We start from the raw sequence: 59,275 nt of genomic DNA on the forward strand, positions 1-59,275 counted from the left end.
CATTGTATTCTTATACATCTGTCTGGGATCTTACTGTAAATGTACAAAAAACCAAAATTGTAGTTTTTAGAAATGGTGGTAAAATTCACAATTGTGAAGGGTGGCATTTAAATGGCGAGCCAATTGAGGTTGTCGATAGCTTTATATACCTGGGCCTTTTGTTACAATATAATGGAACGTTTAACAATACACAGAAACAGTTGGCGAGCCAAGGGAGAAAAGCCATGTTTTCTTTAAAGTCAAAAACAAGTCAATTGTATCTGAATACAGAAACAATGCTGTCAATTTTTGATACTTATATTGCTAGTATATTAAATTATGGCTGTGAGATATGGGGCATGCATGCTGCAAATGATATAGAAAAAGTGCATTTAGAATATATTAAATTTGTGTTAAGTGTGAAGAAGAATACAAACACTGCACTTGTATATTTTGAAACTGGGAGGCTACCAATGAAAACTATACGAATGTTTAGAATATTCAAATTTTGGTTCAAATTGTTACAAAGTCAGAATTGTATTTTGCAGTCCTGTTACAAAATGCTGTATAATGAGTGTGAATCGTCTTTGACACCTGCTGAAAATTGGGTTACTGTAATTAAGAATAAACTTTTTGAAATAGGTCTAGGACATATACACTACAGCCAACGCGGATCCCGTATTTTCCCGCGACACCGTGATGGTGTTTTAATCTTTTCCGCGATACACCGTCGCGGTATTGTCATCGCGGTGATCGCGGGGTCACGATTTTACCGCGATGGTGTAAGACACCGTAACAGGCGTGTTATCTGTATTAGGGATGAAACCAAGAAGGAGAAAACAAGCGCTGTTTTAACTATTGTTAGAATTTAGATATAAATATTATTACAAGAAAATTCATTATTCTCTTTGAATTGTTTTTAACAAAAACTTCGAGAAAACTATTGCTACATGTATTTTGTTAATGTTTTTCAAGAGTCCCAAACATAGCAATGTATTACAAAATCATGCATATACGTGTAATTGAAAATTAGTAATATTTTAAAGTATTATTTTTTTGCATATGATGAGTTGAAAATATGCCACAGATTTAAAGAAGACAAATATTCCGCGATGTACTATCATAAGGTCGCTACCGTAGGCATCAACGCAACGTGTATGTTTTCCCTCAATCTTACTCTTATTTAACTCATTAAATATTTTCCGGCGCCTCTCTCTCTCTCTCTCTCTCGCTCGTTTTAAATAAATACGATTATATGTACATTTAGGACGATCGGTGTTAATTATAGTCTAGGCAACGGTATGGTCAATCATGGACAATTATCACCTTGCAGGACAAGTGTTACCTGAAGAAAATCCCGTAACACGGGTCCCGCGTCTAATGCCTTGAGCCATTTAAATGACAAAGTAGGTGTTAAACATAGGTAACGCTTGCATATTCCGGCCACTTGGAGTATCGAGAGTAAAAGAACAACAGATTATGAATAACTGGGACTGCAGTTTTACTCGAGGGATCAAAGGTTTTGAGAGATCAAAAGAGTAGATTTACTTGGTAATATTAGTGGTTGGAGGATATGGACAAGAGACTCACTTCGAGCAAATAATGCATAATTCAGACAGGTACATTGACAATCAGTCATCCCTGTGCTTACGGGTGTGTAACTATTACATAACACTTCCTGACCGTGGCAGCACCCGTGCTCTGACCACGTGCCCTGAAGAATTTTATTGAATGTTGAGACTCTCTCCCCTCTCTCTCTCTCTATCATTTCAAATAACTAATGTTTTATGTGAACTGCCAAAGTATGTAGTACATGTAGCCGTAACGGCATTCTGATTGAAATGCACATAATAGCACACGTTTTCGTAACGGGCGTCTATCAGTGAACTGCACAAAATCACGCCGCTACCGAGTGACGAACAAGGAGGCTAAAGCGCAAATTCCGTACTCTCTTCTGAACCGCAAACCCATGTGACAATGTATAGTATAAATTAGATACAATGTTCAATCAGTTATGTGTGATATTCTAAATATCGTGTCTTCAAAGTAGATACATGTTTTTGCAGATGTATGAAAATAATTTGTATTTATATGTACAACCAATCTAATAGTTGTGGTTAGATTACATAGCTACATTTTTGTTTGTTATATAGTAGTATTATAACTGTGTAAACCTATAAATTTATACTTTCCCATGTTTTCTCCAATGCCAATCAATTTGGTTTTTGACCAATATTGTACTTGATGCCATGATGTTTATTCTTTTTTTCTACATTTTTTTGTTTTTGTTCATTTGTTCCTTTCTTGTTTTTCACTTTGCATTCTTTATTTGTTTGCATACACTTTTTCAAGTGTTTGCTTACTGTGTTTTTTACCTTCAACTTTTGTCCTGATGTTACGCAACGAAGGTCATGGTCGTTCAGTACATGTATGAATTCACACCTGTCTTTTCAATCGCAGTGCTCTCTCATAGTTTCAATAACGTTAATCAACATGTCTTTCAATGGCGGGTGACACAATAGAACAATACCGAGCCGCGATTGGGCTATTTTACTGTTGTGCACGGTGTGTGAAAAAATGTTTTTATCTTAATCTGTTTCAATTAAGATCACTTTTCAAATGTTTACTTCAATACTTATTGTGGTTTGGAAACTTGTATAAAACATTGTCAAAGTGTCTTGCGCAACACTCTTTAGTTATTAATTATTTTTTTCAAGTCATTTTCATGCTATTATTTCTATCAGGAGATATTGAGACAAACCCTGGGCCTTGCACTGGTACACAATATACTTTAGACATATTTCATCTTAATATTCGAAGTATTAGAAACAAATTAGACAGTTTACTTAGTTTAGTCCCAGATTTTGATATCTTATGTTTTACGGAATCTAATTTAAACTCCTCCATTCCAGACCGAAATGTATTTATTGATGGTTTTAATACAATTTTTCGCAAAGACAGGAATAGTTTTGGAGGGGGTATTATTGTATATATATCAAACTCACTACGAGTGAAAAGACGCATTGATTTAGAACCAACAAATATTGAATGCATTTGGGTTGAAATAAGTGACCCTGCCTGCAATATTTTGCTCTGTTGTACATATCGGCCTCCAAATTGCGATAACTTCTTTTGGAGAAATTTGTCTTGGTCCATTGAAAAAGCTTATGATGAATTTGACAAGATTATTGTAGTTGGAGATCTAAATGTTGATTTTTTATATATCCCACACACTCACTTGGTCAAAGATTTACTATCCAGTCACTTTTTAGAAAACATAATCACCGAACCGACAAGAGTCACACAAAACACGAGCACACTCATCGACCCAATTCTACTAACACGTGACGTTTCATTTTTCGACTCTGGAGTTTTAGATGTGCATCATACTATTAGTGACCACAAAGCTACATATATTTATGTTAAAAGTAATTGAAATCTAAACAGTGCTTACAAGCGCAAAGTTTGGCTTTACAAAAATGCGGATTTTGATAAACTTAATTTTCTTATTACACACACAGATTGGGAAACATTAATAATGGGGGCCGATGATGTAGATCAAGCTGCCAACAATTTTTCAGAAACATTTTTATTGCATATTAGGAAATATGTTCCCGAAAAAACTGTAACTATCAGACCCAAAGATAAACCATGGTTTGACTCAGCCTTACGGAAAGAGATTAGACAAAGAAACCGTTTAAGGAAGATTGCAATAAATTCTAGAAACGCTTTAGATATGCAAAAGTTTAAAAAATCACGCAATAAAGTTAACAATATGAAAAAGTATGCAATTGACAATTATTATAACAATTTAGAAATTAATCTTTTAGATTCCAGTAAAAATAATTCCAAATTATACTGGAGATTATTGAAGAATGTTTTTGATATTAAAATGTCTACCGAAATTCCCCCATTGCAATTTGCCTTAAAAAACGGTAATCAATCAATAGCTTATACCAATACAGAAAAGGCTGAGGTTCTTAATGATTATTTTTCCTCCATTTCATGTTTAGACGACAATGACGCTAGATTACCTGAATTCAACTCTGAATGCAACAATTTTATTTGTGATGTATGTATCTCTGAACAAGATGTGATAGATATTATTTCAATCATTCAAGTAAACAAAGCTGTGGGGCCAGATAACATAAGTCATAAAATGCTTAAGAATACTATGTATACAATAGCAAAGCCTCTATGTTCATTATTTAATCGTTCTTTAAAAAACTGTACATTTCCAAGCTCCTGGAAAATATCCAATGTTTTACCTTTATATAAGAAAGGCGACTCATCACAAATGTCGAATTATAGACCTGTTTCCTTATTAAGTTGTGTTTCTAAGATAATGGAACGAATTATTTTTAGACATGTATATACATGTAACTTTTTTCATGATAATAATCTTTTTTATAAGTATCAAGCTGGATTTTTACCGGGTCACTCTACTGTTTATCAGCTAATAGAAACGTACGACCATATTTTAAGAGCAATTGATCAAGGTCAATCTTGTTGTATGATTTTTTGCGACTTGTCAAAAGCATTTGACCGCGTTTGGCATAAAGGTTTATTGTTTAAACTCCATACCTATGGTATTACTGGAAATCTGTTCAAATGGTTTAATAGTTACCTTGTAAATAGAAAGCAAAGGGTTATGTATCGTGAAGTGCTGTCGTCTATTAAGTCTATTAATGCCGGAGTGGCTCAAGGCTCTGTCCTTGGTCTATTGTTATTTCTTATTTATGTAAACGATATAGCAGATAACATGTTAACATTTTGCAGACATTTTGCAGATGATAATAGCCTTCAACATGCTGCAATCAATGTACACGATATGGAATCTTATCTTAATCGGGATCTTTTAACTTTAGAGGCTTGGTCTAAGAAATGGCTTTTAAATTTTAATCCTTCAAAAACTAAGGCTGTTTATTTTAGTAATAAACCTAACACAGTAACCCCTACGCTAAAATTTCAAGGATGCGATTTGGAATTCGTACCCACCCATAAACACTTAGGTGTTATATTTTCTGAGGACCTTTCCTGGTCATCTTATATAAATTCTATTATAGCAAATGCTCAAAAGAAATTGGGATTAATGAAAAAACTTAAATTTAAACTACATAGAAAATCACTGTCACTATTATATACTTCATTTATAAGGCCTCAGTTAGAATATGCATCTGATGTATGGGGCGGTTGTTCTATTAATGATTCAGACAAATTAGAAAAAATACAATTGATTGCAGCAAGAATTGTTACAGGTTTACCTATTTTTGCATCTCGGGAATCTCTTTACTTTGAAACAGGGTGGGAAACGCTTTATAGTAGAAGGAAAATATCTAGGCTAAAAACAATGTATAAAATTGACCGAAACCTTTTACCCAGTTATGTAATGGATATTTTTCCAAATAAGCGTGCTAATGTATCTAACTATTCTACCAGAAATGCACATAATTACATTATACCAAAATGTCGTTTGGAATTGTATAAATCTTCGTTTGTTCCTACTGTTGTTGATGAATGGAATGCGCTTTCAACGGATGTCCGTGGAAGCGACTCTGTTCGCATTTTTAAGGAAAAAATACATGTTTCTGTCAAAAATGAAAATGTACTTACATGTAGAACTAGACCTAATTTTTTTACATATGGGGATAGATTTTTGAATATCATTCACACTAAACTTCGTCACAATTGTGCACTAAATAATGATTTATTTCGATGTAATATTATCAACAGTCCACTCTGTTCGTGTGGTAAGCTCGAAGATACTTACCATTATTTTTTCACATGTAATAAAAATAAAGATGCTAGAAATGTTCTATTTAATGACGTTTTTCAAATTGTAAATCTTAACATTGTCAATACTCATGTTTTACTTTGGGGTGACAGTTCAATAAGTGACAATGAAAACAAGCATTTATTTACATTAGTTTATAATTTTATCAAAAAAATACTGAAAGATTTAACTGATCTTATAACTACTAGTACACCGTTGTTTACTATATACATGTCAATTGCATTTATGTATACGTCCATTCTATCCACTGACCTTTATTTATGTTGTGTACACATATTTTGTATCATATCTTTGTATTTGGAGAGGGCGGTCTAAGTTATAGAACTTGTGCCCAATCCCAATTGTATTTTGTACAATAAAAATATGTTCAAATCAAATCAAATCAACGGGCGTTTTTAGAAAAATCATACCAGGGACGTAGATATAAAAGTCCCTGATCATAGGCGCCTTCTATCTTTACTGCATGAGATAAAATAATGCCTGATTCAGACAGGTATATAGAAAATGACAAGTACAGCACAATTTATAGAAAAGTTATCCCTGTGTTTACGGTGTGTATAACTATTACATAACACTTCCTGTCTGTGACAGCACCCGTGCTCTGACCACGTGCAGTGAGAAGTTGAGACAACTCTCTCTCTCCAAAATCAAAATATATAAAATTCTAACAAAATTGAAATTTTAAACTTTCTTAATTTTTACATGGCTAGAGGAATAAATGATATATATACCACATATCGCGTAAAGAAGATTTTTTGTACTTATGCACACAAACACACATCTTTGTTCATTTGATTCCCAAAATGATTCAAAACTTACATTCATTCAAACAATCACATTTTTACCATTTTAAAAAGTACAAATACTAAATGTGTATATAAAATTTACTTTAGCTGTGTTTTCAATTACTCTCTCCATTCCTGATTAACCCTGATTATAGTCTGTTCGTTAATTGTATTTCAATCGAGTGTACGGTATATCATTAAAAGGTAATTTTATGGATGTATTTTGTAAATACTGTGTTATGAATACGCAGAATAAGTTCCTTTAATTTAAATTAAAAAAAATTTTTCATTTGTTTGAAATTAAATTATTCTATCAAGAAAATTTTGCTGTTTGAAAGAACGGACTATTACTTCAATTTAGCGGACCCCTAGTCACACTAATTGCTGCAGGTCACCCACACCAAAATTCTATATATACATACGTAATGTTACGCAATTTACCCCCCTCTGTTGGTCAACTGACACTGCGAAATTTTAACATGTGATGGATACCCCAGAATAAATGATGATTCCTATTTTTAAATCCCGGGTTTTGAACGACAAACATATAAATATTGGGCGACCCACTGAACATCATACTTTTGCTCGATCGGATAGGAAAGTCAATTTTTAAATACACACGATTTTAACATTAGCATTTTCGTAAACTGATTGAACCTTTTTTTTTTTTATTTAAACACGTTTGATAAACAAGTTATACAACTTATATTAATAGCTTTCGTTGGCACGGATGTTAACGCGAGGAGGTCATCGATGTGGAAGAAAGCCGTAGTGCCCGGAGAAAACCCACGTGTCCGAGCGGGCAACCAGCATGTCTATTCAACTAATGTCGATCGCGGGGATAGAACTCGTGTTGCAGCGGTGATAAACGAGTGCACTTTAAAACATTCTATATCTACATATATTTTGTTATTCATTAAACGAATTGTATTTAAGAGAAATGACCAAGTGTAAGGTATGTTTTAAAGGTAAGAATTAAATATGAAAGATTGTAAATGAAACGCTAATTAGTATCCCTTTCTCGAGGCGAAATAAGATATTTTGGTGAAGTGTTTATAACCGGGTATATAATTCAATCAAATTAATTGATAACCAAGAATTGTCAGCGATGAACGTGCCAAGATTAATTTATATGTAAGGCCATCGAGTAAACAAAATAGTATACAAAATTCTGTATGAACATAATTACACCTTCTTTTTATTTCTTCCACTTTTTTAAAATAATAATAAATTGTAACAATCAGCTCCTTTTATAAAATAAAGGAATATGAATTAATATTCATAAAATCTCTCAATTCAATCATATTTCCCGTATGAGAAGATATTGGGGGAGGTAACTCGCGTTAAAAAACAACAATAGTTTTCACCTGGGACTGGTTTCACGGTACCGCGACGGTGTGGCCAAGGTAGAAGCCGTACCGCGAGGATGCGCGGTTTTACCTGAGCTACCTGTGCTAAACCGCGATCAATTTCATACCACGAGGACTCGCGGTAAATACGCAAACCGCGTTGGCCGTAGTGTATGGTATGAACAGGAGTATATACATTGTGAAACCTATTATCCTTTAATTAAGCAAAGAATCATCGATCACTTTACTCAACAACTGGTAGAACAGATTAGTTCCTCATCTCGATGTTATTTTTACAAGCATATTATTGACCAGTTTTCATTACAATACTATTTAACAAAATCAATACCTTCTACATATAAGAAACAAATTACAAGAATTAGATTGTCATCTCATAGACTTGCAATTGAAAGTGGACGACACACTAATGTACCAAAAGAAAGACGCTTATGCAAATGTTGTTCAGATATTGAAGATGAATTCCATTTTGTATTGAAATGTCAGCAGTATAGAGAAATCCGAGTAAAATATATAAAGAAATATTATTGGAAAAAACCTTCTGTATACAAATTTATACAATAATTAAGTGTTCAAAATTTTAAAGAACTGTGTAATTTGGGGAAGTATCTCCCTCTAGCTTTCAATATTCATGATAAGTAAGAAAAATTTCTCTGGTTTCTTCGCCTGTTAGTAAAATTTTATTTTATATACATTATCAATGTACTTTACATGTTCATGTACCTTACCATTATTAAGGTCTTCCGTTTCCAACGGAAGACCTTATAGTGATTGTAATGTTTCTTTTTATTAAGGTCTTCCGTTTCCAACGGAAGACCTTATTGTTATTGCTTTGTTTCTTTTTCCCTATTCTTCTATATAATTATTTTTTTTTCTTACAAATTTTGTGCACGCGAGATCTCGAAAACTACTCAACTGATTTTCATAAAACTTTCAGATCTAATAGATGATGCTATGAACCGTATTGCAAATTTTTTTTATTGATGACGTCACTTCCGGTTTTGAGATATAGTCGTTTTATCGATTTTCAGAGGGGTATTCTGTCGGCAGTACTCCTCTTTAACTATAGCAGATATAAACTTGAAATATTCAGCGATGGTAGACGGAAGACTGAAAATGTGCATGTAGGTTTAAAATCATTTCGATCGCAAAAAGCGTCGAAGCTCGCCTGGACCCGAAAATTGAGATTAAACAAACGTCATAATTTTTTCTGATTTTCTTTAATTATCTCTTTTCTAAAAAATATTTTGTTAAAACTTTTAATGTAAAAAAAGTTTCTATTTACAGGACCTTTTCTTTGAAATCAAGAAAAAGGGGCTGGCCCCTCAAATAAGGGCACAAAAGGGCTCTAAAGTCTTTAATCTGTAGCCCTTTTCTGAGAGATATTTTGTGAAATGTTATAGAATCAAATATGTTTATCTCACAGTTATGTATCGAATCAATGTAATGATTTTGTCATGTATTACGTAATTATGGGTTTTTAGGGGCTAGAAGTCCACAATTTCGATCTCCCATATCTCAGAAAGGAAAAATATTTTGTAATGCAATACAGAGGAAAAGTGGTTCAAATTAATGTTCTCAACAATATGCAACCTTCAAACTTTTGTTAAACGGCCCCTTTAAGGAGATAAAGGATCGGTCCCTAAAACCTTTTTTCTCATATATATCCAAAATGGTAACGAATTTCTAAACACTTGTTGAACAAAATTTGTTTAGAATTAAATGACCTTTCATTTAATATGTAGATAAAGGGGCTGGCCCCTCAAATTAGGGGACCAAAGGGCTCTAAAATCTTTAATCTGTAGCCCTTAACTGAAAGACATTTTGTGAAAGGTTATAGAAGCAAATATGTTTATATCACTGTTATGCATCCAAGCAATGTACATGTAATGATTTCGTAATTAAAGGTTTTTAGGGACCAAAAGTCCCAAATTTTGATCACCCATATCTCAGAAAGGAAAAATATTTTGAACTGCAATACAGAGGAAAAGTTGTTCTTAATCATATGCATCCTTCAAAATTTCGCCAAACGGCCCCTATAAGGAGATAAGGGATCGGCCCCTTAAACCTTCTTTCTTATATATCTCCATATCGCTAACGAATTTTTAAACACTTGTTGTTGACAAAATGTTTTCAGAATTAAATGTCCTTTCATTTGATTCCAAGAAAAAGGGGCAGGCCCCTTAAATTAGGGGATCAAAGGGCTCTAAAAATGTTTTATCTATAGCCCTTTAATGAGAGCCATTTTGTGAAAGGTTGTGAATGCTAGATTAGGTATAATACGTTTCTATATCCTTTAAAATATAATGATTTTCTCTTGCGTTACCCACTTCGGGTTTTTAGGGACCAGATGTAAACAAAATTAATCTTTTCAATCTTAATTGGAAGAAATTCAAGCATGTAAAAAAGCAATGTAATAGAACTTTTATAAGAAGCGATGCAATAAAGCATTAGTACTTCACTCCTTTTTCCATATCATGTTTTGTTGTCGAAAATCAAAGTAGATGATGTCATAATTTCTTCTAAAAATCGGACGGAAGACCTCCTCGTTGCTCGCAACGAGATCGTGTCTAGTTAAGGTCTTCCGTTTCCAACGGAAGACCTTATAGTGATTGTAAGGTTTTTTATTATAATTATTTTTTTTTCCCCCTTTTTTTGTCCACAAGATTTCTCAGAGATGGCTGGATAGATTTTTTTGAAATTTTCAGGACTAATAGAAAGTGTTAATATCTCGAGGTTTTTTTTTTCATTTTCTCAAAAATCATTTCCGGTCGTCCGTTTCCTGTCCCGCGTTGAAAAAGCTTGTACATTCGAGATCTCAAAAACGGTAGAGACTTTAACATCCAAACTTTGTGGGATGATAGACCTATAGTTGTAGATGTGTTTAAACTATTTTGTTTTGTTCGTCGTAACTTCCGGTTGTCACCGGAAGTACTTCAAAATTAACAACTTTTACGCATTAAATGCCTTTTCAATAGAATAAATATTTAAGCATTAATCTACACAAAAGTAATCTTTGCGATGTTATATCAACAACCAAATTCCACTTCCGGTGAGATATCTCAAATATCTCAGGTAGCTTTTTTGAAACACATTTTGTACAAACGAGATATCAGTGACTATAAGAGATCAAAGCACAAGACTATTATGGATGATATACATTTGATTGAGGATGTGTTTAACCGGTTTCATTTTATCTTCCGTCACTTCCGGTCCACACAGGAAGAGTTCAAACAAATCGAGCTGTTTATCTGTTTAACGTTTTGTCTTTGATATCTGTAGTGTGCTCGATGAACAATAAAATGCAAAGGGCAAGTATACAAAAAATAACTAATAAAATTTACATTAAGCACTTCCGTTTGTCCGTTTCCTGTCCCGAGACAAAAAACCTTATTTCGATGAGATCTCAAAAACGGTGACAAGTTGAACAATAAAACTTTGTGGGATGATAGACCTATGTATGTGCATGTGTTTACACTATTCTGTTTTGTTCGTAGTAACTTCCGGTCGTCACCGGAAGCTCTTCAAAAATAACTATTTTTACGCATTAAATTCTTTTGCCATAGAATAGATATAGAAGTATAAATCTATACATACGTTATCAATGCAATGTTATATCAACAAAAAAATTCTATTTCCGGTGAGATATCTCAAATATCTCAGGTAGCTTTTTTGAAACACATTTTGTACAAACGAGTTCTCAGAAACCATAAGTGATCAAAGCGCAAAACGTTCATGGATGATAGACATTTTATTGAAGATATGTTTAACCGGTTTCATTTTGTCTTCCGTTACTTCCGGTCCACACAAGAGGAGTTCAAACAAATCGAACTTTTTATCAGTTGAACTGTTTTTCTTTGATATTTGTAGTGAGCTCGATGAACAATAATGTACAAAAGACAAGTATACAAGAAATATTTAGTACAATTTACATTGAACACTTCCGTTTGTCCGTTTCCTGTCCCGAGACAAAAAACCTTATTTCGACGAGATCTCATGAACGATGTCGACTTGAACAATCAAACTTTGTGGGATGATAGACCTATATATGTACATTTTTTAAAATTATTTTATTTTGTTCGGCGTAACTTCCGGTTGTCACCGGAAGCACTACAAATAATATGTTTTTTCTTTATTTATTTCTTTTACATGGAATGAATATATCAGTATACAATCTTAGATGTGTCATCTTTATAATGTTAAATTTTCAAATAACTGTTCCTTCCGGTGAGATATCTCAAATATCTCTATGAAGCTTTCCCTTTTACAAATTTGATACCCGCAAGATTTTTGTCACTGTAAGTGAATGAGACACAAAGCTTTCATGAATGATAGACATTTGATTGATGATATGTTCAGTGGGTTTTATTTTGTCAACTGCCACTTCCGGTTTTCACCGGTAGGATTCAAATAAATCAAATTTTTAACAACCAAACTTTGTAACCTGTTTTGTTTAGTTCGGCATTACTTCCGGTCGTCACAGAGAGTACTTCAAAAATTGATTTCTTTTTCAATCTCGTTGTTTTACATGGAAGTAACGTCTGGATACATCATTTACAATACTTATAATATTAACTATTTTCTCTATGTAAGAGAAGCAATGTCTACGGTTAATTTGATTCATGTATATCAAAACGGAAGACCTTTTTGTTGCTTTTGCAACAAGAATCTAGTTATTATTATTATTCTTATTTTTTTCCCCGTTTTTCTCAGAGATGACTGATATATTTTCTTGAAATTTTCAGGAATGATAGAGAATGATAATATCTCGAGACTTTTTTTTATTATTTTAAAATTCATTTCCGGTCGTTCGTTTCCTGTCCCGCAACAAAAAAGCTTGTCACCTCGAGATCTCAAAAATGGTAAAGTCTTGAACGACCAAACTGTGTACGATGATAGACCTGTGTATCTAGATGTGTTTAAATTATTTTGTTTTGTTCGTCGTAACTTCCGGTCGTCACCGGAAGCCCTTCAAAAATAGTTATTTTACGCATTAAATTCATTTTCCTCAAATGAAATATATAAGTATAAATCCATACATATGTTATCTATGCGATGATTCATCAATAAAAAAATTCTACTTCCGGTGAGATATCTCAATCATCTCAGGTAACCTATTTAAAACACATTTTGTACCCATGAGATCTCAGAAACTATAAGTGATCAAAACACGAAACTTTCATGGATGAAAGACATTTGATTGAAGATATGTTTAACCGGTTTTATTTTGTCTTCCGTCGCTTCCGGTCCACACCGGAAGAGTTCAAATAAATCGAGCTGTAGTTAGTTTAACTGTTTCCCTTTGACATTTTTAGTTAGATAAATGAAAAATAATGTACAAAAAGCAAGTATACGAGAAATATTTAGTACAATTTACATTGAGCACTTCCGTTTGTCCGTTTCCTGTCCCGAGACAAAAAACCTTATTTCGACGAGATCTCAAAAACGGTGACGACTTGAACAACCAAACTTTGTGGGATGATAGACCTATGTATGAACATGTGTTAACACTTTTTTGTTTTGTTCGGCGTAACTTCTGGTCGTCACCGGAAGCACTTCAAATAGTTTTTTTTTCATATTTTATTCATTTTACTTAAATTGAAAATATCAGTATACAATCTTACTTATTTCATCTATATAATAATGGTAAATTAGCAAATAAATTTTACTTCCGGTGAGATATCTCAAATATCTCTATGTAGCTTTCTTTTTTACAAATTTGATGTCCGCGAGATTTTTGTCATTGTAAGTGATTGAGACACGAATCTTTCATGATTTATAGAAATTTGATTGGGGATGTGTTTAACGGGTTTAATTTTGTTAACTGTCACTTCCGGTTCTTACCGGAAGAGTTCAGACAAATCATGTTTTTAACAAGTTTAACTGACTTTCTTGGGTGTTTCATATAGCCTGATAAATAATGATGTACGTTAAGCAAATGTACGAGAAAAACATTTTTTGCTTTCATTAATCACTTCCGTTCGTCTGTTTCCGGTCCCGAGACAAAAAATATTGTTTCAAATAGATCAGAGATGTAAACAACCAAACTTTGAGGAAAGATTGACTTATGATTGTACAAATGGTTAACAGTTTTGTTCGGCGTTACTTCCGGTCGTCACAGAAATTACTTCAAAAATTGATTTCTTTTTCATTCCCGTTGTTTTTATTAGAAGTAACGTCTGGATATATCATTCAGAATAATTATCATATCCACTTTTTTTTCTATGTTAGAGAAGCAATGTCTTACAGTTGAATTGATACATGTATATCAAAACGAAAGACCTTTTTGTTGCTTTTGCAACAAGAGTCTAGTTTCAATATTGCTACTATTTATATGTAATAACATATGCCATAAGATGTCTTGTGCAAATAAAGAATATATTTCAACGTGTGCTTTCCAACTGCCGTATGAGGAAAACGTACATTTTCCCACAATTTAGAAAGACCTGACAAAAAAAGAATACATGTAACTTGTAAAACTGCTATGGACCAATGTCTATTTAAGAGGGGCCAAAAGTATCATATTTCAAAATTAAATAAAGACCTAATGGTAATTTGTTGACCACCAAGCTTTAAGCCTGCATCAAAATTGATACTTTGTAACATTTTATTTCAACGATTGATTTGAGGAAAGATTGTAAAGAATATTTTTTTTAAAAAGTTAGTCTTTCTCTCTGTCTTTTTTGCATGTGTATCAATGGCATGTTGCCAATTCTAATTTGTGTACTTTGAAATTTACTCACATAACATATCAAGTTCGCTCTGATGATTGACGACAGCCACAATGGTCTCATCTCTCTGTAAGTACCGTTTCTTGCTACATTGTATTTCCAACCTTAAATTGCGGATAGATTCGACATCCCCAGATGAAAACCCTTTGTGTTATATGTTACATATATGTAAAGTATTTTTCTTACAAATTAAGAGCAAAAAATTTCATTCGCAAATATTTTAGGTTAAAACGAACTTTGTATGAAATGATATATACATTGAATCAATGATTCAATTACTTATAATAATAAACGGGGTTAATTATGAATAATTTGATATCTCATTGAAAATACTGACAGACCTATAGTTTTTAGTTGTCTATCCTCACCTTGTCAGCAGTGTCCACACAATAACAACGATTGACGTCGAAAACACACACAGCAACAACAGGCTGAATTTTAAGTAAAATACACAGGTTTTCCGTAAATAATAACTTCCAACTATAGTGATAAATATAATACACAAAACATACATTCTTGCTTCTTAAAGTATACCTGCAAAATACCTGTCGAAATCTTATTGAACAATATGATTTTATCACATTTAAAATCTACACAACTTTTTTTTATTAAATTCCAGGGTATGAAACCGAACATGTAACCCTCCTACCTAACTCACAAATGAAGGCCAATGACACAGGCACGTAGTATATCCCAATTTCATTGCAACTCGCTGCAGGTCTGTAGCTCCTAGTTCGAAAAAATTCGGATGGACGACCTGGGAGCTACAGTGCCACCCATTGAAAAAATTGTACATTTATTGCGCACAAAAGCGTGTGCTATTTTTGGAGTGATTAACCTTATTTATATTACGATTCTGTGAAAACAATTAATACCATTAAATTTTTCCTGCAATTTACTATTAATATTGTCTCTTAACTTGCCTCTGACAGTTTTTTAAACACCATCATCAGCCCCGTAAAATAAAGTGGTGCAGTTTGTTTACATGTGAAAATGGCGACTCTCTATCTCGATGTAAATTTAACATTTGATTTTCTGAGGTCGGTAGCATCTCTCGAAAAAGTCTGAGGCAAGTAAAGAGACGATGTCAGTAGTAAATTGCATGAAGAATTTAATGTTACTAATTGTTTTCACGGAATTTGTGTATAAATAAGGTAAATCAATCCAAAACTAGCTAAAGTTTTTGTGCGCAATGAATTTACAATTTTTTCAATGGTTGGAACAGTAGGTACACGGCCGTCCATCCGAATTTTTCAGACCGGGAGCTACAGATCTGTAGCTAGTTATAAAAAAAGCCCGCATTCCACACACACATATATTTTTTTTAAGATTGTACAGCACTGGACACTCTTCAGGTACTCTCATCACGAACTAGGATTTTGAAGATTGACAAATTGGTTTTTGTGTTTTGTGGGTCTTTTTTTTTTATTGTTTGGATTTTGAAAAAGTCCCCCACCCACATTCGAATACGACTGCCCGTGACAATAGAAGTATACAAAACTATTTAAATTGTTTACTTTATCAACTGAATCCTGTTCTTCCAGATTTTTAATCTTTAAGATCAATAAAGGTTTATTTGCGGCAACTGTTAGACACTTTACTAATCATTGTATTATAGTGAACAAAGAATTTAACAACTGTACATACAAATTATTTACTCATTTAATTGTGAACTTCAGCCTTCAGCGTTTGAATAATAACAACAGTTTTCGGGAAGTATTAATGCACAACGCACAAGGAACTTATGAACGGGACATGAAAAGTTCTGGTTACACTTATTCTACTTTACGCTAAGACTTTACTCTTTGTATCACCTAAATTTAACACTTTCTCAATGTATCACAATGTATAAATAGAACAATCATCACCAGACCATTTGGGGCTTATGGAGAAATAAGATTCAAGTGACAATGTACGCAACTATTTAATGAAAAAATGACAATAACAAATCGTGAAAATAATCTAAAAAATCCATTAAACGAAATACAAATTCAAAGCAGAGCAACACGGACCTCCAAATAGATAGAGGTAGGATCAGGTGCTTAGGAGGAGTGAGCATCATCTGCTGACCGGTCACATCCGCCGTATGCTTTTTGTCGTAATCAGGAAAAAAATCGGAAAAAGTCCGTAGACAATTAGGTGATTTATTATGGTCTAACAATTATTATGAAAAACGTCATTCAGCATGCGACCCAGTGAAAGATTGTATTTGCTGAAAAGGTCGTTGTATCGACCATAGAACTTACGAAAAGATGACTTTAAACGCGACTGTTGATAGTCCTGTTTTATTAACTTGTTTGTCAGTAGCTTGCTTCGTTTTAGAAACTGTTCATACGAAGAGCATGCCCTTGCGTATCGTATCAACTGAGAGACAAAAACACCATATGCAGGTGATGAAGATATATTGCTACATAAGTAAAGAAAGTTGACTACAGAAAAATTGAAGTCATCGCGTTTATCATAAAGTTTTGTTGTTAGGTTACCATCAATGTCTATGTCCAGTAAAATATTCAAATATGTAACAGATGACGCAGACTCTGTGTTATCTTTTATTTTAAGTTCACTCATACATCAGAATGGTTTTTAACAAAAGATTTTTTTAGATTTCCAATGACAAGGTAAGCAATTTTACGACTTCCATGTTTGATTTAAGAAACAACTGTCGATAATATCAAAAAGCCTATATTTTAATTTGTCATGGGGAATGGTTGTATAAAGCGTTGAAAAATCGTACGTTTTTTTTTGTGTTTTTTTTAAATCATTTTATTCAATTTCGTACATGTAGTTTATATATATATATCTAAATCATACAAAATAAATTGAAAAAAAAACACACACCCAAAAACCATGTGTCTCACAATCTTATAACAATTGTGTTACATTTTCAACCACATCAATTCTTAAGTCACATTTACTAAATTTCAATACATTTATCCAAAAAATAGTACACTTTTTAACATGATTTCTTAGATTATATTCTGTTTCATCGAGACTTTCTAGTCTGCAAAACATCTTGTATTTGTAGATTTTTAAAGCAACAAAAGAAATGAGGTTATTTAATAAGCGTGTCTTTTTGTTACATTCAAAATAAAAGCCAAAAATAACATCTTTCCATTGAATTCTCACATTGATTACAAAAGATAATATGTTCCAAATGCTTCGTACATTCTCGCACGTGAATACAAGATGTTGAATATCTTCAATTTCAGAGCATAAAGTGCATTTGTTACATGTGTCTTTTTTCCACTTAAACATGATTTTCTTACAGCACAACATGTTATGTAACAAATTATAATTGAATTCAGCAATATTTCTATCTAAAGCGAATTTGATTTTTTGAAGATATATAGATCTCCAATTTTCAGGGAGTATATTATACATTTCTTTGTAAATACGATTATACTTTGGAGGTTCAAATTTTCTATATAATAATATATCATAGAAAAAATTACATTTCTTGTTTTCAATTGTACAATACTGTTTAAAAAACAAAAACATTCTCTTGTTTTTTATATTAATAAATTTTGCTTGAACTCCGTCAATATTTCTAATATTCTTAAAGGCAGAACTTATAATCTTATATTCACAAAGTAGATTTGCTTTAATGCAAACTTCATCACCAATTTCATACAATGATTTAAACCCATTGTCAGTGAATAGGTCTTTAACATACAGAATGTTACTTTTAATCCAATTCTTAAAGAACATAGGTTTTCCATCAAATACAAAATGCCTATTATTCCATATAGGCTCTTGTAAAATATCGTTTATATTCATACTTGATATTTCTGTAATTTTTTTACATTGATTAAAATACATAAAAATTTCTTTATAAAACAAAGGTAGGTTTTTAAACATTTCAAAGTTAGCCAACTTAACACAGTTTAATTTCAACATATATTCAAAATCTATATTGTTACTTTTTAATAGATGATCCAGGTGTTCACCCAGAATACTTCTACCTTTATTTCTCAAAAATCTTGGAATCCAAGCTGCTTTTAATGCTTGGAATTTTAAAAGTACATCAACAATACCTGTCCCTCCTTCTTCTATTTTTCCAATTATTGTTTTTCGTTTAATTGTATCTTTATTATTCCATATGAAGTTAAAAATATGGCTATACAATTTTTTAATTACATCTTCATTTGGTAATGGTAAGATTGATGCTACGTATATAAATTTACTTATACCTAGTGTGTTGACAATTTCAGTTTTACCAAAAATTGTGAGTTTTCTCCTCGTACGTTTTGATGCTATTGATTTTGCTAAGGTTTTGTGACCTAAAAGTTTCTAATAATTCTTTCGAGCTTTTTAATACTGTAAATTCCTAATTAAACGCGAGGAATTAATATCCGCGTAAAATCGCGAGAAGCATCCTTCGCGGATTTTAAAATCTCGCCATTATTTTCTGAGAGTTGAAAACTATAAGAAATAAGGAGAAAAGTTCAAAGTTCGCGATTTTATATTCTCGCGATTTGGTAGAAACCAGCGGGATCGCGGAATTAAGTACTCGCGTAATATAAGGAATTTACAGTATCCACATCTGATTCACACCACTTCTGGGGTATATTGTTGTGCAGTACTCTCAAAGTTTCTCCTTCACTACTGTAAGAATTTTAGCAAGAAGTAAAGAGAGAGGTTTGGTAGAACATTTACTGGAACCTGCTATATATCTCTGTTTGTAAGGACTTTTGTGAAGCTTTGGAATCCAGTACAAAAAAGGTAAATCAAATTCATTTTGTGTACTGGGGATATTAAAGATATCCATTACAGATTTATGATTTTGACGTTTTTCCTGCTTGGAAATACTGCTATGGTTGTAAGTATGATTACCATGTGAAGAATAAAACCTTGTTCTTTGAAAATGCAATTAATATAATGTGCCTTACAAACAAAGACAATGTTGTTACTTGCCTTATCAGCAGGGAGCAGTACATACTGATCGTGCAATCTGTCTAGTTCTTTTTTGAAAACAGAAGGATAGATGGTTTCACGTGACCTCTCAGTCGTTAAATACCAGATTTTAATATACATCTGATGCCTTTAACCCACTCTGACAAAGTATCCAGTTCTTCTTTTTCAAATTTTCCCCATTGCATGGCATAATTTTCAACAGAATTCATGATATATATAAAACTACGACGCCATGTGAATGATCTATGCTCTCTTAATTTTGGTCCTTTCATAATAAGTGATTTTAGGTTTTCGTTGTTAACCAAATTAACTTCACAAGTAATGACGTGTCCGGCAGGACTATAGTTGTAGGGCAAAGAATAATGCTCCATTCTGCCATACGGGATATCCTTAACGAAATAGTGACATATATATTCGTTTTATTGCAGTCTTTTTCTATCAACTCAATCAACATTCAATCAACTGTAAAAGCTGGCATAATTCATCACTAAGTTCACACATTTTTGTAAATACGGCATTCTAGATTCCAAAGAGCAATTTTGGGGTATTTTGTCTTGACAAATTTCTTTGAACCTGAGATGTGTCACTGAGGCATATAGGTTGTTCAGACTTGATATTTTTGTTGTTTGTCCGATAACGAAAGGAATACCATTGGTAATTTTCATACCTGTTTTCTCCTGATCTTGGTTTCTTTGGAATCTTGTAGTTAGACTGCACAGGTTTTCTGTTACTCTGAATACCTTGTTTCGACATCCATGTAGACTGTCTGCCCCCACGATTTCCATACCAACTTGAGGGCCCTGCACGAAAGGGCGGTTGGGATGTCTGGTCTATGTGCCTCTTTTTTGATTGCATTTCTTGAGAGAGATCTCTGGCTCTTTTTCTGCTTTTGCTCTTTCTGTCAAAAGTCTTAAATACTGTCTCACCATAGAGCACATCCTTCTCTCTACTCAAATCATGCTCATTAGTCTTAAGATGTTCTTTCTCTTTCTTAACACCTTTCATTATTTTCGCCAGGAAATTAACACGCCGCTCGTACAAACAAGTGGCATTAGCTTGGCCAACCAAAACAACTGTTTGTTCTACCAGTGTCAGCATGTCGAGAACTGTGAACTCTGAATTCTCTTCCTGACCCTTCCGTGCCTCATCTACAGCCTGCCAGATTTTTGCCAACGGCCCCATAATCTGAGCGATTTTCTTTTGAATAAATGTCAGGCTTTTATCCTGCATTTTCAAAAATTTCATAGCATTAAAATCTATGAAATCCTCCACAAAATCATCAACTTTGGGAGGTGTACAGAAAGCATTTGCAGGCACAGGGGTAGCATCTAAAATGTTACGTTTGATGCTGTCTTCTGTCAGATGTTGATAAAAATATTTCTGACAATAAGCAGCCATGCTGCCATCAAGCGAGAATGAATTCTCACCTTCTGTAGGATCAAATCTTTCTCCATCAGATTCTGTCTCTAAAGAAATAACAGAGTTGTCATGCAACTCTGTTTCCTGATGACTATCATTATCACCTGAGATATCGGATCTCTCAGAGTTTTGTCCCGATTCGTACGGGTCACTCTCCAAGTCATCCATGTTGCAATTTATTTTGCAATAATGCACAACATGCCTCAAAAACACACACAATGTGTCAAGGAAATGCACAACGTGCCTTTATTATCTGTTTAATGTATTGAACCGAAAAAAATTCGAAAACTTTCGATAAAAAAAGTCGATTAAATCCGAGTTTATAATTCGTCTGAAAAAAAGTACGTCTGCTCGAGAGCGATGCCAGCGGAAGAAGGAAGTTTTAATAATATTTGGATCTTGATCCCGATACCTTTAAAGGGCTTGCAAATCGAAGAAACGCGGAAGTATACATCAGTATAACTAACTTCAGTTTACAAAATAGAATTGACTTTCAATGTCAATCTCTACCCAGAGTTATCGTTCCTGCTTCGCTCCACTTATACCTCTGTTAACGTCTAAAAAGTAGTGCCACGAAAACATTGGTAATGGAGTATTACTCCGAGAAATAGTTCTCTGTTTGTTACCGTGATTTACCAATAAGAATCTTTTTATTTCAATATTTTAAGCGAGGCTTTAACATCGAAATGTAGACTGAATACATATAAAACTATAATTTATAATATCATGATTGAGAATGGGTTTTGCCAAGATTCTTGGCATTTAGACGTTAACAGAGGTGTTGTAGCGCAGCGTAATACGCCCTCTGGTGAGAGATTGTTTCAATGTATACAGTATTTTCATCAACGTTACAAACACTCTTAAAATGTTGATAAAAAGCATCTAAATCTAAAGTACTGTTGATTGTTTTTCTTTTCTTGAAAACTTTGTAAAACTGTTTTGGATTGTGTTTTCTTAAATAGTTGAGTTTATTACCTTCTTGTCTGACAAACCTCTTTCAAAGTTCATGCTTTTTGTAGACACGTTTGTTTTCACAAAAAGTGATACGATTTTGAACAGACCTTTCCCAATTAAAAATACGTAAGGAGCTTTTATATACTTTGCAGAGTTCTTTACACTTGTCATCGAACCATGGCTTATTACTACTAGAAGACATAGTGTTAATAGACGAACCACATGGAAAGTTAGATACACTACAAAAGGCATAAAAGCACTGTTTAATATACTAGTGAAATTATTCACAATCTGATCTAAACTAAGGATCCCACAGTCCATTTTCCCAAAAAGACACTTTACAGTATAAAATACATCTCATTGACTAAAAATATTCCTCATTCCATCTAAATACACTGTCAGCCGTACTTATATTACTACAGAAAATGTTTTAATTGTTACATCGTTGATAGCTTTTAACATTATGAATACACAATTCAACTGGAGCGTGGTCTGACCATTCATTAAAATCTTTCACAGTAACACTCTCGATGGCATCAAAATTGTCTTTACTAACTAAAACATAATCTATGACACTCGAACCTATATGATTAAAAAATGTATATTTGCCCTGAGTATCCCCAGAAACCCTACCATTACATATTCTAAGACCAGAGGATCGACATAGCTCGAAAAATCTACGACCAAAATTATTGACATGTTTTTCTTCCGATTTAAGTGAACAAGTATAATCCTTATCGTATGACAAAAATGCAGGCATGTTATTTAACAAACCGTTTGACAAAATATCATATTCAACATAATTTTTTATTCAACGACACGACTATTAAAATCTCCAGTATATATATATATATATATATATATATATATATATATATATATATATATATATATATATATATATATATATATATATATACTGGAGATTTTAATAATTTTAATTATATATATATATATATATATATATATATATAAGACCCATGTCACTGTACTTCGCAATATCGCATAACAGAATGTCAAAAAGGTCAATATCGTAATTAATATAGAATGCACTCTTTTCATGTGCAATGTAGACGAAACAGATTTATACGTCATTTTAATAAACACCTGACAATTTTACCCAAACCATACTGTCACCAACATATTTACAAACTGAAAAGCTTTGCCTATGGTACGTGGGTACATAAAGGACGCGTAACCTTGAGTACGATGACATAGGTCTAAAGTAGATTCACTGTTTATCCAACACTCTGATAAGAATACAATGTCATACGAAGAAAGAAGTTCACAAAATTCACGGTCACCCGACTTCTTTTCAAGCCCTCTGTTCACGTACCATGACACGACTCGAAGCGGTAGTCTGTCCCCCGCGTCCCCCTAGCTCTGGTCGGGTGTTGGCGCGTCAGTACTACCTTGCGCGATTAACTGGTTGATCTTCAGGCGTACCCTTGTCCATATGGCCGATCGGTGGCGCAGGCACCACGTGAGTTCCAGAATACGTTGGTTCCTCTGTGGGCTCTACCTAGGGGTCCTAACGCTGACCGTTGACGTACAGCTTATCTCGAACCATCTTCACATTGTCGCCACAGGTCCTATGATACCGCATCGTGGGGCATAGCTCCCGCCAACGTCTCTCAATAGAGGTGGGATATTGTTTACGGATACCGTAACACGTATTACGCAATCTATGCGACCTGCTCCTAACAGCAACTAAGTTTTTTTGGTAGAGAAATCGGGCCACAATTCTAAAACGCGTACAATATATTATATGACTCTTTTTTAATAAATGGTACACGCTTTATAACAGTAGCGTTGCACAAGGAAAGGGGAAATAAAGCTTCAACCTTCTTTATTTAAAAACACGTTTCTCGAAATCTACACTTATAAAACTTATTTTGAACATGTGCAGATCAAGAGGGGGATTGGAGGGGGTCTTCTTTATCATAGAATATTTAAGTTTAATCACTTTTACATTTAAAATAACAGAAAATAGTCAACGGACCTCATAATTTTCCGGCAAACAAAAATATTCTTTTGAACCTTCCCCCCACCATCGAAATATTTTTTTCTGGATCCGCATATGTCCGAGAGTGTTAAAAAGTATAGTGAAATTTGACATAAAAAATTGAGCTTAGAAAAAAGAAACAATGCACAACACCCCCACTCCTGTTTTGAAACAAAAATCAATATGCTCATACATATATTTGTGATTAAGGGTTTACATTTTCAAAACAAAAAAGGAAATTATGTCCTTATTCGTTTCACTCAACCGAACATAAATATACATAAAAAGATTCTTTAAACTTCTTTCTGAAATAAAGCAAATTAAATTTTATTATGCACAGTTCTTTGATTTTTAAATGTCACTTAATAAGCGGGTGGGTGGGAGTTGTGTAAATGCGGCAAAGAACAGCCCTCGAAGAAGTGAAGATCGTGCTTAACTTGAATACCTGTTCTACAAGCTATACGCTATAAATAGTACCCGATGGCTACAGGTTTAAAATTATAAAATCAAAACGTATAACATGACTGTGTTTTTGTACCTCTGATAAATTAAAATATTTTTTGGAACATTGTAGCAACATTAAATTAAAAACATAACAGGTAGGAGCAGAAAACGTTTGTAATTTTTCAGTCAGATGCAAGAAAAAGAATTCAGATTACATGAATTATGATCAATTTCAGAAACTTCTATCCAATCCCTACCCGCTTATATAACTTTTCAGCGATCTGCTTTTTTCCATTTTAAAAAATGAAAACAAATTTGGACTATATATATATATATATATATATATATATATATATATATATTTATATTTATATATATATATATATATATATATATATATATATATATATATATATATATATATATATATTTACACCTTGAACATGGTCTTTTTAGATTATTTTTAGAGCAGGTTTAATTGGGTAAAATGCACTTATTCCAATCAAGAAGGAAATTAATGTTTTTTTAAACTCAGATCTTGAATGCATTGCTCTTTTTATTTACCTTACTTTTAAATGACACTTGCATTGTTAAATGGTTCCTTCTCAAATTAATAATCGTTAATAAATAAAAAAGAATTGAGGACGTACTTCAATATTATTTATAAAGGAAAAAATACGTTAAAAGTCAACATTTTGCAATACAAACATCATTTTTTCCTCTAGGTCATAAAATTTCTACTGCAATATAATATGGACAAATACAATATAATTATGTATTCTTTAACAATACACTAACTGTATGCGATGCAAAACACTTATCTGCCCACTGTACAGAACATTTGTTTTATCGATCAACAATATCAACATAATGTACATATAAACAAAGCATGCAGACAGAAACTTGAATGAAGCTCAATATTATTAGCTTAAACATTGTCATAGCATCTGCCCATTTCACACGAAACAGGATACGGAAAACTCCGATCAACATTTAGACAGAGAAATAACAGTGTAAAAGTTATATTAATACTAAAAAGAATGTATTTTTTCTGAACATACAATCATACCTCACCAGATAAAGCTGACAAATAACCGACTGTTGTAAAAAAAAAATAAACGGAAATCTACTAATAAAAATGTCATTGTAGTAGCAAACAAGCAAATAAAACTAGTATGAAAATTTGTTTTGGTTTTTAAAATAGTTAATCTCAGTCTTCAACGTTTGAATAACAAACAATTACCGGGAAATACAAATCCACTACGCATCAGGAACTGATCAACGGTTTCTAATCAGTTTAATACACTCTCACGAACAGTAAAAATATGGCGTTTACTCTTGTCTAACTGTCACGAACGTTTACCACCGGTCAATGTTAAAGGAATACAGACCATGTCTTTTCAAATCACTAAAACACATCTCCATTTAAAGCACATTAATTCCGGTTTTTGTCGAATAAGCATTTTCATCTTATATTGACAATGTTTAAACATTTTTGCGAAATTACAATTTGTATGTATCATGGTGACATGTCCAACTTTTCAGCTCCTACATTGGCCTTTGGTGACGGCCTTTATTTGATTACCAAACAAGAAAATAAAGCAAAAACAAACAGTGTAGCTTTTAACAAATCAGATAATTATTTATGATAAAGAGGCATTGTAATTTGAAATATATACATATCTAGAAAACAAAAATGTAGAAGGACAAAAACTAATTCTTTAAAACAACAAAATTAATATCATCGCAGTTTGAATATCTGGAAGATATATTTGTTTATACATTATGAATATCATAAAAGTAACTCAAAATGAATAAACTAGTTTAATTGTAGAGACAATCCTCATGTTTTTAATTAAATCAAAACAATGTCCTACTAGAAAACGAGAATTCTCGCATAGTATTTGAAGGAATGGTCCAGACCCTTTTCACATGTTTGTTTGTGCATTGTATGGAAAATGGTTTACTCCATAAATGATGTGTTTGCATATTCCTCAATATTCTGAGTAACGAATTTGTCATCCTTTAAATCTATAAAAAAGATATTTAAAAAAATAAATTGATAAAAACTGACAAAGTGATGGGTGCAACAATTTAAGCGACATTTATTACAGTACAGTATCAACATGCCATTAACATGCCGTACAGTAATCAAGGAAACCAATACGACTGAATTTATCTTTAGTACTAACAAACCGTCATCTAGCTTAACTATCATTGAATCTAACTCCATGGTTTTTAGGATAGATTATCCGTTATCCTAATAATGATAAAATTGGTCTTTATTCAGCACGATGTCTTTGCTTCAGAAAAAAATATGTTGTTAGATATCAGGCATCAAGGAAAATGCCATAAGTTTCTTGCAAATAAGTCAGACATAAAAAAAATCAGCAATAGGATAAAAACCGAAAAAAATAAAACTATGAATATCAATAAGTGATCAGATATTTTCATGTCAGCTTAGGTCTAACTTCAAAATGTTTTATAAATCTTATTTTGTTAATGTTCTCTCCATAGTAGTATAGTTAATGTCTTTTTAATTTCAATTTAAATGTTGAATAGTCAAATAAAATATTGGACAAGTAAAATCGGATATTTACGATCAAACAAGGTATACATGTAGTAAAACAGTGATAAGAAAAGCGAATTTGTTGCATGGTTCCACTCTAACGACCACAGATTTTAATTTGATTGTCCATGGTATATCACTGATGAAGGAAAAGTGTTAAGTGATCATTGAACTAATCACTCCGATCAGTTATACGATAACCTGTTTCATTGGATGGATTTTTAGAGTTGTATTTTTTATCACACTCCTATTTCTTGTATGTCATAAAACAAAACTTTTCCCATGCCATTTTGTATTCCGCTTTAAGATTTAATCAGAGTGAATATATCTCAGAACACTGTTGACTGTGTATCTATTTAGTCCTTACCGATCAAACCCTGATAAGTTTCATCATTCAATCTAGAAAGAAAGACCATGCGACAAAAGGTTGTTACACAATTGCCTAAGGCCCTCGCGCCCCTGTCAAGCCGTGCAACAACCTTTACATAATGTTTAACAAGTCAGTCAGTCATTAAAGCACTTGTTTACTGTTGTTGTGTTGGGTTTTTCTTTTATCATAATTACTTTTACTGCTCGATTTCTTCGAATTTCTTAAATCAATTATTATCATATCACTTTACTATTGAACACTATATCAACACCGCTACAAAAATTATTGTGTGTAACTTTTCTGACATGTCTTCTCACTTTGTTTTTTTTAAACATGATATTAACTTTTTTAGACAGTATTTCAACTGAAATTGATAATTCAATTGTTCGGTAAAATTTAGAAGTGCATTTACCTTTAATTTTCAATGGTGTCCTCCGTTCAGAGGAACTTGCTTCATTGTCTTTATCAGCACTGCTTTGCAGTTTTTCATACAACTTTCTACAAACAGATTAATAGTTTAATAGTTCTTTTTTTTTATTTTATGAACTTTGTGATAAAAGAAATAGAATTGAAAAGATAGAGAATGATAGAAAAAGAGAAAGTGATAGATAGATAGATAGATAGATAGATAGATAGATAGATAGATAGATAGATAGATAGATAGATAGATAGATAGATAGATAGATGGATAGATAGATAGATAGATAGATAGATAGATACTCATCATATCCATTATTATCTGTAATGAAAATAATCATATTAATTGATTATATGCAAATACAAATGTTTAAGAAGTTTAAATAAAATGATCACGGATTCTAATAAAGATATTCTTGAAAATTTGCATTTACAACAAGTAGAAATTGCTATCAACCAAAAGCTTTTACTTAAAAAAATGATTTAGGTTCTTGAATTATAATTACATTTTTAAGAAAAAAAAAGCTTCCGTATAAACAATTGAATAGTTACATATACAATGAAAGAAAAATGAAAAAATTGAATTCAATTCAAATTATTGAAATAAACTGTACATTAGTTCTTAGTTTGCTTTACCTTTCTTCAAAATATCTTCGTATTGGTTTGCATTTTCAGTTGATGTTAACGCGTCATACATGTTCCTGCAATTCACATTTATAAAAAAATGCAATGATCATTAAATCCATTAATATCGTAAAACAAAATCAAACAAAAAAAACCCTGTATCCTTTTGTTAAATTAATTTCACTTGCTGTTTATTCTCGGGAGAAACACCTTAATTGACATATTTTATTGATTTGTACAAAACAAATCATATATTTAAATGCTAACTGCATATTAATATTTTTCTATGTTTATTTATCAATGTCCATCAATAAAAATCCAGAATTTTAACGGTCAAATAAAGGTCTTTAAACAGCACAGTTAACAAGAGTTTTGAACTTATGTAACTCTTTAAAATCAAAAATCAAAAACAGTAGTCGGAAATACAGCACTGTATCAACCTCTTATGATAAAACGCCGCTTAATGATACAAATATCAGAATGTCCGACCGGGAAGCATCGCTATGACGTAACTAAGGTGGGCGGAGCTTATCGATGCAAAATGGATCGGTGTATTGCAACCGCTAATGCTATAAATTCTTGCATTACCAGTTGATAATATAAACCGCTAATGATAAATCGCCGCCTAATGATACAGTTTTATCATTAAGCGTCGCGAATGCAAAGCAGACCTAATGCTTAATGAAACAAGCAAAAAGCTACAAGATCAAACCCTAATGATACAAACATTTTTATCATTAAGCGTTGCAATTGCACTCTTAACGATATATTGATATATCTAAATAACAAACACTGATTTGTAATGGACTTCCCACTTGTTGTGAATGTCTTTAATGTCTGTAGTGGTTATAATAAAATAAAGGTAAACGTTATAAACACTTATAAACTCAATGAAAATCTCATTTTTTATCATTTATAGAACTCCTCCCCACCTAATAATAATGCATTATGATGGTACTGTACATGACTACATCCACGTGTATATGCGTCCTCTTTTGACTTAAACTAAAATCTTAAGTAAAGAGATATTGAACATAAAATTCTATGGCGCTTTCAGACCAGTAGGATTATGTTTTGCATAAATTATCTATTCAATCACATCATTGATTACATCAGTAATGGGAGTTATGGATTATTTTAGTTGTAAAATATTATGGCATAAAGAATGAAATATTCATAATTTTATGATTAATTTTATGAACTTATTTAAATATTGTTATATAATCATCTATTGTCATTTTCCTGATTATTTCAAACCAAATTTGGTTAAACAATAAAGTCACAAAAGTGGCAGAGTGCAACATACCTATTTGTTATGTGATGTTTTACTGTACTAAGATGAAGGGCTCAGGTGGTTCAATTTCGAGCAGATAGAGGTTAATTATTTCATGAATATGCGAGGAGTAATGCTATATGCAGTAATGGTCTATTTTGAGAATTATCAATTATGGATAAATTTCTTTTAAAACAATTACAATGATACATGAATGTCATTCATATGCGTTAGTCTGATTGAAATATTAATATTGAAAAAAATATTTGCACAGTAATTCCTTAAAACAATAATTTAAATAGTAGAACATCTTTACGTAGAGTTAGGTAAAGCAATTGATTTTATTTAATGCACCCTGGTTTTCAAAAAAGCATTTTTAACCCTAAGAGAATGATTAGAGATATAATTTTTTTTATCCGTTAAATGATAGCATCAGTGATATATTTAAACCTAATATGTATGTGTTAAACCTCTTAATCTAAAAATGCTGGGAAAAGTTACGAAATAGCGATCTATGCTACGGAATATCGAATTCGCTTTAATTTCCAAAATAACAGTAGAAATGAGTGTCATATTCAGATGTAAAATATTGTCCCCAAGACCTTTAATTTGATATGAATTATATCAACTGACTAACTTTGTAATACATGGTTAAATTTAATTTTTAATTTAAATTTTACTCGTATTAGTCTGACAGTCAGTTGGCAATCGATAAAGTCAATTCATGGCTAAGGTAATTATCTAAAAATTAAATTTTTTGTCTTATTTAGATATTCATTTGTATACATATTTAATCATATTGCGACCAGAAAGTACATGATGTTGACAGTCATCATAAAGCATTTATCTAATAATATTGTACCATGCAAATACTGGCTAATGACACTCACCTTTAATATTTTGTTTTAATTTTTAGTTTACATTGATTCAATATACCGGTTTCTCTCTCTCTCTCTCTCTCTCTCTCTCTCTCTCTCTCTCATAATTTGCTTTCAGCATAAATAAATTATTCATAGCGAATAAGTGTCATTACGATAAAAATGAGCACACTCTACATGTGTGTTTTCAGTATAATTTTCTATTATTTGTGAAACAAATATTGTAATTTTTTACTGCAGTTTACAAAAAGTACCGGAGAGAAGGGGGAATATCTTAGAAAAAAATCCTTTCTTATAACAAGACACTGACGTATTGTATCGGGGTACCGGTGTGGTTGTCATCTTAACGAGTTACATTTACATGTATCTCATTATTACGATGACAGCATATTAGAAATATTACGAGATACAAGACACTATAAAACAAAATTCTATTTATCGGCGATGAAAGAGACTCGATATTGTTCATGAATTATACTTGCATTGGCGGATTTTCCCCTTCTACAAACTATGTCATATGAAATTGCATCACCAAGAATAAATGATGAAACCAAAAATATGAAAAGGTTACTCCATTGTTAGGCATTATAACCATGCTGAAGTTAGCAGCCGCTAACAGCAGCCATTAATCCAGTTGAGGCTTACGGCCAATAATGCAAATCATCAAAGTACTGAGAGTACTCGATCAGAAAACATATTATACTTAATCATCAGCATACTTTAATCAATATCAAGATGATTAAGGCATCAATAATACGTAGGAGCATTGACAACTTCGGAGGCAGTAAAGATCGCCTGGATAAGAAATTCAAATGCGTCTTGTGATCAAAACCAAGAGAGATATAAACCCCTCGAAATTACATAGTGTTATCCATACAACCCAAATTTGAGACCTGAAAATAATAGCCCTATAGATCCCCTGCACTGCCCTGTAATTCGTTTGATGTAAAATTTAAAGAATAGGGAGACAATGGCCCACCATTCATCACAATATCGTTGTGAAAAGTTAAATAAAAAGGCAATGTTCAAATGAGCTAAATGAATACATATAGATTTGAAAATTTGCCGATGCAAGTGTAAAATCGCAATAATATAATTTATAAAAGTTTAGCAAGCTGTGCATAAATTTTGTTGACCGAAAATCGTTCTTAAATAATAAAGGTATATAAAATGTTGTTTAATATTATTCTTGTAAAGTGTCAAGTACAGTTCAGCCGATTTATACACAAATGCAGCGTTATTCCCGCCATATGTCGACGAGAGAAGAGACGTAACTGTTAACAATCAATTTGTGGAAATGAAAGTGTGTTTGTGTGTTTTTGCTACCCATTTGAAAACCTATATACAGCGATTTCTTTACGAGCTCGGTGTTTATAACTTCAAAATCAGCTGAACTGAGTAAAAATCCAAGTAATTCAAAATCAGATATCTTGGATACGGTCTAACCCATTTCTAGTCTTGTTTACGCGGGTTTCAATTCTCTTCATGTTAAACATGAAGAAAAATAACTCCTGATTTTTTTTTTTCAGAAAAATCCAATTATTCTACAGTAAAGGGGGGGTCATTATTATACCCCCGAAAATAATTCTACGGGGGTCATTATTCTTCTTTACACCTGCATTTTTGGCTGCAGCATATGCTCTCTATATACGGTAAATAGAAATTGTAAGAACAATTTCAGAAGCAAAGTCTTCAAGGAAGATCTTTCTTGAATTCATACGATGTGTATTTTGTATATATCTCATATTGCACAATTGTATCTGAAACAAACTTATTAAAAGAATACCAAGAAGAAATTTGCTTTGAACTCATTTATCCGTAAGTAATTGACCATGAAAAATAACATATTTGCACTTTTTTTTCCATTCATAGTCTACCAAGGAAACACATATCTAAGGTTATAAAATTTTATATATCACCTGAGCCGAAAGCTCAAGTGAGTTTTTCTGATAAAAAAATTTCTTCTTTTTGTCGTAGTCATCGTCGTTGTAAACTGTTCGAATTTACGTCTTCTCCTATAGAATAACTAGGTCAATTTCCACAAACTTGGCACAGATCCCCTTTGGGCCAAAGAAATTCAAATGTGTACAAAAGAAGGATTACGCCCTATTTCAAGGGAGATAAATAGGAAATAATGAACTTTACATGCATTTTTGTATTGACATTAGGTCATATCAAGACCATGGGGGTAGGTTGGGCCACAGCTGTGGGGGAGGTCAAACTGTTTCATAATAGTATATCGTGAAAATCTGTTTACCAAGAAACGGTTGAAACTAATGTGTAAACATCTCTGTAGTTGTGATTTTAGTTTGTTCAAACCTTGACCACCCAGGGTTAGGATGGGGGCACAGCGGGGGCCAATATGTTACATTTATGTAAAGTGTGGCTCAGGTAAGCGATGACCCCTGAGCTACTAATTTCGTGATATTGTGGTATGTGAAAAATAGTTAAAGCTGTTGAAAAAGGTTTGGTTTCTAATATAAAATGTCTTTGAAAAATCAATTTTGTGCCGAAAAAAATATTTATCAGTTCGCATAAAAATTAAAGTTTTGAAAATTAAATATAGCAGACTATGTCTTCCATTCTGAAAGTGCATCAAACCCTTTGATATTGATTCCGAAAATAAAAACAAGATAAGCGTGAACCACATTGCATACCTAAGTTCACAAAGCACTAGCAAGAACACAAAAGTACACTACTAAACAAAAGAATTATGTATATCATTCTATAACATACGGAAGCGTATTAGTGCCACATATACACTTCACATTTTTTTCTACACTTTAAAGTGTAAATTTTACACTTTAATCTGTAAATTTTACACTTCAATCTGTAAAATTCACACTTTAATCAGTAAAATTTACACTTTAAAGTGTAAAATCCACACTTTAAAGTGTAAAATTTACATGTAAATTTTACACTTTAATCTATAAATTTTACACTTTAATCTGTAAAATTCACACTTTAATCTGCAAAATTCACACTTTAATCTGTAAAATTCACACTTAAATCTGTAATATTCACACTTTAAAATGTAAATTTTACACTTTAATCTGTAAATTTTACAATTCAATCTGTAAAATTCACACTTTAATCTGTAAAATTCACACTTTAATCTGTAAAATTCACACTTTAATCTGTAAAATTCACACTTTAAAGTGTAAATTTCACACTTTAATCTGTAAATTTTACACCTAATCTGTAAAATTTACACATTAATCTGTGAAATTTACACTTTAAAGTGTAAAATTCACACTTTAATTTGTAAATTTCACACTTTAAAGTGTAAAACTCATACTTCAATCTGTAAATGTTTCACTTTAATCTGTAAAATTCACACATTAATCTGTGAAATTTACACTATAAAGTGTAAAATTCACAGTTTGATCTGTAAAATTCACACTTTAACCTGTGAAATACACACTTTAAAGTCTAAAATTCACACTTTAATCTTTAAATTCTTTACTAAAATCTGTAAAATTAACACATTAATCTTTAAAATTTACACTTTAAAGTGTAAAATTAACACTTTAATCTGTAAATTAACACTTTCATCTGTAAAATTCGCACTTTAAAGTGTAAAATTTACACTTTAATCTTTAAATGTTTCACTTTAATCTGTAAAATTCACACTTTAACGTGTAAAATCACACTTTAATCTGTAAATGTTACACTTAAATATGTAAAATTCACAAATTAATCTGTAAATTTTACACTTTAAAGTTAAAAATTCACAGATTAATGTGTGAATTTTACAGATTTAAGTGTATTTACACTTTAAAGTGTAAAATTCACAGATGAATGTGTGAATTTTACAGATTTAAGTGTAAAATTTACAGATTAAGTGTAAAATGCACACTTTAAAGTGTAAAATTCACACTTTAATCTTTAAATTTTACACTTTAATCTGTAAAATTCACACTTTAAAGTATAAAATTCACACTTAAATCAGTAAATTTTACACTTTAATCTGTAAATTTCACACTTAAATCTGTAAAATTCACACTTTAATCTGTAAATTTTACACTTTAATCTGTAAATTTTACACTTTAATGTGTAAAATTCACACTTAAATCGGTAAAATTTACACTTTAATCTGTAAAATTCACACTTTAAAGTGTAAAATATACACTTTTATCTGTAAATTTTACACTTAAAATTGTTCAATGTACACACTATCCTGTAAAATTGGCTCATATATTCACATACATTGGAGAGTATTTATCATTTCCGATGATTTGATCGAAGCATTATGTGTAAAAATTACAGATTAAAGTAACTTATCGTGCTCCCAGTTGATTTTTTTAAAGAATTTAGATTAATATCAACTTATTCAAATCAATGTTTTGGATCTGCAAGATTGGATTAATATGCATATTCAAACAATATATTTCAAACTTTACTGAATACTGACAATCTGAACAAGTGGTTGCCTGTCTGGCTGACAGGATGAGAATCTGCTATAAATGATTATCAATCACAGAATCGTCAGATTCATTCTAATTTAATTACTTTTTTCAATTTCTATTACCACTATCTTATGTACACAAAATTTAAAAAAAAACAAAAACTCCATTATCCAATAATACAACATGTAATATTGTACATTCTATAATTTTAATACTTTGTTTTCAGGAGAGGGTTCATACACTAAACTTTTCAATAAAATATGCTTTTCATAAATTCACTTTAATCTGATAGTGCTTTATTTCGAAACCATCATTTGCAACACAAATACACTATCCTGTACGTGTAAATAAATCCTTGTCCATTGCTCTGTTTACTATGTAGCCGATAGCTGACTATGTCATCTTAGACGAATAACGCACAGGGGTTTCTTATCTCATTAAAGATTGGCAAAACTCGGAGATCTGTTGCAGCTGGGATTTTCAGCACACTTAATTGAGCTGTGTGATCTGATGCTAGTCAAATGGAAAAAATTGTTATATACTGATTTATAATTATCAAAGAAAATGTTTTTAGAAGAAAATGATTTTGTGTCACCTGTCCTATAACGGCTCTTAAGTAGTCATTGTCAAAAATACTTTTTTAGAGAAACTGCAGGAATCTGGATTTATTTTATTTGCTCGTGACAGAGAAACATTTTAAAAATTCTAAAAAGAGGATAGGTGCACTGCTTATTACTGTATCCCTCACTAAATGGTAAGAAAGAAGTTGCGAAGTATATAGTGCACACCCTTGCAATAAAAAATTGATTTTTTAGTTTGCATTTGTATGAATTTCAGAGTCTTAAACGGTAATTTTAAAGTATGTGTTTTAATGAGTCTTTTAGACTTACCATAGTTCAAAGGCAATGTTCTAACTGATTTTAAGTATATTACTATTTATTGAAATTTTATCAAATATGACTTTAAAGTCAGTATAATCATTTTTTTTAAACAGGAAAAAACTTATTTTGTCAAAACATTAACAATTTCAGTAAAACAAGGTAAAAAAGTGTCAATGAAATTAGTATATTTTGCGAAGGACATTCTTGTGTTTTAACTTTGAAAAATAACAAATATTTATTAAGTAATTAAGTTATAAATGATCCTGTTCCTTCTTAACTGAATTTGATCTAGTGGCCCTAAAGAAGAAAAATAACACCCCTAATGCATTATATCATATGGAACAATATTGTAGAATATGATATGATATTGCATTGAATCATGTGATACAATATTGTAGAATACGAAATGTTATTATATAATATAATACAATATTGTATACTAATATAAAATATGATATAGTAATGTATAATATGATGCAATATTGTATAATATGTATGATATGTATCCCAAAATCTTATTTTTATATCATATAATATAATATTGTATCATACTAATTATATGATACTGTATCATGATTTAATACTTTTATGTGTAATAGGTTACATTATGGTATTGTTCCGACATTGTATTGGATAATATGTTATGATAAAATCTTCCTTCTGTATGAAAAATTGTTCTGCCATCCATCTTTCTTTCTTGGATATTTTTTTTCAATGGCGTAAGTTTCACATTTGTGTTTGTTATTATATCATTAAGAGTGCGATCACATCGCTTAATGATAAAAATGTTTGTATCATTAGGGGTTGGCCTTGTACCTTTTTGCTTATATCATTAGGCGGTGATTTATCATTAGTGGCTGATATTGTCAACTGTTAATGCAAGAATTTAAAGCATTAACGGTTGCAATTGCAACGCTTAATGATATTTGTATCATTAAGCGGCGTTTTATCATTAGAGGTTGATACACAGCACAGCAAAAGAAAAATAAGCATATTTAAAAATTTGTCAGTTTTCAAAGAAATCGTAACCAACATTAGTCAAAGCAATGCATTGACAAATTAAGCATTTTAGTTTAAAACTTACAATATAACTTTAAAATATACAAATGAACACACCTTTCTGTATGTTCTTGTTGTTCTGAAATTAAACAAAAGGACTTTCAAGAATCGTTTTAATGGAGCATTTTACATTGACAATATCTGCATTTATCTTAAGATAACTAGAGAAGTATTATAAAGTATCTATAGTTAATTTTGTGTTGCGTTTTGGAAATAATATTAGTTCACGATAATGAATCTTAATATTGCATTTCCCTATGTGCAGTTTTTTTTTCATTAGAAAATTAAAGCGTACATGACATTTGAAGCATTAGTTTTATTGAAAAAAAAACCTGAAATTGAACATTTAGAGCTTGTCTTTACCTTGTATGGTTGAATAGTTAGATGCATCTTTGTTTGTTTCAACAATTGTATTTCTGAATTAAATATATAATAAACTCTTCATTGTTGAAAAATACAAATTCCGCGTTTTTAAACGTATACTTATTACTCGTAGGATTTTATTATACTTCACCGTATATAACTTTACCGAGTTTTTATTCTTAATCTTATAAGAAAAAAAAAGATATTAAATGACCTACAAGCAGAAAGTTTATATGCCAAAAGAAGCACAAAAATGATCTGCCAGATATCTAAGCTCAAGTATCATATTTTATTTTATAAATTTCAGATTCTATTTATCAGCAATTTTTATTAATACTCAAGCAAAAATTAGAATATTTTTTTCAAAAATAAAAAAAATACCCGTATATCCGAATGTTCAAATACTCATAATAATAAACACTTAAAACCTTACCTATCTTTTTTCTCAAATGCTAAAAAGAAATAAATCAATAGTAACATTTGTTTTTATTTCAGAAGCATTTCTACTGAAAATATAAATGAAAATAATTTTTATTTATACTTTTTTAAATGTTTGTACTTCAAGATAATTATGAAAGAAAAAAAATAATCATTTATGAAAGAAATTCAATCCAATTAGTGACACCGTTGAATTATTCATAAAAATATTGGACTAGCATGTATTGCACAAATCAAATTATTCTTTACAAAAAAATACAATTGAGAAAATTGAACCCCATTCTAAAACGTTATTATCTGAACGTGTACTGAGTCAAAGACAATGTGCAACGAGCTCTACAATTCTAAATGTGTTTTATTAAGTAAACGTTGTAAAATCGGCATTTTTGGTATGTTTTATAGGAATGAATGTCTTAAGGAGTTGTATTAAGAATTTTTAGAATTTCCAAATCGTATTCAAGTCTTTAAATTGTTGTTTGCGAAGTAAAATTGCTCATGAAAACTCGAAAGAATGGTTGAATGATTACCTTTTTTACAGATACATGCGTAGCGTCTGTGAAGAACAATCCCAAGAATCAATACGATTGTGATCAACACCAGAGCCCCTCCAACACTTCCAGCAACCATTCCTGTTTTAGAGCTTGCTTTCTCTGTGATAAAAATCAAGATTCCATTAAATTTACTTTTGTAGTTATATGAAACGGTTTTACTGAAAAAAGTTTTGTGACTTTTATTCAATATTTAGAGAAGGATTCTTTTACGGACAAGTTAACAAATCTGAAGATACAAAATAACGTTAAAAAATATATTGTTCTTATAAAATGAGTCGTAAAATTTTTACTTTTGTGAATAGTTCACTGCAATCAGTTATGTCCAATGACAATTTCAGAGTATATTCATTTTTCTTTAACTCTTATTTATAAAACCCTGCCGTTAAAATTTACACAATACCACATAATGTCCTCGTTCATTTAGTACACACCGAGCCCGATAACGAACCCGATCATTAAAAAATTTGGAGTAAAAAAAAATTAAATTTCTGAAAATTGTGTTGACTAGACGCTACAAAAGTATAAACTTGGTCTGCTGTTTGATATTTTTAAGCTGCTCAGCAAGTTTCACATCATTAGTCAAACGCATGCAGAAAAAAAAACCGGAAAACTGAAGTGGGACAGACAGATGGACGGACAGACAGACAGACGGACGGACGGACAGACGGACAGACAGAAAGACAGACGGACTGACGGACGCAGAGGAAAGCTATAGTCCCCTCCGGTGAAACCGGTAGGGGACTAATAAGGAGATACACATCTACAAAATATGAATAAATATATATGCTTTATTTAAAATTCCCAGCTCTCTGATTAAATGATATCGAACACTAGATAAAAAAAATGTTTTATTATTTGATTAAATTCTTGCTCGCTTGCTCTTTGATTAAATCCACGCTCGAAAATGTTCACCTGCACGTTACCTATTTGTATGATGTGAATATATCATTTGATTTTTCCCTACATTGCGACGATTAGTTTTTATCATTTCTGTCGTCCGATGAATCTTCGCGTTTTTTTATTGTTTGGCAGTGACTTAACCAGACGTTAACGAACTACGGGGTGATATAACACTGTTTGTGATATGTCTCTTTCAATTTGTTTCTGAACCATTAAATTGAACAACTATTGCTGGGGGAAGATGGATTAAAGATTTATCTAGCCTCAAATTACAATAATGTTTTTCTCGGGTACTACATGTAATCGTATTGATCTAAAAACATAATACATGTTTAACATTAACCTCACACATTAGTTTTGAATTGAATAAAACATCCTTTTTTCTACATTGGACTAAAATGATGTCGGGGGATTTCCAACATGTTACGATTGATTATTATCAATTCTGTCACCCAAAGAAAATGTGTGATTTGCATCGTGTTCTGCTTAATTTGTTCTGTCTGTATCAGTTTGTTCCTGACTAATACAATAAAAAACAAAAATTATTCTTCCGATTAAAACTATAATATACATGAAACTACTTTCGAAGTACAAAACACAATTCGCTATTCGGGCTTGATAAATACCGTACTTTTTTGGTAGCTAAATCGTTGTATTGACCCACAAAAAAGCAATAAGTGTTACATAATATACTTTCAAGATTTATAATTTATATAAGATAAAACAGAGAGGTATTATACATCTACACTTGTACTTGAATTTAACCTTGTAGTGTCTTGCATCTGGTGATTTCTGAGAGACTAGATCCATAACTGTTTTTTGCAGACACAACAAACCAGTACGTCACCGATGGTTGAAGATTGCTTATGTGTGCAGCATGAAGTTCATTTTCACCTTTGTCGTGAAAACGATAAGAGATATTAGTTCCATCTTGACCATTCAAAATAACAACAGTAAAGTACTGTTGATCGCCGCCATTGAAAGAAGATATCCATTGTACGCTGGCTTGTGTTATCTCACATACCACTGCAATGCTCTTGGGTGTTTCGGGTCTTCCTGTTCCTCAAATAAAAATTAATTGATTTTTATTACACAAAAAGAATTTAAAACTTTTGTTTTAATTATTTCCCTCTCATATGTCAAATAAGGCATTTAATTTGTTCCACATCAGTATACCAGAATTCCAGAATATATTACTAAAACCGATTTGGTTTGACTTTTCCGATCGCGTCGCGTTCAACTTTTTCAGCTACGTCATACATAAACAATACCCGCACCTTAACCACAGTTTTTTTTTATTGGTGGATTCAGCTTACCGCTGATTGGCTGCTGGTTAACTAAGACTAAATTATGCACGGACAGAACAACAACATATCAGAGAATGAAAAATTCACATGGGTACTCGTGACTGTCGAAATTGGGCTATTTTTCGAAAGTGTACACTTGTGATAAAACAATACATACGGTACATAACATATATAGCTGTAGCTCTGTATAAATTTTGGGTTAGAAAATATAAAGCTTCAGTGCATACAATACTTACATGTTCAAAAAACTTTACGGCAATTTGCGGCGTATAAAAATAACACTTTTTTTTTTAAATATTTACATCATACCATACCACATTTTGTGCAAATAATCCATTTAAATAATTCTTCATTTAGTTTACTACTGTTAATAATTGTAGCTTTACCCGCCCCAAACTTTCTCCTATTAAACAACCTTTAACCGTACTCGGAAAGCGGATCAAGAACTGTATTTTTTATGTATGTAAACAAACCAGTGTTCATGTATGGAGCGGGTGATCGGGGGTTCAGAGACAGGTAAAATAAAGAAATCTGCAGTAATTAAATGGTTTGTGGATATTTTAGTATATATATTTACACCGAAAGTGATAGGGCAACAGAAGAGAAACGAATCGGACACTTGCCTAATGAAGACGCACATGTACAAACCTCCTTGCACTCTCCACTTCCGTCTCGTTCTTTCACACCATCGTTCAATACTTTTATTGACTGTCGATTGCCGATCGAAAGGTGTAGAAATCGAGGAATTCATACCTATCACTTTGACTGGCAAGTTAGTAGGTAATACATGTGCATTATACATTTACGGTATTTACATGAAATGAACGCTTAGCACATGCAACTTTTAAATATTATATTTTTTATAACGCCGTACTTTGGACCGTAGCTTGAGGCTATGGTTTAACGCCCGTTTACAGAGAGAGAGAGAGAGAGAGAGAGAGAGAGAGAGAGAGAGAGAGAGAGAGAGAGAGAGAGAGAGAGAGAGAGAGAGTGTGTGTGTTTAGCACAGAATTTAATCATACGGGATAGTCAATTTTGAATGAATAATATTGGGGGGAAATAAACTGTTCTGAGAAATCCTTCAGCTCTGGCATTGCATAAGCGTATACTGATAACTCGGCCTAAAAATAGGAGTTAACCAATCATATAGTTTTCACACCGGCGGCGTGTATAATTTATGCATGACGTAGCTGACAGAAATGATCGTGACTCTATAGGAAAAGTCAAACCAAATCGGTTTTGGTAATATTATTTATAACAACTGACACATTTTGTTATGATAACTAGAATACAATTTTGAACTGGATATACATGTTTTTCGTTTAAGTTAAGTTTTTCGTTAAGGCTTGAAATATCTAGTCACTTACTTTGTTCGATCACATTCACAGTAACTGTTGATTCTCCAAAAAGATTGCGCATTGTTAGATAATAAAGACCAAAACTGTTTTGGTCAACAACTGATTGCCTGAAATTAACAGTGAAATTATTCACTGCATTCTGTGTGATATCATTCGTCATTCGAGTGTTTCTTGTTCCGTTTTCGTACACTAATTCATATAGAGGCTCTGGATGTGCAATTATCTTGATTGAAAATTCAATTCCCGTTGTGAAAGTAACTCCTAGTGTAATATTTGTCTTATCTGGTATCGGTTTGCCTATGAAAGAAACATAAAAAAAAAACAAAGTTGTTTTAATATTTTACCGAGGTATATACAATATTAAAACTAACGTTCTAGAGGACGATATTAAAATATGAAGTATATATGATAACGACGTATTTGAGATACCATCAGTACAAAGTAATATACAATATACATATACAACTCATACTTAGTACATGTTTCACACCTCGAACAATAGATTTTTCTTTATACCAAATGACTTGGTACACACTTCCAAGTCCAAGTCCAAGCTTCATGGTACAGTGGTCATCCATTGTGTTCACAATGATTAAACCAGTTATTGACAGTAATTGGTTTAATCATTGTTAAACCTGCAAAGTAAGTCTCGACTACACAACATTTGTACTGAGAATATGAATAAAACATCTGAAAAAAAATATTATTTAAATTTTTTGAGAACAGTGTCAGTTTGGATCATTTTTCAATAATTAAATGGACAATGTTAAGTCCTTTACATCCTTGTTAATTATGATTTTGTTTATATAAGCTGGAATGGTCAGCCTTAATACATTGCTGCATTGCTCACCCTTAGTAGAATCTGCACTCGATGATGATAGCAATGGGTGGTGCTCGTTCACTCTCTACACACTGGGTTTTCGGAGCAGAAGGTTGCAAAGCATCTGTAATTTCTCTTTCTTTCTACTCAGATGCTCTTTTGTAGGTTCTGACAGCAGAACTTCTATGACCACTACGTTTCATGACCTCCTGCTCCTCAAACCCAGCATTATACTAAGTGGAGCAGCAATGTACTCTACCAGAGTGATTGACAACTTTTTTGTTTATTCCAGCATCATCAAACATTGATTGCATATACTTCCCAAGGGTATTGACACCAAAAACTCACCTGGGAAGAAAATTTTACAATATTTTTTTCCGGAAGGAAGAGGTCGTCTTTGAAAGGGGCCTTTATTTGGTATGCATGCAAGAGAGCAGCAGATAAGATCTACAGCACACCTGTGATTTTGGGGACAACTGTACTGAGTTATTGTTTTAGGTGAACATTTTCGATCTTTCAGGCACCTTTAACAGCTTTAGAAACAAATTCATGGAAAACAATTGGACCATTTGAAACAATAAATTGTTCGGCCTTAAGGCCTTTGTGCTCACTCAAACCGCGCAACCCAAATACTTTTGAGTTATAGAAGAACACACCATAGCTTAAACCATTTGAAGTTTTCTTATTGATAACGCCTTTTTCCCAAAGTTCATTTTCATCATTGTTTGTCAGGTTCTCTGTATATTTAACAACACCCATGCCTTCTGACACTCTCTCTTTCATTACAGCATCCAAGGTTCCCCTAAAACTTGAACATGCGATGTAGTTGAACAAATGTATCTCGTGACGTCTGCATTCCCCCCTGATATGTCTCTGCGTCCCTGCCACAATATTGTAGATCGTATTTATGGCGTATTTGGATCCTTAAAAAATTTTTAAATTAAATTAAAAAAAATGTCCTCTCTCTCTCTTTCTCATTTTCTTCTCTCTCATCTCTCTCTCTTTCTTTCTCTCTCTCTCTCATATCTGTCACTGCAGCTGCATTACAAAATTGGCAAATATTGCTAAGAAAAAGGTAAATATATTTACCCTCTTGCCTCCGTGCTTCATTAACAAATCTGCACAATCAAAAGTGCAGTTCGTCCTTGGTCACTGTCACAAAACTTAAGGGGTCGTTTATGTATCTTTCAAGTGAACACCGGCACTCCTATTTCAGTTGTGTGCCCAGGCCAGCCATACATTTACTGCAAATTGGTTATTGTGTCTTGTTTTTTTTAGGAATTCTCTGGATGCTTTGTATTTCCAAGCCAGCTCCCGATATAGTTTCAGAAAATCGTTTGGAATTAGTTTCTGGCATATCCGAAAATAAATCATCACTAATATCAAAAAGACTTTTTAGTTCCTGGCTTAAATCCAGTTGGAAATACTTTTTATACTTCGCTTGCTTTGTTCATGAAAAGAAGGGTAAATGTGTGATTTATTGTTTATTTTGAATTCTACTTAAACTTTTCCTGTCTAATACAAGTAACCTGCCCCAGGGCACAAAATATCACCATGCCCGGGTGGACTGAACTAATTACATTTAAATCATCATACTTACCTTGATTTGATAAACTATAACACCAATGAATAGTAATAAATAAATTAAAATATAAAAAAGTAATATCTCGTGTGAAACATGTACTAAGTATGTTGTTAAGGTGGCTCGACACACCAATTCATTATTTGATGGATCGATGAAGAATCATTTTTGAGAAATGATTATACAAAAATGACACCTATATCGGCCTCTGATTATTTTATATGAATGTTTTTGTATTTTTTGATAGAAACCGGAAACATCGTTTTAGCTGCGAACAAGATATATTAGAGCTAAAAATTTGTTATCAATTAATGCACAATACAATTATCTATAAATACATATCAAAACGGCCAGATAAACTTTGAAATATTTTTGTAAAAAAAAAAAATATTTATGAAAATGAAAAAAAAGGATTGTAGATATTTTTTAAATCTATGGATAAAAACTGCAGATAAACTGTTACTCGCATTTAACAATTGCTGTACAATCATATTTCAACAAAAAATTGAAACCAAATAGTGAAATTAAAGAAAAAATAGAAAATTTTTAAATCGAACCGATCCCGATTGTAATTAAACTGATCCCGAACGAAATCACATAAAGTTAGAATGAATCAGAATTTTGCAAAAATTTCAGGTTGTTTAGCTGTAAAATGGTTTCGTCATTTACTAACTTTATAATTTATATCAATTACTTTGAAAAAAATTGCAGTTTATTTGTAAAATTTCAATTTTAAAATAATTCTGATCGGGATCAGTTTTTTTTCAATCGGGATCGGTTCAAATTTGATAAATAGCAATTTTTCCAAAATTTCGCATTTTCATTTCAATTTCTTTGTAAAATATCATTGTTTAGTAAATAGTTAATGTGACTATATGTTATTTTTAAAATTTTATCCATAGATTAAAAAGATATTAAAGAATTAAAATTTTGATTTTCAGAAATATTTTTTTAATTAAAAAATTAAACACTTGACCAAACGATCTTTGGCATTAATTTATTTAGAATTATATTACACATTAATTGACAACAAGTTTTAAGCTTTAATATATTCTGTTTGTCTGCAAAACAGTTTTTCCTATTTCACTGAAAAAATACAAAAAAAATCGTATAAAATAACTGAAAGCCGATATTGATCTCTGTTTTGTGGAATCATGCTCAAAAAAGATTCTCTATCGATCCATAAAATAAAATTTTGGTGTGTCGAGGAACCTTAAACGTTGTCCTCGCCATTTGATTTAGTGCCTCGCTTCACTCGGCACCAACTATGATGGTGTTTGGAAAAAGTTTACCAACATATACATGGTAATGAAAACTGTAAATCAATGACAAATTTCCAACGCAATCAATATTTTTGAAAATTATTATAGTGAATGTAAATATTGATTCCGATTCCAAGCTATTAACAACATATTAGAATTTCACCTCTTCACTTTCAAAATAATATATTGTGATCAATTTCATAATGTACTTGTATCTAACTTATTTTTACAAGTAAAGATGCTGTTTAGTTTAATTTACACATTCGATATTTACTTTACAACAAAGAAAATGGCGAAATATAAGCCAGACAAAACGAATACGGATGTTTGTTTATATAAAAAATGTAATATATTTAGAACTAAACTATGTCGTTACGATAAGAAAATAAATAATAATTATTTACTATAATGGACAATTTTCAAGATCTGTACATTAACAAATCGTATATTGAAATTAAACGACAATGCGGACTAGACTTGGTTTTAATTTATGTAAGAAAATAATCCGTTTCTTTGACAAAGTTTAGATATTCAGCTGAAAAAAAAACCAACCAGTGCTAAAATATGTTGATAACTTACAGTTAACGATTAACTCCACCACTGCTGTCGCCTTGCTCCCTACTCCATTACTGACCACAAGAGTAAAGTTTTGTGTATCACTACACGTCGCTCTTTCTATTAAGAAAAAAGTGGTTGTCACTGAGGTCTCGGTTTTCAACAGCTCCCTCTTACTATACCAGGATACATTTGACAATGGGTTACTCGAGATATTTCGAGTTAATATCACTGTTTCACTCTCATTTACTATTTGTAATGATCTGTTCTCTATGGCAGGTTGATCTAAAATAACAAAAGATTAATTCAAATTGATTCTACAATCCTTTCAAAGAAGTATCACTTCTCCAAACAAAAGTCTACCTGAGTGGATCAAATGGCCGTGTTTAGTTCAACAGACCATTTGTTACTTTCTTATTCTTACAAAACAGAATATCAAACTACGTAATATCACTTTACCCGTTTGATTTTTCAGAAAATAAAATTCTGTCATGTCTTTTTCTTTTTCCGAAAAATCTTTTTTTTTCACTGTAGTGTACTAAATTCGTCTCTTTATTACCAAATGAAATATATTTTTCATATATATGCATGTTAAACGACAATATTTCTTTAAAATGATTTTAAAATATGAAAGAAGCCTTACAAACTACATTAACGACCATTGACTGACTGTGTCTTCCCTTTTCACCATTACTGTAGCTGTTTACTGCAGTACATTTGTAGGTCCCAGAACTGGTTCTCTGAGTGTTGTATAACTGTAAGGTGGAACCATTCTGTCTGAATCCTGGGTCGATTACCTTGGTCCAGTAAAATGTGGTAGAGTTAGGATTCCCAGGGTTGGCCTGACATGTGACAGTTAAGTCTCTTCCTTCTATAATGTCTTGTTGAGACAACGTTTTTACAAAAGGAGGATCTGTGTTATATATATATAATATCAGACGTATGCAATTGTTACGGTTGATTTTTGTTGATATTAAGAGCAAAAAAATTCGATATCGCCCACATAAGGGTTTGATCAATTAAAACACTAACACTTTCTTTTCCTTTTTAAAATTCAAATACACGGTTCCATAAGTTTTTGTTTCAGTCCGTTTTTAAACGTAGTAGTTACTGTAATCGTAGTTACTGTAGTTTAGTAGTTTCAATAGTGCATAGAATCATTACTGTGATCTTCTCTCACTTATACTCTATTCAACGATAACAAATATAACGGATTGTTGTAAACAACTGTACTTTCTCTAAATATTTAATTATACGGCTTTATATTTCATATATTTTCAAAATTTCTTTCTTTTAGACATGTGTGATGTACTTGTCCATGTAGTACCGCACAGTACATATTCATAGCGCTTAGAGTCCGTGGATCGGTACTTGATAAAAAATTTTATTTCATCTTTATAAGCAACTTGGGTTTAGAAATTATTTGTGTTCCAAGAAACTACTCAGTATTGCCATAATTACTTTTTGATTGTTTAATGATCGTCATATGAGAGAGAGAGAGAGAGAGAGAGAGAGAGAGAGAGAGAGAGAGAGAGAGAGAGAGAATACCGGTATGAGTTTAATTTTCAGTACATTTTACTTGTAATTCAGTTTAATAAGTTAGATTTATAGTTTCCATTATATTGAACCCTTTTCCCTAAAATTGCGATAGAATCTATGCAGGCAGAGTCCACGTGCTATCCCTGTCAATCAAATCAGCCCGCGAGATAGACCACGTGCTCCTTCCATGATAAGGAAAAAATGTCGTTCTAGTCCGCAAAATAGAAAAATGTTTAGCAATGAAGTATTTAGTGTTTGAAATGTTTAGTTTCTTCCTTCTTATATTGCATGTATGGAGTTGGAATATAGCGTTGTATAATCTCTCTCTCTCTCTCTCTCTCTCTCTCTCTCTCTCTCTCTCTCTCTCTCTCTCTCTCTCTCAGCGTGTACTTTTGTGCAATCATTTTTGAATTATAAGAGTTCTATTTGTATAAATTTAATTCATTTATTTTAGATCCATAATTTTAATAACGATTTTAACACAATGACTAAAGGTTTGTAAAGTACACGATGTAATAAGATTTTTCGTTAAAATTTCGGCGCTATTTCACATCACACATATTAGATTGGTTATAAAATAAATAAAGTTGTGTTAACTGTTTAAAATGCTTGCAAAAAGTTACCGGTATTATCTCATTCATCTTTTTAATCAATCAAGTTTTTTCGTACATACATGTATGTGTACCCGGTAAATAATTTCTTATCGCAAGTTAATACTTTGTGAAATTCCCGCATTTATAGAGTTGCTGAATTGTTCTCCGGGTCCACGCGCCGATAGTCTTACGTGTAGTTGTTTGTGTACATATCTACAGACAATTTTTTTGTTTGTTAGAGATTAGAAAAAATCATGGAACTAACAAAGTAGATGAAAGATATATTCAGACCATACACACGACGGGTTGTGATGAGTTACCAAACAGGTGTCCGTGGAAAGGTGTGAATAACGGCATCTCGAGTACACCTGTTCAGACGTCCAAATATACACACAGTTAGTTGTAAATTACAATGACACCTAACAAGACAGACAATAACACCTGTTGTGTATAGAACCCAAGATGAAAGACAATGTTGTGTATCTGATCAGCTTCCGTACAGGTGTATCGCACGAGTGATTTTTCATGTGAAATCACGAGGCCATTACCCGCTATACGGAAATAAAGTTGAAAGTTATTTTATGAAATGCGGGTATATTTTTAGTACTTAACATTACTTACTTAGTATTTAACAATAAACTATAATATAAAAGTGATCTTTTGTTTATTTATTGCTACATAAATAGCTGAAGTCCAAATTATTCGAGTCACCGGTAATATGGGGTTGTCATTTACTACAGCACATCAACGTGTTTTTAAAAAAACATGATCTGAAATGTTTTCATTTTTCATTTTTAATTGGTTTATATTAAGATTGTAAATTAATTAATAAATCAGAAAGTTTTCAGATAACAGAAAATAAGACGTTTAAGCTCCCGACGTTTTAATCGGATCGTCAGTTACAACATCACGTGTGTTTAGAAAAAAAACACGATTAAATTGATTTGGATTTTGATTATATATCAACTGATTATTAAATATATTTGGTGAATTTATTTCAATTTATTTAAGAACAAATGAATTAAAAGGCACCCATTTACGTCGAGTTTTCAGATCACAAAAACTTAACTTCACGTTGACAGCCCCGACAATTTTCTTGGTCCATGCAACGTAAGTCGATATTTTTTTTTAAATATGAAAAGGATCTATATGTTTCAAACCTTGTTTAGCCATAATTTATTTATTTCTAAACATACGCTATTTCTATCAAAGTCTCAGGTAACGATATCCACGGAGTAACACAGTGGCCACGGAGTTACACAGGCGGCCCCGGTGCGACACGGTGCTTTTTCTTGAATTTTCCAATACACAAACACGGTGTCACACCGTGTACACGGTGCGACACAGACCGTTTTCCACCGTGTTTTTTACACGGTGGGTGTCGGGATACTCGTGAGCTGCACTATATATATATATATATATATATATATATATATATATATATATATATATATATATATATATATATATATATATATATATATATATCTGTGTGTGTGTGTGTGTGTGTGTGTGTGTGTGTGTGTGTGTGTGTGTGTGTGTGTGTGTGTGTGTGTGTGTGTGTGTGTGTGTGTGTGCACGCGTGTGTGTGTGTGTGTGCACGCGTGTGTGTGTGTGTGTGTGACTGTATCATGATTTGTGCATTTCTATACTTTGTATTTACTTTCTGTACTGTAAACACAGATATTGATACATGTTTATGAAACATGCACATGTTTCTGCGATAAGATATAATAAATATTATAATTTTACTGAAGTTATACGTTATATTACAAAATCAGTTTAAAATCCAGCAATAGTCATGTGGTGCAGGTGATTTCAATCCCATTGTTTAAATTTGATTACTGTGGTTTCATTAATTTTCAAGGGTATCAATTTGGGTGGATAAAGTGAAAAACACAGTTTCAAGGATACGTAAATTCGTGGCCAATGACCCTATCCATAGAAACTGTTAATAGAAATTACACTTCAATTGACATTAAATTTCATGGATCAATTTAACAACGAAATCCACGAAAATTGGTATTCAACGAATATTGATGAAACCACAGTATACATTCGTATACATTTGATGTAGAAAATATACCAAATAATTAAAATTATATTTTGTTTATTTTCAATTTTCAATTTCTTTATTGCAAAAGACATACGTCTTAAAACACTTATAAGGTGAACATTACAAAAATATAGGCAAAAATATATTATAATATAATATATATATATAATATATATAAAATATATTATATAGTTTATATATCAGTCCGACGTGTCCGTCTTACTTCCCGGCTTGTTTAATGCGTTTGTATTTTAATTTCATAAGTATTCTTAACGTACTGTTCATTGTATGACCAATCAGCGCTTATGTCAACTGTAAAATAATTGCCACCAATTCATCGTAGTTGTAAATTGACCGTACGGGTGAACGCTGTTAAGCTTAGAATCGCGGTGAAAATTGGACAAGTCAAGACTAACTTGTCAGTAAACTAGATATGGCTCTAACATATTAAGTTTGGCAAAATCATCAGTACATGTAAATAAAATATAGTTAAAGACAAAATCTGATACATATGCCTCATTAGAATTTGTTTAATTTCATTAGACATTTGTAAACAAACGGTCGGCCTTTTTTTGTCAATCTCGTGTTACAAATACAATTGTTACAAACACACGCCAATACTTTGTCGTATTTAACCAGAAAATACTGACTACAACAGTTCTGATTTAAAATAAATATACATGTAAAAAGTATGCTACTCGGTAGAAAATAATAATTTTGATTAAACATTATTTATTTTAAACTATCCCAAGATGCACTTTTCCAAGATTTAGCAGGTTCTGATGGGTCAGTATTGGCGCACTTTATGATTTCGAGTGAATGTTAAAAATGGACAAGAAGGTGCTGTTGTAAAATGGAGAATAAAGAAGCATTAATAGCCTCTACAACAAGGAGATAATGCAGGAACGAAGAACTCATGTCAAGGTAACTTAATTTACAATATAGATACTCCCAATAACATTTTCAAGGCTCTAATTTATCTCTCATTTGTAAACGAGATCTCGCGCCATCAAATCAAGATGGCGTCATTTTTTCAAACTTGGTTTGGCATTTTAATTTTTATTACCGTATCTCTTTAAAATATACGTTTTGACCAAGTTAACAATTAACCAAGTTTATTTGCACGATAATCAAGATTATCCAGGGTACACTATATATCTTGTATATATATATCTTATATATCTTATATATATATATATATATATATATATATATATATATATATATATATACACTATATATATCTACACTATATATATATAATGAATCTTTCACACATTACACAATTAACAAACTCTAAATGTAACGTAAATATTAAAAAAGAATTATTCATTAAATCCGGAAAATGAAATCTTTCACGTTTTTCTTTTTTTAGCATTGACAGCATACAAAGTTAATATTTCCGGTGATTAGCTGCATCCTCTCTTCGATGATTCGGGTGAATGTTTTGACCAACTGGAGGGTGTGAACGCAAGGTATTGCTTTGAAATTGATTATTTTCACCATAAACTTATACATGTGTTGGATGTTTATAATTTACTGTAGTAATTTTTGGGAAATTTAGGTTTAAGTTCTTGAAAAGGAGGTTGATGGGGGGGGGGGGGGATGGTGGTGGTGAAACACACTTATTGTTGATAAGTTTTTTCATTGTTCAACAAACAGTAATTGAATCAAAATGAAAATAACATAGCTTCAAACATTAAATGAAACATTTTAGACCAGATACTACTGTAGTCATTGTATGACATAGTTTAAACAGCAACTGGCAACTGTATAGTAGCTTCTGTATTTAGAATGAATTTAATGCTTTTATTACATGTTAGGCTGAATGTTTATTGTTTAAGAATCTAATTGGAACTTTATTATTCTGGTTTAAGATAAATAGAACAGACATAAAGTAAAGCCTAGTGAAAGGAACAAGTTCATCGCAAGAAGAAGAATTTTAATGCTACCACTGTCCAGAACTACCAAGTCTGCTGTAACCATGATGTGATCGTATGTGAGTGCTTCACCGGCCTGGACAATGCTCGATATCCCCTAAAAAGGCCTATTTCCTTAAACTACGACTCAGGTTACATCAACAATAGCCAATGACACTCCTTATTGATTCAAATGGACACATCTCTACGACCTGACTAAACCTCTACAGAACAAGACTCTTAAGCTGTGAAGTATTCTCATTTCAAAAAACCTATAAAGTATAAAAGAACTTTTTTATATGATCAAATACCAGTATATAGCAATGTCTGTCTGTAAGCTAGAATCTTAGAAAATCACATGGTTTGGACTTATTAAATGATCGATTAGACCTTGCAGATATTAACTTTCATTTTCTTAGATAATTTGTTTTATTTGCAAATATTGCATAAAATATTAGACTCAAGGTAACAAATATCCTCCTACCTCCAAGTTAATAAGTGTTAACTACTTTTTTTTCCATTTTCTTTGTTTAAACATTTATTGATAACTTAGTTTTTATTTGCAGCAATATATGAAAAATTAAGAAACCAATCCTAAAATGTAAAAAACACTGCATTAGGAGATGAATGCATGGGTCATAGAAATGATATTATACACCAAACAATATTCAATTATGTCATATATGAAAATATCTAAAGACAACATATACCCCATGTATTACAATTTTTATATCACAAAATTACTTGCATGGAAAGTTGTTTCCATGTGGGTTTTATTTTAATCTGTGTTATGTAACTATTATTGGAATTAGCTTTTATATCATAAGTAGAATGCTGGTATTGATGAGAATTGTAAGGTGAATGATCTGTGTGATAGTTTGTATTTTATACATTCATGCTACAAAAAGCAAGTACATGTACATGTAGAAATACTTGACATATATAAAGAATGTATATTTAACTTCATGTTTTGGATTTAAAAATATTAATGTGGGTAAAGTAGTGAAATGTAGGAAGGAAAACCGTGTGTAAAGAAGAATACTGTATTCATCAGGAATGAAGTGTGTTGCAATCAGCATAATTAATCAAATGTGTACATCATATTTTTGCACATGATTTGACAGACTGCTCCATTGTTAGCTTTTAATCGGCCAACAAGCTTCTCATATCTCCCTCTGGGTCATCTCTTAAATATTGACAGGCTTATGATATTAAAATCTGATCAGTTGGTACATCATGGGTGGAAATTAGAAGTTCACTTTGGACTTAATGGATTATCAAATAAATGATATCAAATCCTGTTCTATTGTAAAACATTAGATTATATAACTAACAAAGAAAAGGTTTATCCCAACTCGTAAGTGGGTCACTTTGACCTCATTTTGGAATTTATTGACATACATATTCAAATCAAATCTTGGTCATACCTCTATAGTCAATTACTATGATAGTAATCTATCTTGTAGTGTATGGTTTTTGTTGTTATTTTTTTTACTAAAGATGGACACTTTAGACTTTTCAGAAATATTTTATGGTGTACATATTCATTGTAGTTCAAAACAAATTGAGACAAGTGCATCATGTTCATGTAACAGTGAAGTTTTCTTTTTTTATTCATGTACATGCAGTTATTTTGTAAATTGCATTCATATTTTTAAAAAAGTAAGACCATTGTTGCATTTTTAAAGGGAGATTTGATAGGCATTTAATCGAGAAGAAAACAAATACAAATGTAAAGATTTTTATGGGAGTTTTTTTTCTTGTGCAATTTTATCATTTTTTAAATAAAAGTCCCTAATAAGGGAATTGCCATATGGATGTTTCACAATTTTCAGTTTTTTGAACAAAATAAGGTTTGAACTGTTTGAAATTGTTTTGTTTTTACATAAAGTAGAAACCTTGCTCAGCTTTTGTGAAAGCAAAAATATAAAAAGTTTCAGTAAGTTTCAGTCGCGGAAACCCTTTGTAAACAATATGTATCCCAATCGTATATGGAGGTTGAAACTATGCAGAAACTTCAAGTTTAGGTAAGTTTCCGTTGCGGAAACTCTTTGTAAACAATATGTATCCCAAACGTATATGGAGGTTGAAACTATGCAGAAACTTCAAGTTTCAGTAAGTTTCCGTTGCGAAAACCATTTGGATTCGTGGACAGCCTACGTTTCAGCACTGCGGAAACTTAATGAAATTTGAAGTATCCGTGCTGAAACCTGTCGGAAACTTAAAGTAACCTTAAGTTTCCGCAGAGTTTCCAAAGGGTTTCCGCAGCTCTGAAACAAGATATTACATCCATTGCTTGTAAAATAATTGGATGCATTAACACGTTTATTTGGGAAAATGTCCATTACATAATTGGGTAAATAGTTTCTATCAATTTTATACATGGTTTTCAGCCTGGACATTTTCCTTCAACTATCAAGTGTTATAACAATGATAGTGACTTTCTATTAAGTTTGAATTTGAGTTTTTTCATTAGTCCCAATTTCTTTTGAGCATTTGCTATAATAGAGTTGATATAAACTGTCCATGAAAGATCCTCAGAAAAAATAACACCTAAATGTTTGTGAGAAGACACGAATTCCAAATCACGATCTTGAAATTTTAATAAGGGATTTACAGTATATTTTTAATATTAAAATGAACTGCTTTGGTTTTTGAAGGATTGAAGCTCAAAAGCCTTTTCATAGACCAAATTTCCAGATTTAAAAGATCTTGATTTAGATTAAATTCTATATCTTGTACATTGATTGCAGCATGTTGAAAACTATTATCATCTGCAAAAGTCTACAGAATGTTAACATATTATCTGCTATATCATTTACATGAATAAGAAATAACAATGGCTCAAGGACAGAGCCTTGAGGCACTCCGGCATTCACAGGCTTTGTAGACGACAATACTTCTCGATACATTACCTTTTGCTTTCTATTAACAAGATAACTATTAAACCATTTAAACAGATTCCCAGTGATACCATAATTATGGAGTTTAAACAATAAACCTTTATGCCAGACGCGGTCAAACGCTTTTGACAAGTCACAAAATATCATGCAATATGATTGGCCTTGATCAACTGCTTTTAAAATATGATCATATGTTTCTATAAGCTGGTAAACAGTTGAGTGGCCAGGTAAAAATCCAGCTTGATATTTATAAAAAAGATTATTGTCATGAAAATAATTGTACACATGTTTGAAAAAAATTCGCTCCATTATCTTTGATACACAACTTAACAAAGAAACAGGTTTATAATTTGACATTTGAGATGAATCACCTTTCTTATGTAGGAAGAACATGGGATATTTTCCAGGAGCTTGGAAACGTACAATCTCTTAAAGAGCGATTAAATAATATACACAGAGGTTTAGCAATAGTACACATAGTACTTTTTAACATTTTATGACTTATATTATCTGGCCCCACGGCCGTGTTAACTTGAAGAATTGATACGATATAACTTCTTGTTCTAAAATACATATATCAGAGATAAAATTATTGCATACAGAGTGAAATGTGGGTAATTAAGCTTCATTGTCATCTAAAAATGAAATAGAAGAAAAAAAATCGTTCAGAACTTCAGCCTTTTCTGCATTGGAATAAGATATCGATTGTTCACCCGTTTTCAAGGTAAATTGCAATGGAGGAATTTCAGTAGACATTTTAATATTAAAAACGATCTTCAATAATCTTCAATAGAGTTTTGGATTATTCTTACTTGAATCTAATAAGCTGAGCTCCAGATTATTATAGTAATTAATAATGGCATACTTTTTCATATTGTTTACTTTATTGCGTGATTTTTAAAATTTTGCACATCTAAAGCGTTAATTGATTTCATTGCAATTTTCCTTAAACGATTTCGTAAACTTATTTCTTTACGTAGAGCTGAGTCGAACCATGGTTTATCCTTTGGTCGTATATTATTAATTTTTCTGGAATGGATTCCCTAATATGAGAAAAAAATGTATGTGAAAAATTAACCGTAGCATTATGTACATTATCGGTCCTCATTATTAATGTTTCCCAGTCGGTATTAGTAATAAGAGAATTACGTCTGTCAAAATCAGCATTTTTATAAAACCAAACTTTGCGCTTGTAAGCACAGTTAAGATTTAAATTAGTTTTTACACAAACATATGTAGCTTTGTGGTCACTAACGGAATGATCCACATTTAAAACACCCGACTCAAAAACTGGGATGTCATGTGTTACTAAAATTGGGTCGATGAGTGTGTTCGTGTTTTGTGTGACTCTTGTCGGTTCGGTGATTGTGTTTTCTAAAAAGTGGCTAGAGAGTAAATCAAGGACTGAGTGAGTGTGTGGGATATTTAGAAAATCAACATTTAGATCACCAACTAAAATAATTTTATCAGAATCATCAGATGCTTTTCCGTGGACCAGGATAAATTTCTCCAAAAGGTATTACCGCTATTTGGGGGCCGATATGTACAGCAGAGCAAAATATTGCAGGTAGGGTCAATATGAACGGACAATATGAAAGAGTTTGAGTTTTGAAACTGAAACTTTAAAGTACATACAGTTAATCAGGGAAGAGCAAGTTACACTTCTGTTCAAAGACAGTTCAAAACTCTGAAGTCGGAGCCAATTTTCGGAGTCGGAGCCAAAGCGTCATAAATGTCCAATACTCCCCAAATACACCTACGAAAAAGTGCCTGTATTTGTATTGAACACATTATTTTTTTCTGTCAAGTCATCAGTAGCAGAGATCAGTAGCTAATTATTTATCATTTAATATGGGTAATCTGGCAAGTTTAAAAAAAGTTATTGTTAAGTTGAATTAATCAAATATTCACTGATCGCGACCTGCCTAATAGAAATAAGACAACTGTTCATTATTGTGCTGTCAGATAATTATCATGACTTCTCAAAATAAATTAAAGTTGTAGCGATTTGCCGGAAATATTACATAAACGGCCGGATTTGGCTTGACCATCTTCGCTAACCGCTGCCAACATGAACATGAACGATCATGTTGGAGAGAGTTATATATACGGACTCGGACCGTGGCTTGAGCCGATGCTGTTTGACATATATTCTTTTTAATTGTATCTACACAGTTGAATAACAGGATACAGAGTTATTAGTCTTAATAACAAACTGTTGTAATCGAAAAAAAAAAATTACATCCACATCGGCATGAATGTCGGGCAGTATTAGGAATTAAAATATGGTGCTGAAAATTTTAATCAGATACATGTTAATTGCGTAAAGCAAGTTCCGTTTCAAAGACAGTTCAAAAACCTGTAGTTGGTCAATTTTCGAAAAAAAACTTTTTTAATCTGTTGAAAAATGACCAAGGGTATAAATTTCACGGCTTTTGGTCTCAGTTTTCAACGTTAGAAAAGCTGCCCCCCCCCCCTCATCCAATCGATAATCAACGTTGAAAAATGAAACCCAGTTCAATATTCTTTGTTACACCGACATGGTCACTATTGTTTAAGTAGTTTTCATATATTATATCATATTATTTCATATTATATCATTAAAGGTTGCAAAATCCATCCACTAATGCAGTTGAAAATGTGTGCAAATTTATATCATTAGTGGTCAAGGTAGTCCTTATTTCACATTTTTTTCTCATATCATTAGAGGTTACGATTTTTGACCGCTAATGATATAAATCTGAAATTATATCATTAGCGGACGGTTAGGTTGTTCGTTAATGATAAAAGTATATCATTAGTGGTCAACATCCTGACCACTAATGCAACATTATATCATTAGTTGACGGTGTATCATTAGCGGTTGCTTCATTTAATCATTAACGACCAGGTATTTTTTTTCTAATCTCTGATGACCTCACACGTTAAAAATTGACCAACTACAACTACAGGTTTTTGAACTGTCTCTGAAATGGAACTTGCTCTACCTAATTATTTTGTATCTAATAAAAAATTTCAGCTCTACGTTTTAATTCCTAATATTGTCCGATATTCATGCCGATATGGATTTTTGTTTTTGTTTGTTTTTGTTTGGGGTTTTTTTCCCGATAGCAACAGTTTGTTATTAAGACTAAGAACTCTGTCTCTTGTTGTTAAACTGTGTAGATAGAGCTAGAAGGAATATATGTCAAACAACATCGTCTCAAGCCATGGTCCGGTGTCCGTTTATATATATATATCTCTCCACCATGATCGTTCATGTTGACCGTGGTTTGCTAAGATTGTCAAACCAATACCGGCCGTTTATGTTATATTTCCGGTAAATCGCTTCAACTTTAATTTATTTTGAGAAGTCATGATAATTAACTGACAGCACAATAATGAGCAGTTTTCATATTTTTATCAGACAAGTCGCGATCAGTGATTATTTAATTAATTCAACTTAACAATAACTTTTCTTAAACTTGCAAGATTAACAAAATTATGATTAATAAGCTACTTATCTTGATTTGACAGAAAAAAATATTGTGTTCAATACAGATACAAACACTACACAGAAACTTTTTCGTGGGTGTGTTTAGGGAGTATTGGACATTTATGACGCATTCGCCGGCGTAACGAGGAATCTTGACCCGGGTTGAAATTTGACCCGGATATCATTTTTTAACGTTGAAAAATTGATACCAAAAGTCGTGAAATTATACCTGGGGTCAGTTTTCAACAGCTTGAAAAATATTTTTCAAACTTCTAAGGACATCGACACGTTGAAAACTGACCCTGTTGAAAATTTACTCCGACTTCAGAGTTTGAACTGTCTTTGAACAGAAGTGTAACTTGCTCTTCACAGTTTAATTGTACATGTGTGTACTTAAAAGTTTCGGTTTCAAAACTTTAACTCTTTCATACTATCCGCTATATTTGCCGTCTTGGGTAATTTGACATTTCAAAGGTTGATTTTTCTGACTTCAATCATTTAATATTTCATTTGACTGAAAACGTGGTATGTAGCAACCTCTTTTATTATACTTTCATGTTAAATACTGAAATCTGATTGGTTTAGACGCAGTTGATAATTTGTTATATTACGATCAGCTTTAGCAACACACTTGGCAACGGGTAACACAACGAATTGTTACATGCGCGTAAATTATGCGCGTACAGTTCGCCGTAGAATTCACGTCATTTCTATACAAAAGCAGAAAAATGTCTTTAAAATTAAGACATTCAGTATAATAAAATAAATAGTGCCTATTTGGG

The 59,275-nt window shown here is 31.9% G+C and overlaps 2 protein-coding genes across 2 annotated transcripts; both read right to left on the bottom strand.

Annotated features, from left to right (window-relative positions):
- Positions 1-20,089: 20,089 nt before the first annotated feature.
- On the bottom strand, positions 20,090-21,157 carry LOC128169672 (uncharacterized). Its single transcript, XM_052835774.1, has one exon. The coding sequence runs from the start codon at positions 21,155-21,157 to the stop codon at positions 20,090-20,092; it is 1,068 nt and encodes a 355-aa protein (XP_052691734.1).
- Positions 21,158-25,039: 3,882 nt separating this feature from the next.
- Positions 25,040-49,313, bottom strand: LOC128169673 (uncharacterized). The gene is made up of 13 exons (XM_052835775.1): positions 49,301-49,313; positions 46,652-46,921; positions 46,033-46,293; positions 41,799-42,086; positions 39,890-40,186; positions 38,201-38,323; positions 37,669-37,687; positions 37,236-37,288; positions 36,930-36,951; positions 28,385-28,449; positions 28,052-28,070; positions 27,744-27,829; positions 25,040-26,423 (listed from the first exon to the last, which is right to left on the bottom strand). The coding sequence occupies exons 1-13, from the start codon at positions 49,311-49,313 to the stop codon at positions 26,356-26,358; spliced, it is 1,584 nt and encodes a 527-aa protein (XP_052691735.1). The 3' UTR covers positions 25,040-26,355.
- Positions 49,314-59,275: the final 9,962 nt, after the last annotated feature.

The sequence above is a fragment of the Crassostrea angulata genome, unplaced genomic scaffold (assembly GCF_025612915.1).
Source record: "Crassostrea angulata isolate pt1a10 unplaced genomic scaffold, ASM2561291v2 HiC_scaffold_169, whole genome shotgun sequence".
Lineage (NCBI taxonomy): Eukaryota > Metazoa > Mollusca > Bivalvia > Ostreida > Ostreidae > Magallana > Magallana angulata.

Excerpts from the sequence above, each read along its gene's own strand:
- LOC128169672 (XM_052835774.1), bottom strand. The coding sequence starts at position 21,157 with ATGGATGACTTGGAGAGTGACCCGTACGAATCGGGACAAAACTCTGAG.
- LOC128169673 (XM_052835775.1), bottom strand. Across the intron at positions 28,450-36,929 it reads CAACAAGAACATACAGAAAG|GAACATGTATGACGCGTTAA; the intron begins GTGTGTTCATTT and ends TGTGAATTGCAG. Across the intron at positions 26,424-27,743 it reads GACACCATTGAAAATTAAAG|ATTTAAAGGATGACAAATTC; the intron begins GTAAATGCACTT and ends TCTTTTTTATAG.